The sequence below is a fragment of the Schistocerca piceifrons genome, chromosome 4 (genome assembly GCF_021461385.2).
Source record: "Schistocerca piceifrons isolate TAMUIC-IGC-003096 chromosome 4, iqSchPice1.1, whole genome shotgun sequence".
NCBI lineage: Eukaryota > Metazoa > Arthropoda > Insecta > Orthoptera > Acrididae > Schistocerca > Schistocerca piceifrons.
In genome coordinates this window covers 507,546,892-507,618,980 of record NC_060141.1, presented here as the reverse complement: position 1 = coordinate 507,618,980, position 72,089 = coordinate 507,546,892, and positions in this window count along the sequence as shown.

Below are 72,089 nucleotides of genomic sequence, written 5' to 3'. Positions count from 1 at the left end.
ATCGTAACCAACATGGATTCCGCAAACAGAGATCATGTGAAACTCAGCTCGCCCTGTTTGCCCAAGAAATTCACAGTGCCGTAGACACTGGCAAGCAGATTGATGCCGTATTCCTGGACTTCAGGAAGGCATTTGATACGGTTCCGCACTTACGTTTAGTGAAAAAAATACGAGCTTACGGAATATCGGACCAGGTTTGTGATTGGATTCAGGATTTCCTAGAAGAAAGAACACAACATGTCATTCCTAACGGTTCAAAATCTGCAGATGTAGAGGTAATTTCGGGAGTACCGCAAGGAAGCGTGATAGGACCTTTATTGTTTACAATATACATAAATGACTTAGTTGACAACATCGGTAGCTCCGTGAGGCTATTTGCAGATGACACGGTTGTCTACAAGAAAGTAGCAACATCAGAAGACTCGTACGTACTCCAGGAAGACCTGCAGAGGATTAATGCATGGTGCGACAGCTGGCAGCTTTCCCTAAACGTAGATAAATGTAATATAATGCGCATACATAGGGGCAGAAATCCATTCCAGTACGATTATGCCATAGGTGGTAAATCATTGGAAGCGGTAACGACCGTAAAATACTTAGGAGTTACTATCCGGAGCGATCTGAAGTGGAATGATCACATAAAACAAATAGTGGGAAAAGCAGGCGCCAGGTTGAGATTCATAGGAAGAATTCTAAGAAAATGTGACTCATCGACGAAAGAAGTAGCTTACAAAACGCTTGTTCGTCCGATTCTTGAGTATTGCTCATCAGTATGGGACCCTTACCAGGTTGGATTAATAGAAGAGATAGACATGATCCAGCGAAAAGCAGCGCGATTCGTCATGGGGACATTTAGTCAGCGCGAGAGCGTTACGGAGATGCTGAACAAGCTCCAGTGGCGGACACTTCAAGAAAGGCGTTACGCAATACGGAGAGGTTTATTATCGAAATTACGAGAGAGCACATTCCGGGAAGAGATGGGCAACATATTACTACCGCCCACATATATCTCGCGTAATGATCACAACGAAAAGATCCGAGAAATTAGAGCAAATACGGAGACTTACAAGCAGTCGTTCTTCCCACGCACAATTCGTGAATGGAACAGGGAAGGGGGAATCAGATAGTGGTACAATAAGTACCCTCCGCCACACACCGTAAGGTGGCTCGCGGAGTATAGATGTAGATGTAGATCATCAGTGGAAATGAAGAAGAATTACAGGATTTGCTGAATGGAATGATGAGTCTAACAAGTACAGATAATGGATTGCGAGTAAGTTGAAGAAAGACGGAAGTAGCCGAAATGAGCATAGTGAGTAACTTAAAGTCAGGATTGATGGCCTCGAAGCAGATGAAGTTCAGGAATTCTGCTAGGTAGGGAGCAAAATAACCAGTTATAGATGGAGCGAGCAGGACTTCAAAAGCAGACTATCACTGACAATATAGGGCATTCCTGGCCAATGGAAGTCTACTAGTATCAAACATAGTCCTCAAGTTGAGGAAGAAAAATCTGAGAATGTATGTTTGGAGCACAGCATTGTATGGTAGTGAAACATAGACTGTGGTAAAAGAAGCATTTGAGACGTAGTACTACAGACGAATTTTGAAAATTAGGTGGACTGATAAGGTAAGGAACGAGGAGGCTCTGCACAGAATCGGAGAGGAAAGGGATGTGTGGAAAACATTGACAAGACGAAGGGTCAGGATGATAGGACGTCTGTTAAGAGATCAGGGGGCTGTAATGGGCAAAACCTGCAGAGGAAGACAAAGATTGGAATGCATCCAGCAAATAATTGTGAACATTAGTCGCAATTGCAACTCTGATATGAAGAAGTTGGCACAATAGAGGATTTCGTGATTGATCGTATCAAACCAGTCAGGAGCCTGAAAAAAATGTATTTGACTATTTGACTAGCATCCTATAATGGCAACGAGACTTGGCTGCCCTGTACACACACGATAGCCCTTTATGTCCTTCTTTCAGACTGGAAATTTGCCATTTCCATTGTTCTTACTAGGTGCAATCTCCTTAAATTTCCCTTCCCCAGGACTCGCTGTGTCAGACAATATCTATTTTGTACACCTATAATTTTTTTCTGCCACTATCATCATCCTCATTATTATTATTATTGTTACTATTATTATTATTATTATTATTATTATTACTATTGGAAGCATCAACTTATTTGCGGCTAGTCAGTAACAGTTACATTTTCTCTGTTGACTCTCAAATCATTTTATTAAAATTTGTCACATTAAATTATTGTTATTTCTTAGGTACCTATGACGTAAAAAAGTACTGTATATGTGAATCCCTGGTCTGATGTAACAGAGAGCCTAAAGGCCCAATCTGTGCTGGTTAGTTACATAAAAAACACTCCGGATAAACACGTAAATTGAATTACTGAACCTTGTTCACGAAAATGCTCATGCGATTTTACAATACTAAATAACTCAGTACTTTGCCTAGAGGTGACCATGGGAAGTAGGGCGTCGCCGTTGGGCGTCAGCGCCATAGCTCACACGTGGATTGTTTTCTAATTATCAGTTGCAATACAACAGTACAGAATCATTCCAAACCTTTACATACGGAGCCTGCATTGAGCCAAGGCTGTAATTTCTTACAAGTGTTGATGTTTTAATCTGGCAGCCATGTCACAATGTGCATAGACTGGTGGTCAACGATCTACTAGTACTTCGGCGTAGTGGGGTTAAGATACTGAACTCGCATTTTTTTGTAAGTGTCTCGCGGCTTTCCTAAGAACACGTTCCATACTGAGTAGTTTACTAAACTTTATCGTTAGTACAATTACATTGTCATTGTGGGATTAAACTGCTTACAAGTATGTGATGTAAGTCTCACTCGACAAAGCCAACAAAGAGAGGTCACAATGCCGGGATCACGGATTTACTTCAAAGTTTGTACACATTCAGTGGGCCATTATAATAACGTAACGTGCAAGTAGTATGGTGCGTTACTCTGGCAATTAAGAGAAAATCGCAAGAGAAGTTTTAAGAAACTGGTACACCTGCCTAATATTGTGTAGAGCCCCCACGAGCACGCAGAAGTGCCGCGACATGATGTGGCATGGACTCAACTAACGTGTGAAGTAATGCTGGAGGAAACTGACACCATGAATCCTGCAGATCTGTCCATAAATCCGTAAGAGTACAAGGGATTCGAGATTTCTTCTGAACAGTATGTTGTGTAGCGGCACCACCGTTTAGGACAGGGAAAGTTAGTTTTGTGTGATATTCTGAGCACAAGTTACAGCCAGATGTGAGCCAGATTGCAGTGAGTTACGCATACCAGCAGTTTCGAAGGCAGATAGAGGCCACATTTGCACAGAACTGCCAGAGAAGGTACACACAGCAGTTTTCATGGTGCAAATCACATGCAGAAGGGGGACACTGGCCAACCTAAGTGTTATGCATTCGTGACATGAAGCGGCACATTAGCAAAACAGAGGCGCGCAGCTGACTATAAATAGGTGCCGTTTTCTAACGAGATTCATTCAAGTGTGGCAGCTCTCTCGGACGGCAGGGCGTGTCACACTACCAGCTTCACACAGCAGCAGATGGAGCGCCAGCATTCCAGTCCATGGCAGGTCGTAGGTTCGACCCTCTGAGGCTGACACGGGTTCCGTAGCCAGCCAGCGAGTGGTGGGCCACTCCACGACTCGCTACCGTGGGCAGGCGTCCTGGCTTCCAACACGTGCTGGTGACATTCGGGCGAGGGAACACAGCGCGGACCATCTTGCAGTTGTCAGTGGGCCGCTCGGCGGATCCTCGGAGCGGCGCAGAGGCAACGAGGACGGGGACAGCTGAGCCGGCAGGGACGCAGACCGCAGAGTCAACCACGGCATCCTGACGACGCCGCAACTCCGCTGGCGTACAGGGCCGGATCGACACAGCATAGCAGTACATGGGCCGCTGGGATGCTTCCTCAGCGTCCTGTGATGCAGACCAAGAGGAACGAGGGCACTGTAGCTAAAAAACACTTAGAAAGTTCTCGCCGAGTTTTAATACGGCACCTGGCACCCACCCACTACAGTTGCAAGGCATCTCACATATGCTCAATGAAGTTTATGTATGGGGAGTCTGATGGCCATCGGAAATGTTTAAACTCAGAAGAGTGTTTCTGGAACATCTCTGTAGCAATTTTGGACGTGTGGAGTGTCGCATTGTCTTACTGGAATTGCCCAAGTCCGTCTGGATGCACAATGGACATGAAAGGCTGCTTACGTATGTGTCACCTGTCAGAGGCATATCTAGACATATCAGGGTTCCCATATCACTCCTACTGCACAGGATCCACACCATTGCAGAGATTCCACCAGCGTGAACAGTCTCCTGCTGACATGAAAGGTTCATGGATTCATGACGATGTCTCCATACACCTACACTTCTATCCGTTCGATAGAATTTGAAATGAGACTCGTCTGACCAGGCAAAATGTTCATCAACAGTACAATGTCAATGTTGAAAGGCCCAGGCAAGGTGCAAGGTTCCCGCGCCCGGGTTCCCGGGTTCGATTCCCGGCGGGGTCAGGGATTTTCTCTGCCTCGTGATGACTGGGTGTTGTGTGATGTCCTTAAGTTAGTTAGGTTTAAGTAGTTCTAAGTTCTAGGGGACTGATGACCATAGATGTTAAGTCCCATAGTGCTCAGAGCCATTTGAACCAAAGGCGCAAGGCTTTGTATTGTGCAGTCATCAAGTGTACACGAGTGGGCCTGTTCCAGCGTGAAGAGATTTTCTTATTTGCATGTCGCCCTTTGCATGTGACACATCTGTATTTCTCAGAGATAAGCATAGTCATTTATGTTATTGTAATAAAAATCCACTAATACCATTTGCTTGAATTGTTGTCTAGCGATCCGAGAAGCAGGTTTCCTAGGCACCCTGTCTTTGACGAGTAGGCGGGATATAACAATATCGATGATGTTTCATTCAAGGGTTCGCAATCCGATACATGTTGATGCCCCAGCACTGAAACCTGCAGCAATTTACGGAAGGGTTGCACTTTTGTCACGCTGAACGATTCTCTTACGTCGTCGTTGGTCCCGTTCCTTCAGAATCTTTTTCCGGCCGCAACAGTGTGGAGATTTGATGTTTCACCGGATTCCTGATATTAACTGCACACTCGTGAAATGGACGTACGGGTAAATCCCCACTACAACGCTAGCTCTGAGTTGCTATGTCCCATCACACGTGCGGTGACTATAACACCACGATCAAACTCACTAAACTCTTGATAACCTGCCATTTTAGCAGCAATAACCTATCTAACAACTGCGCCAGACTCTTGTCGTTTTATATAGGCGTTGCCGACTGCAGCGCCTTATTCTGCCTGTTTACATGTCTCTGTATTTGAATACGCATGCCTACAATAGTTTCTTTGGCGCTTCAGTGTACCTGAGTGAAGGTGTTGTACATCTGAAGTCATTGTGGTCAAGGGGGTCGTGCGAGGCGGTGATTCGAATTACTTACTTTTTAATTTATGTTTTTTTCATCACTGGTCATATTATTTGATTTATATGACATTTGAGACGTAATATAATGAAGAAAACCACGTGAATTTTCATAAAGTTGCAGTGAATTTCATATGTTATTTGGATGTTTACCATTTGTAATTAAATTTTCAAGGACGAGGAACAGACTTGGAAAGACCAAGTCAAACTTCGATAAATAACGATGCAAACGACGTTATTCAGAATCAGTAATATAGTAAGTCATAATATGCCAGACCACAAAAGTAATGTATAATTACTCGTCGGATGTGCTCCCGACATGACACGTTGCAGTATGGTATTTTTCATACAGACATGGAAAACATAAATTGAATATCATGTGCCGGCCGTTGTGGCCGAACGGTTCTAGGCGCTTCAGTCCGGAAACGCGTGACTGTTACGGACGCAGGTTCGAATCCTGCCTCGGGAATGGATGTGTGTCATGTCCTTAGGTTAGTTAGGTTTAAGTAGTTCTACGTTCTAGGGGACTGATGACCTCCGATGTTAAGTCCCATAGTGCTCAGAGCCATTTGATTTTGAACTTCATGTAAATACTTGACGCAAATACACATGACTTTTTTCATTATATTATCTCACAAATGCCATATAAATTATATAAATGTCCATTGGCGAAAGAAATACATTAATAACTAAATTTTCGCGGGAGTCGAAATGTTTCACGAAGGTCGAACGCTAATCGCTTGATCACCATGAGCTCTAACGTCCGGGACCTACACATAGATACATACGAAACATAATAGACGTGTAAAAGTTCTCTTGCGATTTTCTTGGAAATGCGAGAGTAGCGTACCTTACTACTCGCACGTTGTTTTAATGGCCTACTATGGGTGTATAAAGTTTGAAGTAAATCCCTAATCACAACGTCGTGACCTCCCCTTGTAAGTACTGATCCAATCGTTCGGGAACTAAGTCACGTGACAAGGCAGAGCCACCGCATTTCACTTCCAAGTAGTGCGAGCTTTTACATCGCGTAGCAGTTAGGGAAGTGATTGTGAAATATTCCTTTTAGGGTAGTCATTTCGGCTTGCTTTTAAGGCTATGAAATTTATTGACGATGAGAAGAAGAAACGAGTGAGAGTGCAGATGATAAAGGTGATGGAACGTGCTAGCAAAATATCCGAGTTAAGTGAGTCGATGGTGTGCGAAATACAGCATGAGGGACACAATATTGAGTGCAAAGAGATTCAAGTCTGTGGCCCAACGAAAATGTAGCTAAGTTTACACAATAAAGACTCCACTGCGATATGAGTAACTACGTTAATAGGAAGTAATTTCTGCGATATTATTCAATACAAAAAATATCAATTTTGCGTAACAGAGAACTGGACTTCAAGCCTAGGAATGAAACACAGGTGATAGTTTACAAGAGACACCAGAATTAAAGCGTTATTACTTTCTGAAGTCTTGTTAGGAATATCAGCGATCTATATCTTATTCTAATGAAAATAACAATTATTCAGGATGACCTACATGTGCTAAGTATCAGATAAAATATATTTATTTCTTTGTTCTTAAATAATCTACATATCTTGTTATGGCGCTACCACAAGCGCAGAACAAAGATGAAGAAGGCAAGAGGAGAGAAGGCGGTGAAACGACGTCGGCCAATGGTGCGCTGATTACGACTGTACCACGACAGGAGCAGCGTCTACAAGAGGAGAATATAAGCGCCGCTCCTCACTGCCTCGGCTGCTCAGTATTGGGACAGTATTCGGACAGGCCTAGCAGAGAACGCTACGATAGCAGTTATTAGTGATCCAAAAACTGTATGTCAAACTTGTATGAACATTGTGTAGCAAAGGGCTCTGATTTATGTTGCATGTCACCCATCGCTTGCGGCACCATTGTTAATTCAAGTTAAGTACTGTCAGTTTTCTTGTTAGTAATAAAAACTATTAGTGTGACTTTGCTTGAATTGTTGTGTAGTATTCCTTGAACGCAGCATCCTTTAGGCACCCTATAAGCGACGAATGCGCAGGATCTCACATAGCTCATACTAAAAGAGTAGCAGAAAAAACTCAAACATACTACAGGTAACCAACAAAGTTACGTATTTGCAATGATTGTGATGAGCAATACATAGGTCAAACGGGATGTAACTTTACGATTCATTTTAATGAATATACAACGTGTGATGCATGCAACAAATCTCTATTTAGACAGTATTTCTTACGAAGTAAACATTAAGTAGGTTTAGCTAACGATAATCTTAATGGTTTTACATAACATCCCTGAAGGGCTTTTAGTAGATGCCCTCGAAGAAATTGAGGTTAGTAGTCAAAATAAAAATCTCCCCTCCCCAAAGCCTTTTGAACGAACAACTCAATTTTAAAGAAAAACACTTTTATGATCTTCTTGATGACCTGCTATAAAATTTTTACTGCTCTTCTGTTTTTAAGAATTTTTCTTATTTGTTAAACTCTTATTTTTCTCACTGTTTTATGGAGATTTTACGATGTTCAGCAACACAGTTCATTCAGCACTTACACATGAATTTTTGCAATATATCTTTTGATATGCGTATTATGTTTGTATCATTACACAAAGTATTTTCCTATTTAAAACAAAACAAGAAACAGTGTTATACTTCTTCGTTCTATTTTTAGCGCTTACCTGTGACGTAATTTCGTGAGCTAGCATCAATTATAAATTGTTATTAACTATCTCAACGTACTTCTTGTCGGTTAAAACAGACATCAGTTCTATCATCCTATAAGTTTCTATTTTTAAGTATTTTCTTTTTTCTTATTTAAATGTATTCATTGCCCTCGTGTGTTATAAGTGTCTTACAAGAAGTGACGGGCATATGGTAAGGCATACTTTTACGGAATGGGAAAGAGACTCGTGTTTACGCAGTAACAACAGCGTTGGATAGCGTCTGTCTATATGGTAACCAGCGACGTCCCTGCTCTACGCACCTTTGTATCGACGTCTGGACTGTCACAGGCTCATACTCGTATTACCGTTGGCCATTAAGCTATTTTCCTTTGGTAACTAGCAGCATCCGGCTCCACGCATCTATGCCTCGATATTTATGTTGCCTGTTCTGTAATCTTGGACAAGACATATATGGTCAAATAGATTTACTTATTACACAAAGAGGGCACTTTTCCCTATTCTAGCCATTTCTTACGACTTCTCTGCTTCCTTTTTCCCTCCTTTCTAATTAGCATTAATGTTTTTAAATGTATTTGTAACCGAGACTGATTTTTATGGCTTTATACGTACATTATGAGATTATATATTGGACACACGCTGTTTGTCGTGCATTATTTTTCATTGGCTCCTTCACTGACCGAGTGCAGAGCTATGGGCGAAGCCCCTCCTTTGTAGTTCGTAGCATTCGTACGCTACTTAGCAAATTTTAGTCCCTACCTGCGGCTCTAGAGGTCCCCACAGTCATACTCATCATTGCACCCTCACCATGATAATTATTTTCATGTATCACTCGCATCACCATTACCCCATGGCATCATTAATATTCATCAGCGACGGTATTCTAACTGTGATGTAAAATCATCAAACAAGTTTTTAAAACCATCAATATATTCCATTTATGTGTTTTTTAACAAGAACCTCTTTTATTGTTATTTGTTCCACCAAAGTGCTTTTACAAAATCACCTATTATTGCGATGTTTTTATACATTTTAGCCATATTTTAAATGCGGTATATGTAACTTTCGGCTGAAGAGCGGTTTTTATCCCCTGTAAGGCTGCCCTCTTTGTGGGGAACTGAAATAAACAATAAAGAAAAAAGTGCTTCTCAGCAATTGACGATTGGCGCATTCCGACATTTAAAACTGCTATGGTCATGTTCTACACGTGTTACTAACCGGTGTAAATGCTCTATACTACTTATTTAACTTTCTTGCGTAGTCGCTGTTGTATAAGGAGAATCATTATGTAATCCCTGAGTTTCTTCGTAGTAAAGTTATAAGACCCATTGGTTTGAAGATGGTGTACTAACAAGGTGACCATAAGTTTTGTTAATCACGGAGTTCGATGAGTCTTAGGTACACTGTATAGAGACCTGTCCTGACTAACAGGCTAGCTGTGTTTCACGCCACTGTCCCTTGTTTCGTAAAAAATAGATGCTGAAGTTTAACATATATCTACTTTAAAAATGGACAAAAACGATCTCGACCCCAAAAACATTTGACATTCGTGGATTTACAACACCCGCTCCATTCACCACCATGCCCTACCATCATGGTATGAGGGTGACAATGGTCAAAAACTGACCAAAAGCGGCTACCATCAAAATAAATGTTTTTATGGTCAAGACTATTTTAACTGTTTTTAAAGTACGTTTTTTCAGACTGCAGTTCTCCACGAGAAATATTCTAAAAAGTTACACGTATGTATCGGTAACTTTGATCGTGTTTCGACCAAAGGAGCGTAGCGCAGTGGCTGAAACTTACGTCTACCATGGCGGCGATACCGGTTCGAATCCTGCCTCTGCACTTTCTTTAAGTCGTTGATTTGTGGGGAGGGCAGTCTGATAAGATAAATCTTTGTTGATAAAGAGAAACACGAACCTGCACTGTAAAAACTATCTCATCCAAATGTGTTCCATTTTGAAGTTTTTACAGGCAGGTTAAAATTTTCACGAAGAAAAATCATAATGCTCCCAATTTGCTGAAGTCCAATACTACACTCCTGGAAATTGAAATAAGAACACCGAGAATTCATTGTCCCAGGAAGGGGAAACATTATTGACACATTCCTGGGGTCAGATACATCACATGATCACACTGACAGAACCACAGGCACATAGACACAGGCAACAGAGCATGCACAATGTCGGCACTAGTACAGTGTATATCCACCTTTCGCAGCAATGCTGGCTGCTATTCTCCCATGGAGACGATCGTAGAAATGCTGGATGTAGTCCTGTGGAACGGCTTGCCATGCCATTTCCACCTGGCGCCTCAGTTGGACCAGCGTTCGTGCTGGACGTGCAGACCGCGTGAGACGACGCTTCATCCAGTCCCAAACTTGCTCAATGGGGGACAGATCCGGAGACCTTGCTGGCCAGGGTAGTTGACTTACACCTTCTAGAGCACGTTGGGTGGCACGGGATACATGCGGACGTGCATTGTCCTGTTGGAACAGCAAGTTCCCTTGCCGGTCTAGAAATGGTAGAACGATGGGTTCGATGACGGTTTGGGTGTACCGTGCACTATTCAGTGTCCCCTCGACGATCACCAGTGGTGTACGGCCAGTGTAGGAGATCGCTCCCCACACCATGATGCCGGGTGTTGGCCCTGTGTGCCTCGGTCGTATGCAGTCCTGATTGTGGCGCTCACCTGCACGGCGCCAAACACGCATACGACCATCATTGGCACCAAGGCAGAAGCGACTCTCATCGCTGAAGACGACACGTCTCCATTCGTCCCTCCATTCACGCCTGTCGCGACACCACTGGAGGCGGGCTGCACGATGTTGGGGCGTGAGCGGAAGACGGCCTAACGGTGTGCGGGACCGTAGCCCAGCTTCATGGAGACGGTTGCGAATGGTCCTCGCCGATACCCCAGGAGCAACAGTGTCCCTAATTTGCTGGGAAGTGGCGGTGCGGTCCCCTACGGCACTGCGTAGGATCCTACGGTCTTGGCGTGCATCCGTGCGTCGCTGTGGTCCGGTCCCAGGTCGACGGGGACGTGCACCTTCCGCCGACCACTGGCGACAACATCGATGTACTGTGGAGACCTCACGCCCCACGTGTTGAGCAAATCGGCGGTACGTCCACCCGGCCTCCCGCATGCCCACTATACGCCCTCGCTCAAAGTCCGTCAACTGCACATACGGTTCACGTCCACGCTGTCGCGGCATGCTACCAGTGTTAAAGACTGCGATGGAGCTCCGTATGCCACGGCAAACTGGCTGACACTGACGGCGGCGGTGCACAAATGCTGTGCAGCTAGCGCCATTCGACGGCCAACACCGCGGTTCCTGGTGTGTCCGCTGTGCCGTGCGTGTGATCATTGCTTGTACAGCCCTCTCGCAGTGTCCGGAGCAAGTATGGTGGGTCTGACACACCGGTGTCAATGTGTTCTTTTTTCCATTTCCAGGAGTGTAGTATTGCTACCAGTGAAGATTTCATAGACATAGATTTCTTAATTCTGTATGAATTTAGTGCATGTACTTTGACAGGAAGGGTGAAACACGCATGATTCCCATCAAGCTGATAAAAGGAAGAACAATCTTTTTGAGTTTACACGAACAGAGTTTTCCGGCGTGTCTGTAAGACGGTAACTTTCATTAACTGTGCTTCGTGTTCTATGAATTTGTGTTTCGGTTGCTTCTACGACAAATACCATGTGGAATTCGGTGCTAATACAGAAAGCGATACAAGCGACAGTGGGTAAGAGAATTGCGTAATCTGTAATAAACGAAATACACATTTGAAGAAAGTTTGCTGTAACGATCGATTTATAAATGAAATTACTACGACGAAAATGACTACTTTTGAATAATATTACATGACATACACACTGTGGTGACAAAAGTCAAAATGGCTCAAATGGCTCTAAGAACTATGGGACTTAACGTCTGAGGTCATCAGTCCCATCGAATTAGAACTACTTAAATCTAACTAACCTAAGGACATCACACATCCATGTCCGAGGCAGGATTCGAATCTACGACCGTAGCAGCAGCGCGGTTCCGAAATGAAGCGCCTAGAACCGCTCCGTCACAACGGCCGGCGACAAAAGTCATGCGACAGCGATACACTCATAAACAGATGGCGGAAGCATCACGTACACAACGTGTAAAAAGGCAGTGCAATGGCAGAACTATCAATTGTACTCATGTGAAAATGTTTCCGATGCGATTATGGCCGCGAGACGGAACTCAGCAGACGCTGAACGTGGAGTGGTAGTTGTTGCAAAAAGCATGGGACGTTCCACTTCGGAAACCGTTAGGGAATTCAGTATTCTGAGATCCACTGTTTTAAGAGACTTTCATTCATTCATTTCCGTCTCCTGTCAGCATTTCCAGAAGGTAGCAACTCCGACGGCCTTGTTGTTTCCCTCGATCAGGTCCTCTGTTGTGCAGGGTTGTTCAGGTTGCAGACAAATTAGCAGGTGGGCCGGGTCTCGTGTTATTCCGCACTCGCAGGATGTATCTGGAAGAATGCCCCATTTTCGCATATTGGTCTTGCAAAGAGGAACGCCCATCCTAAGACGATTGAGCGATCTCCTAATAGGGTAGGGCAAGTCATTTCCTGGAGCTAGCTTTTCCTTTACAGGAATATCAGATGGTAGCTTGCTCTTCCGCCTGGTGATGCGGTTAGACTCTGGTGTTCCCTCTAGTGGTTGAGTCCAGGCGATGAAGCTCTTTCTCGACTTCAGTCGACGGACTACAGCCTGATGATCATGCAGTGGATGTCGGGGATCATGAGTTTGCTTAGCCCTCTGTACATGAGCAGCAACAGCCCTTCTAATAGTGGGGGGAGCTATTCCAACAATCGGGTAGATTTTATCGACTGGAGTTGGCTTCATACATCCCGACAAGGTTCAGACGGTCTCATTGATGGCAAGATCACACAGGTGAAGCATGCTCTACGGCGGACACACACAAAGCAAGAGCCGAAATTCTCAGGACGGGAGGATTTGCTCCCCAGGCGGTGGATGTGAGCTTCCTCAAGATGTTATTCCGTGAACTAACTTTCAGTCTGGTGTTATGGCAATGTTTCTTGAAAGACAGAGTTCGGTCAAGGGTAATAGCCAGATATACTGGTGTTGAACGATGCTCCAGTAGTTTGCCTTGCCAACGTCCAGTCCCCGCCGAGCTTCTCTATTTTTCAAGTAAAATGTGCACACCAGAGTCTTGTTGGGATTGTTAAGAGTGTGTCGAGAATATCACATTTCAGGCATTACCTCGCACCACGGACAACGCAGTGGCCAACGGTCTTCACCTAACGACCGAGAGCAGCGGCGTTTGAGTAGAGTTGTCAGTGCTAACAGAGAAGCAACACTGCGTCAAATAACCGCAGAAGTCAATGTAGGACATACAAGGAACGTATCCGTTAGGAGAGCGCAGCGAAATTTGACGTTAATGGGCTATGACCGCAAACGACTGACACGAGTGTCATTCCTTTAGCGTTTCTCCCGGTCTCGTGACCACATCGGTTGGACCCTACATCACTGACCTGGTCAAACGAGTCCCGATTTCAGCTGGAAAGAGCTGATGGTAGGGTTCGAGTGTGGTGCAGACCCACGAAGCCATGGACCCATGTCGTCAACAAGACACTGTGCAAGCTGGTGATGGCTCCATAATGGTGTGAACTGTGTGTACATGGAATGGGTCCTCTGGTCCAACTGAACCGATCATTGACTGGATATGTTTGGCTACTCGGAGACAATTTACCACTCAACGTTGGAACTTTTATGGATGAAAATGCGCGATTATGGTACATAATCGGAGATCAGTTCTTGCACAAAATCCTGCACTGGCAACACCTGTGCAATTATAGAAGGCTATAGAGGCAACATGACTTAATATTTGTGCAAGTGACTTGCAAGGACTTCACGTCGAGTCGCTGCACTACGCCGAACAAAAGGAAGTCCTACACGATATTAAAACGTATCCCATGACTTGAGGTGTCAACGGACTATACAGTGATAGAGTGTACGGTGAAACTGAGAGAAATGGGCACTGGTAAGATCTGCAGTGATATCGTTCGCTTCGCCGAAACATAATTAACGTTACGGTTATAGGAGGTACGCACAAAACTTCAACACCAATTTCTCGGAACCCATGGGCTACAGGTAGAAAATCCGCTAGCCAGGAACTCAGCACAGGTTCCTCTACAACACACAATAGACTCATCGAAATCAGTGAGTAATAGGTCTGATAGCCCTGTGCAAGACTAAAACCGGTCACCAGAAATAAAACGGACAATGATTTGCAATCACGACTGATTATTCCCATTGGGATTAAAGCGGTCATTGGTTTAATCAGACTGAATGTGGATTTAAAAACTGAAATTGTGAATAAATGTAGTCACGGTGAAAGCGTGCGAGGAATATTGTGTGACACAAGCGCTGGCCAACATTGTAGCGTGTACGAGCGCTCCACATGAAACAATAATGCGGCGTGCGCTGTTATTACCGCCCCTCCCTGTTCCTCGGGTATAATCATTAGAGTACTGGAACGCTTTTAAGGTCTTTATTTCGCTTTGGTGGGTAATAGATCAAATCATGAAACCACTTTAGATTACTGATACCTTCGACTGATTACGGTCAAATCCTTTATTTGTATGGCCCTAGTACATATAGTTCTCTTTTTCGCCACGGTACACGACTTGATTTATTTACATAAAGCATAATTGCGGAGGGGGAAAGATTTGATGTCTGCGCGCAAGTTTCTAAAGGATTTTTTACTTTTAGGAATGACAGCAGAGATCAACAGGCAACACATCCCTACTTAAGTGAGGGAAAGAAGTCAAAATACTTTCACTGGCAAGACTTGAGTATGATGCGATGTGTATCTTGACAAAAAAAAAAAAGAAAGAAATTCGTAGCTTCGTTCATCGTTATTACTTTGAATATATGGTTCTTATGCATCTTGCACAGACCCTTACACACAGGATGTTACAGGTAGAAATGCAGATATTTTTGTGTGTGATACCTTAATATGTAGATGTATTAGTGTATTGGACTACTCCATTCAGTGTAGGCTAACCTTCTCGAGTCCACCTGTCCACACTTCAACACCTGGCCTACTCTGAAGCAGAAAATAAACATTAATTATATGCTCCTGTGACTTGTACTTGAAGGCACTAACCAGTGCAGTGATTTGATGGTGTTCAGTGCATCATCCTCAGTCATCAACAGAAATATCTCCACTTATACACGTTGCACCGTGTATGTACAGGGTATCCCAGAAATGTTGAGACAGATTTGGAGGGGTTGTAGATGGTGTCTTGGGAACAAATCGAGGATATGAACCCGTGTCCAGAAACTTCATCGAACGATGCTATGGTGCGTCGAAGCTACAGGCGCCAGCGTATGCCACTAGACCACCCCTTCAGCAGGAAACGTGATTTTGTATGCCGATGATCCGTGGGCACAAGGTCTCGCATTATAAAGCGATCGTGACTGACTGCCACGATCGCCAGTGGGAAGGAATGGCTCCAGCGTACACAGGCCTTGTCTCCTACGAATATACTATGTTGCCTTGGTGGGGGCGCTTTCAGACACAGGTTTCCATCTGTAGTTTATTTTTCTCTTGTGTACCAGAAAACAATGGATATTTTAGAGTGTTCCAAGACAAAAATACACTATGAATGGAAACTCGTGTCCAAAACCGTCATTCAACGAGGCAACAGAGCACCACATTCAAAGGAAACAAAGACTTTTTACGCCACAGCTGGCTCCATCTTCTCCACTGGCCATCGAAGCAATCAGTCGCCATCACTGAATAACAATCAACATTGCAAAACGTTTCGCCACGCTCTGTCAGCGTAAAAAGTCACGTTTGGTGCGAAGGATTGGCCTAGTGGCAGGCGCTGGCGCCTATAAGTTCGATACTTTGTAGAACCTTTGGATGACATTCCTCGACACGGAATCCTATAACCAATTTGTTGTTCAAGACTCCCTCTACACCCCGTTGAAGTTTGTCGTAACATTTCATATAAATTTAACGAGGGCAACTAAAAGTGATACGGCACTAGATCAGAGCGACAAGGTGATTAACAGCTAGACAGGGAAAGGCGTGATGTTGTCACTTCGCCATTACCGCTCGTCAGTATGGCTACAGAGGCAACACCTGTGCAATTCAGTACTGAATGTCTTCGGTAATTTTCCATTAACCTAAGTATTGAGTTAGCCTTCCACGATCATAACAGCTCTATCACCGTGCGGCCACTTTCGCTATTAGCAGCAGACATTCTTTAGCGTATTAAAAAAATCAGATCATAGAATCAAAGCTAATGATGAAATTGAATCACAACAGTCACACCAGCGGCCGCAGTTGTCGTCTTCAGAGCCGCATGACAACCGCGAACAAAACAGACGGCGCGATTAAGTTTCTTCTCTGATTGGCTGTTGCTATGGTTTTCTGCTTTGGGTCATCAGTTGTCTGCCTGGTTTGATATGGTCTGCCACAACTTCCTGTCCCGCGCCAATCTCTTTATCTTAGAGTAGCACTTACAACTTCTTCAGATATTTGTGGAATATATTGCAGTTTAGGTCTTCTATGGTTTTTACTCTATAGAGCTGCCTTTAGTACTATGGAAGTTATTCTCTGATGTCATAAAGCATATTATTTTGTCTCTTCTTGTTTTCAATGATTTCCACACCTTTGTGTCTTCGTCTATTCTACGAAGGACCTCCTCATTTCTTATCAGTCTACTTAATTTTCAACACCCTTTCGTAGCATCACATCCCAGACACTTAGATTATTATCTGCTGTGGTTGCCCATACTCAATGAGTCACTTCCGTGCAATGCTGTGTTCCAGACTCACGTTCTCAGAGAATTCTTCTTCAAATTAAGAATAAATAAACTTTAAACAAATTAATAAATGTTTAGTACTACTAGACTTATTTTGACAGAAGTCACCTCTTTTCCTGTTCTAGTCTGGTTTAATGTCCTCCTCGTTTCGTCCATCATACGTTATTTTGATGCCGAGGTAGCAGAATTCCTACACATCATCTACTTCGTTTCCCTTAATTTTGATGTTAGTGTTTTCACTAATCTGATTTCTGCTATTGCACATCATTTGTTTCTTTCTTCGATATACTCTCAGTTTATATTTTGTGCTGAGTAGACTATTCCTTCCGTTCAATATGCCCTGTAATTCCTTCTCACTTCCACTGAGGATTGTGATGTCCTAATCGAATCTCCTTTTTTTGTGTCATCAGTGTTCTGGCTGGTTCGATGCAGCCCGCCACGAATTCCTCTCCTTTACCAACCTCTTCATCCCGGAACATCCCGACGTCCACAGTTATTTGATGGATGTATTCCGATCTTTTGTCTTCCTCTAAGTTTTTAGCCACTGTAGCTCCCTCTAGAACCTAGAACATATTCCTTGATGTCTTACAAGATATTCTATCAACCTGTCCCTTCGTTCTGTCAGTGTTTTCCACATATTACCTTCCTCTCCGATTTTGAGCAGAACCTTCTCATTCCTTACCTTATCTGTCCACTTAATTTTCAACATCCATGTGTAGCACCACGTCTCAAATGCTTCGATTCTCTTCTGTTCCGGTTTTCCCACAGTCAGTGTTTCACTACCATAATATGCTGTTCTCCAAACATACATTCTCAGAAATTTCTTCCTAAATATAGGACCCATGTTTGATACTAGTAGACTTCTATTGGCCAGGAATGCCCTTTTTTCAAGTGCAGGTATGCTTTTGATGTTACCCTCGTTGCTCCGTCTGTCATTGGTTTTTCTGCTACATAAGTGACAGAATTCCTTAACTTCAACTACTTCGTGACCATCAATCCTGATGTTAAGTTTCTCTCTGTTCTCATTTCTGTTACTTCTCGTCACTTCCGTCTTCCTTCGATTTATTCTCAATCCATTAAAAAGCTCATGTAAATCTTCTTCACTTCCAATGAGGACAGCAATGTCATCAACGAATCTTATTTTGACATCCTTTCACCTTTAATTTTGATTACACTCTTACACATTTCTTTTATTTTCATCATTTCCTCTTCGATGTAAAGATTGAACAGTAGGGGCAAGTGACTACACCCCTATCTTATATCCTTTTTAATCCGAGCACGTCGTTCTTAGTCTTCCACTCTTCTTATTCCCTCCTGGCTCTTGCGCATGTTCTATGTTACCCATATAGCTTACCCCTATTTTCCTTTGTATTTTAAAATGCCACCCTAAATGTGAGAGGAGGGAAGTATTTTATTTACCACTGACGCTGAGAGTGAATAAAATACACAGTTTTTAGTTCTGTCTACAATTGGACAGTGGTAATAGTGAATTCTCAATCATTCCATCGGAGCAACTTAACAGTTTTGGCCTCCACTATTTACAAGTGCGTGAACTAGAAAATTTCAAGCACAGTTAACAAAAGTTCACATGATAACTTAGCTGCTACATGTAATGAGATACTGAACTTTGATATCCTCGGGGGTTGTTGCTTCAGAAAGTCCAGAGTCCGTCGTTACTAATACACTAATTTTTAAATAAAACGTAGAGTAAAACACTTCTCCTGTTTTGTATTATGACTGATTAGGATATACATTAATGGTAGGTACATTTTATCCTCTGACAGCCTCCGAAAGAGTCTCACACAAACAGCTTTCGAAAGGCAGTATCTCAGACTCACAAACTGACTCTCTCACTAACTGTCCCTTTCTTCGTCTACGAAATCGGTACTGACACTGCTCCTGCCCGCGTGGCTCATGCCCCACTTCCCTTTGTACAAAACAAAACAATGGAATACACTGTTAAAAGTAAGATTGGCAAAACAACAATTAACGTCATCAGATGTTTTCAGATACTTAGACCAAAAAGTTGGCCACATGTTGCCCTACATGTTCTGATATGAATATGGAAGAGTTTACTTAATTTTATATAAAATTTCAGTGAGTTTTCTGAAATAGTGGTAAGCAAATTTTCAAGAATTTGTGGTGCAACGTAACTGCACAGATCATATGGCGAGATTTCCAAGTTGGATTTTTAAAGAACGTCGTGCTCCCCTTAGTTGCTAATATAAATCGGATAACACATTGATGTGAAATTTAATATGAAATACTGAACTCACTTGTACTAATTTTTAAACGGCCGTTTTTTACTGGACAGGGTATAGACATAACAGTATAACGTCAGGAAAGTTAAAAATTCCATCTAAAATGACCTCTTCAGAGAATGTTGACATGAGGAAGGAATATCAGGTAGGAATGGGAAGGTAGTCCCATTTCAATTTTGAACATGTTGCAGCACTTTACACTGTCGATGTTTCATCCAGGTCGACAAATCCTATGAACGTGTCTAGATTTTTCTTCAGTCTTGCTTTCATTATCAACCGCAACATCAGAACTACCTCTCTAGTACCTTTTGTACCTTTCCTAAGGCCAAAGTGATCGTCATCCAACACGTCTTCAAGTTTCTTTTCCATTCTTTTGTATATTATTCTTGTCAGAAACTTGGATGCATGAGGCGTTAAGTTGATTGTACGATAATACTCGAACTTGTCAGCTCTTGCAGTCTTCGGAATTATGTGGATGATATTTTTCCGAAAGTCAAATGGTATATCGCCACACACATACGTTCTACACACAACGTTGATAATCGTTTTGTTGGCATTTCCCCAAATGATATTGCAAGTTCTGATGGCATGTTGTCTATCCCTTCTGACTTATTTTGTTTTAGGTCCTCCAAAACCCTTTTAAATTCTGATTCTAATACTGGATCCTCTATCCTTTCTATGTCGACTCCTGTTTGTCCATCCATCACATCACAGAAGTCTTCCCCTCATAGAGGCCTTCAATGTACTCTTCTCCCTATCCGCTGTCTCCTCAGCATTTAACAGTTGAATTCCCGTTGCACTATTAATGTTACCAGTCTTGTTTTTAATTTCACCGAAGGTTGTTTTCACTTTTATGTTTGCTGAGTCAGTCCTTCCGACAATCATTTCCTTTTCGATTTCTTCACATTTTTCATGCAGCCATTTCGTCTTATCTTCCCTGCACTTCATGTTTATTTCATTCCTAAGCAACTTGTATTTCTTCATTCCTGAATGTCCCTAAACATTTTTATATTTCATTCTTTCATCTGGGAATTGAAGTATTTTTTCTGTTACCTATTTTTTCTTCAGTTTTTTCTTTGTACCTATATTTTTCTTTCCAACTTTCGTGACTGCCCTTTATACTGATGCCCATTCCTCTTGCCTGCTGAGCTATTCCTTTTTGCAGTATCTATTGCCTTAGAGTGTGTTTCTTCATTCCTTAATATTTCCCTATCCCACTTCTTTGCGGATTGATTCTTCCTGAATAATCTCTTGAACTCCAGCCTACTGTTTATCTCTACTAAATTGTGATCTGCATCTACATCTGTTTCTGGATGTGCCTTACAATCTAGTATCTGATTTCGAAATCTCTGCCTGACCATGAAATAATCTCTCTGAAATTTTTCCGTATCTCCCGGCCTTTTCCAAGTATATTTCCTCCCTTAATGATCCTTGAATAAGGTATTCGCTATTACAGTACTCAATTAGCCTTTCTCCTCTCTCATTTCTAGTACCACGACCACACTCTTCTGAAACCTTTTCTTCTATTCCTTTTCCTATAACAGCATTCCAGTCCCCATGGCTGTTGGATTTCCCTTTACGAACTGAATTACATGTTGAATATCCTCTTTTATCTTCTATATTTCTTCGTCTTCAGCTTGCGACATCGGCACGAATATCTGAACTATCGTTGTCGGTGTTGGTTTACTGTCGATTCTGACACAGTAACACATCCTCTGCACTAAGTTCCTATTCATAATGAATCCTACTCACGTTGTATCATTTTCTGCTGTTGCTGATATTATCCTACACTAATATGTGCCCCTACTCGAAGAACTTTATCTACATCTACATCTACATCCATACTCCGCAAGCCACCTGACGGTGTGTGGCGGAGGGTATCCTGAGTACCTCTATCGGTTCTCCCTTCTATTCCAGTCTCGTATTGTTCGTGGAAAGAAGGATTGTCGGTATGCTTCTGTGTGGGCTCTAATCTCTCTGATTTTATCCTCATGGTCTCTTCGCGAGATATACGTAGGAGGGAGCAATATACTGCTTGACTCTTCGGTGAAGGTATGTTCTCGAAACTTTAACAAAAGCCCGTACCGAGCTACTGAGCGTCTCTCCTTCAGAGTCTTCCACTGAAGTTTATCTATCATCTCCGTAACGCTTTCGCGATTACTAAATGATCCTGTAACGAAGCGCGCTCCTCTCCGTTGGATCTTCTCTATCTCTTCTATCAACACTATCTGGTACGGATCCCACACTGTTGAGCAGTATTCAAGCAGTGGGCGAACAAGCGTACTGTAACCTACTTCCTTCGTTTTCGGATTGCATTTCCTTAGGATTCTTCCAATGAATCTCAGTCTGGCATCTGCTTTACCGACGATCAACTTTATATGATCATTCCATTTTAAATCACTCCTAATGCGTACTCCCAGATAATTTATGGAATTAACTGCTTCAGTTGCTGACCTGCTATTTTGTAGCTAAATGATAAGGGATTTATCTTTCTATGTATTCGCAGCACATTACACTTGTCTACATTGAGATTCAATTGCCATTCCCTGCACCATGCGTCAATTCGCTGCAGATCCTCCTGCATTTCAGTACAATTTTCCATTGTTACAACCCCTCGATACACCACAGCATCATCTGCAAAAAGCCTCAGTGAACTTCCGATGTCATCCACAAGGTCATTTATGTATATTGTGAATAGCAACGGTCCTATGACACTCCCCTGCGGCACACCTGAAATCACTCTTACTTCGGAAGACTTCTCTCCATTGAGAATGACATGCTGCGTTCTGTTATCTAGGAACTCTTCAATCCAATCACACAGTTGGTCTGATAGTCCATATGCTCTTACTTTCTTCATTAAACGACTGTGGGGAACTGTATCGAACGCCTTGCGGAAGTCAAGAAACACGGCATCTACCTGTGAACCCGTGTCTATGGCCCTCTGAGTCTCGTGGACGAATAGCGCGAACTGGGTTTCACACGACCGTCTTTTTCGAAACCCATGCTGATTCCTACAGAGTAGATTTCTAGTCTCCAGAAAAGTCATTATACTCGAACATAATACGTGTTCCAAAATTCTACAACTGATGGACGTTAGAGATATAGGTCTATAGTTCTGCACATCTGTTCGACGACCCCTCTTGAAAACGGGGATGACCTGTGCCCTTTTCCAATCCTCTGGAACGCTACGCTCTTCTAGAGACCTACGGCACACCGCTACAAGAAGGGGGACAAGTTCCTTCGCGTACTCTGTGTAAAATAGAACCGGTATCCCATCAGGTCCAGCGGCCTTTCCTGTTTTGAGCGATTTAAATTGTTTCTCTATCCCTCTGTCGTCTATTTCGATATCTACCATTTTGTCATCTGTGCGACAATCTAGAGAAGGAACTACAGTGCAGTCTTCCTCTGTGAAACAGCTCTGGAAAAAGACATTTAGTATATCGGCCTTTAGTCTGTCATCCTCTGTTTCAGTACCATTTTGGTCACAGAGTGTCTGGACATTTTGTTTTGATCCACCTACCGCTTTGACGTAAGACCAAAATTTCTTAGGATTTTCTGCCAAGTCAGTACATAGAACTTTACTTTCGAATTCATTGAACGTCTCTCGCATAGCCCTCCTCACACTACATTTCGCTTAGCGTAATTTTTGTTTGTCTGCAAGGCTTTGGCTATGTTTATGTTTGATGTGAAGTTCCCTTTGCTTCCGCAGCAGTTTTCTAACTCGGTTGTTGTACCACGGTGGCTCTTTTCCATCTCTTACGATCTTGCTTGGCACATACTCATCCAACGCATATTGTACGATGGTTCTGAACTTTGTCCACTGATCCTCAACACTATCTGTCCTTGAGACAAAACTTTTGTGTTGAGCCGTCAGGTACTCTGTAATCTGCTTTTTGTCACTTTTGCTAAACATAAAAATCCTCCTACCTTTTTTAATATTTCTATTTACGGCTGAAATCATCGATGCCGTAACCGCTTTATGATCGCTGATTCCCTGTTCTGCGTTAACTGTTTCAAATAGCTCGGGTCTGTTTGTCAGCAGAAGGTCTAATATGTTATCGCCACGAGTCGGTTCTTTGTTTAACTCCTCAAGGTAGTTTTCAGATAAAGCACTTAAAAAAATTTCACTGGATTCTTTGTCCCTGCACCCGTTATGAACGTTTGAGTCTCCCAGTCTATATCCGGCAAATTAAAATCTCCACCCAGAACTATAACATGGTGGGGAAATCTACTCGAAATATTTTCCAAATTATCCTTCAGGTGCTCAGCCACAACAGCTGCTGAGCCCGGGGGCCTATAGAGACATCCAATTACCATGTCTGAGCCTGCTCTAACCGTGACCTTCACCCAAATCATTTCACATTTCGGATCTCCGTCAATTTCCTTCGATACTATTGCACTTCTTGCGGTATACATTCCAATTTGAGTTTAGGATTTCATTACTGTTTACGTCTGGTTTCAGCCAACTTTCTGTCCCTAGTACTATATGGGCGTTGTGACCGTTTATTAATGAGAGCAGTTCTGGGACCTTTCTATAGACGCTCCTGCTGTTTACTATTAGCCCATTAATATTGTTATTCCCTGTTGCATTTTGCCTACTCCTACCTTGCCGCGTCTCAGGAGGCGTCTTGTCGGGCCTAGGGAGGGAATTCTCTAACCTAAAAAACCCCCATGTGCACTCCACACGTACTCCACTACCCTTGTAGCCGCTTCCGGCGTGTAGTGCACCCCTGACCTATTCAGGGGGACCCTACATTTCTCCACTCGATAGCGGAGGTCGAGAAATTTGCATCCCAGATCTCTGCAGAATCGTCTGAGCCTCTGGTTTAAGCCTTCCACTCGGCTCCAAACCAGAGGACCGCGATGGGTTCTGGGAACGATACTACAAATAGTTAGCTCTGATTCCACCCCGCGAGCGAGGCTTTCCGCCTTCACCAATTCCGCCAACCGCCTGTACGAACTGAGGATGACCTCTGAACCCAGACGGCAGGAGTCTTTGGTGCCGACATGAGCAACAATTTGCAGTCGGGTGCACCCAGTGCTCTCTATCGCCGCCGGTAGGTCCTCCTCCACATCTCGGATGAGACCCCCCGGCAAGCAGACAGAGTAAAACTGGCCTTCTTCCCCGACCATTGCGCTATTTCCCTAAGGGGCTCCATCACCCGCCTAACGTTGGAGCTCCCAATAACTAATAAACCCCTCCCCCCGTGTGCCTGCTTGGACCTTGCTGAAGGAGTGGCCACATGTCCACTCACAGGCAGAGCAGGCGATGCCACACGGCCAGCCTCCACATTTACCCTCCGCCTCGTGTGCCGCGTACGCCGCTGAACCCGCCACTCCCCTTGGGGAGAGGGTGGCCCAACCGCGCCCGGTACCCGCGAAGATGTATCGACAGCAGGGACAGTGGGTGAAGCATGTAACACGTGGGGTGTACGTTGCGAGGCACCAGACTCCTCACTGCCGTTACACTCCGAGGCAGCAGCCTGAAGACGGCTGACCGCGGCCATCAACACGTTCAGCTGTTCGCGAACAGTGGCCAGCTCCTCCTGCGTCCGTACACGGCAGTCACACATCCTATCCATCCTAAGGAACCAATTTACTGAAGAGAGTTAATCAACTTTTAACTAGACTGCTAATTCACTAAAGGCTGCTGATTATTGACTAAACTGTGATTGCTAGCCACTTCTTGTAGAAAACAATGAAATTACCACCACCTGTCTCTGGACTGTATTGAAAACAAACACTAGCACTACTGGCACTATGGTTGACTAAAGGGACTCTCTCTGACTGTATTCAAAACAAACACGAAATCTATGGAACACTATTAATAGCACTCGACAATTAAAGCTTCCTAAAAGCAAAAACACACGGAAGGAGAAGTGACAAGTAAGAAAAATACAGTTAATACTTAAATTAAGGTAGCTCGCTGCACAGCAGACGTGAAGCAGACGGCGGTTAGGACGACTTTCGTTGATCATTCAGTCTTTTTTTCATGGTCATCAGGAAAGATTAGCATGGTACTTTTCAATTACATTTCCTGTGGATATACATTATGTATCTTTACTGCTGTTGATCGTTACTGATTATTCCGCCTTTGGGGTCAGTTTCCCATCTCAAGGAAAAGACAGTGCCCCGAATCTCCATATCCTCCTCCGCCCTCTTTGACATCGTCATTGGCAGAACAAAGGTGACATCTTGTGCTGGAAGTCTTCTGCCGCCAACGCTGAAAATTTTTATTCAAAAGTTAAGCAGCGGCTCGGTTCGAGCCAAGGACCGAGGACGTTATGATTGTTAATCAAAGACGCTGCCCCTGGACCCCGGGTCTACTCAGTCGACGCTAGGCGTTTACATTCTTTCACGTTGATGTTATTCCGGCTCATGAACCTATCTTTTGTTTCCGCCATTGTTTCTTAGCTGTACACATTGGCTGTAGTGGAGGAAGGCAGCATCCTTGTCTTATACCCTTTCTAACCTGAGCATTTTGTGTTTGTTCTTCGATTCTATTGCTCCTTTTTTTGTTTTATACATATTGTGTCCCGTATTAACGTTCTTTGCCTATAGCATGTACACATTTTTCTGAGAATTTTGAATTTTAGTATGGTAGCTATTTTGTAAGCAAGGATCCGTCAATCACATTTTTTATTCTGACTGAAGTATAGTAAAGCAAAGTTTTTCGTAGGGCCTGTGCCATTGACGATCGGAGATTGAAGGGAAAGACTGTTTCTCTGTACACCACCTCACTTTTGACAGGAATTGTACTGAGCTGCCTATTTTATTTTCACCGTGTGTCGTCCTTATCACAAATGACATGCCTCTTCTGAAGATTACTTAGTAGCAGTGAAACATTTGTACAAAATTACAGCAATTACTTGAATTTATCTCGTTTCCAAATAAACGTAATTCCAGAATGCAATTTGTCACAATTGCCGATTTTAGAATGTTACTAAGCTGCTAACGAAGGCAAGAAAATAGTGATGACTAGGGTTCAGCGCCTTTTGAACGACTAGGTCACTGGAAACGAAACTTGAGCTGAACTTGAGTAGGAGGCGGGACGAAATCGGTCGTGTCCGTCTCTAAAAAAACCATTCCAATACTTGCCTTAAGCAATACAGGAAAGCCACGGGAAACCTAATACAGGATATTCGTACAGGAATTTTAACCAAGCTCGTCTCTAGTGTGAGTCCGTCTACATGAATGTTCTCTGCAAGTTACAGTACTTCCTATCGAAAATGATGATTTTCCGTGGTACCGCATTCCCGTGTTGCGCGAGGAATAAGTGACTGTCTGAATGTGGAGACCTGCGTGGGTAACACAAACGCCACTCACATCCACAGAACTTTCAGAAGTCTCTTACTGGCATCCGCAATTCTTCTGTCTCTATTTCCATCTGCAGGTACTAAAATACTGTAAACCATTTTACACCGTTCAGTAGGCTTGCGCCTGGCAGGAGTTTTCGTCTGCAGCTGTCGCATCTCGTAATTTACATTCCTTAGAGTAATACAACACGACCTGCCACATTTCTGACAAGTCCATATTTGATCTGTTGCTACTCATTTTCGCAAACACTGACCCGGATTTTGTTAAATTTTTTGCAGAATATTTCATCAACAAATGGCATCATTTTCTTCTTTTCGCGGTAACATTTCCTCCTATTCAGTTTCGGCTTATATACCATTGTGAAGCATTGAGGAAAGGTACTGCACAGGATGGAAACAGACCTAAGAATTGAGAAATCTTTACATCTGCTGTCTCAAGTTTTCTCAATGTGATTTATTTCATGGGATGCTTTGAGGTATACAGGCGAGTTTTATGAACAATAATTTGACGACTGACTGAGTCATCCTCTTTAGGTGCTGCGGGTCATGCTAAAAATGAAATTGGCTCTGAGCGCTATGGGACTTAACTTCTTTGGTCATCAGTCCCCTAGAACTTAGAACTACTTAAACCTAACTAACCTAAGGACATCACACACATCCATGCCCGAGGCAGGATTCGATCCTCCGACCGTAGCAGTCGCACGGTTGCAGATTGCAGCGCCTAGAACCGCTCGGCCACACCGGCCGGCAGGATCATGCTAAGGGTGTTACAGTTTAAACAGCGAGTCCACATAACACAGCTTGCGTCGCCTGAAGAAGACACCTGAGTCGATCTTCAAACTGTGGTGTATAAATTACAAGCAACAACCCGTCTGTTTACCCAAAATCATACCATTAGTAAATCGTGCTGAGAAAATCTGAGAGATTGAATCTAAAAATATCTTATTTCTGACGTGCGTTTCTCCAGTGAGTAAGAGTAAGATGTCCAAAAATTGGTACAGCCAAAACTTTCAAAAAAATGTTACACCCAGTCAGTTCACCAGAAAAGCATATCTATCACAAATGATTCTACTGTGAGTATACTGCTATTTCCTATAAACAGTTAGTCACAATTTATTTTTCCGTCAGAACCTTCAATCTGGAGGTAAAAAATTAATTCTGGCACAAACCACGTTCAGACTGAAAATAAATGCTCACTTAGCTCTAGAACACATGCCACATTTACGTAGGTATTACTTTATGCCCACTAATTTCTATCAGATATAATGAGAAAATTGTGCTCTATATGCTAAATTATTCATTATGCACATTTATTATATGGAGATAATTATTAATTAGATAATATAACTCTTAAATGTAATACGATCCATTCCAAAACTCATACCGTAGCAAAATTAAGGGATGACTTTTCTGAAACTCCGTAATTATGTTCCATTCCGACGCGTAAGTCTGAAAATTGGCTCAAAGGTGCCTACAACCTCCCTCCGTAATAGTACAAAAGCGTAGCACTCTCCAACGCCACTCACGGGCTCGGTGACGCTACAATCCCACGGTGTCTACACATGAAAAAAGATGCCACAGCTCAGTTCATTTGAGCTGTAAGGTGGGTTAATGATGTCACACTGGCACCAAATTTCACCACAATTCCGCCCAGTGCCACTGTGGTTGTGTCACACGACGCGTCACATCCCCTCTTACCCACGTTTCACCCTTCTTTTGATGCCTTTGAGATGGAAGTCAGAATTGCGACAACCAGCTTTAAATTCACGTGGTTTTGTAATGGATGGCCTTGGAAGACATTTCAGACGCACCGTCGATTCTGAAATCGACGTGAAAAGGCCCCAGTGCGGCATAAAGGGCGTCAGTGAGACCACCCCTCCCTTGAGGCATTGATTTCGCGATCGGAAACGATAGATTGCAGTGCGATGACAAACTGGGTGACGTTTTTGACAACGTTCGATTCTGATACCAACTTCTGGACGTTTGAACCACACTCTAAGGACAACGTGATTTGTCTGCATGTTTGTAGACAGGAAATCCAGTATTTGGTCCGGCTGTCAATTCATTCAAGCTCACTTACTGTTATCCGGGGTGCAAGTGCAGTATTCTGCTACGGGCGCGAGCTGGTTTACGAACAACTTTTTGAAGAATACATCGAAACCGATGAGAGTGATATTGCAGACGACCTCCTCCAAAGTCTTGACGCTGATAGAAGAGTACGATGGTGCGAGACCGTGAGCAGAAGGTCATGGAGCCTTCTGCTTGAGCTTCGCGGAGCCTCCAATAAATCCATTCAGAAGCCTGGTATTTCAGGTAACTAAATCGCTAACCATGTGGTTGAAACATCTAGTTTACCTCGTGACAAACAATACATTTCCAAAATAAAACGCGAACTCACCCGTCTACAAGCTCGGAGCCCTAACGAATCCAATTTCTCTTCACCATTTACAGTGACGGAACTGGATGAGGCCTTGAAACAAACTAAACATGATAAAGCACCTGGTCAGGACAATACACAACCGCAGTTTCTGGTAAACGTGGGCAATGGTAGAAAAACTGTCTGGTTCGCTTCTTCTCGAATATCTTACATAGGGAATCACAGCCCAACGAGCTGAAGGGAACAAAAATAATGACAAATTTCAAACCAGATAACACAGCTGACCTTTGAGCTGTACTTATAAACTCTTGGAGAAGCTCATTTATAACAGAATCGTCAGCTTCTTTCTGCAATCTATCCCAGCTGAGCAAGCAGACTTCAGGTCACAGAAGTTGCTGCGACCAGGTTCTGGCCCCAATTACTTCCATAGAGGCTGGTTTCCATGAAACATTTGAGATATCTGTCGCGTTCATAGACCTAACCGCGGCATCTGACAGTCTCGAGAGAAGGTCTGATGTACAAACTACTAAAAACCGTCCGATGCCGACGAAAAACTGTAGCTTTCATCAACACCATGAAAACTTTACTTTGGGAAAAATGTGAGCAAGAAGAGGAAATTAAGTAATGGTCTTTGACAGGACTCATGTTTAGCCCCCGCTATTATTCAACTTACGTGTCTCCGATCTCCCCACTACCAGGTCAACAAAATTCTGCTACTCGAACGATATCGCTCTTGCTTGTAGAACCAAAGATCTCGGACAAGCGGAGACAGTTCTCACAGAAGATCTAGCCTTTATGAGCCCCTATTTTAGAAAGTTGCCACGTAAGTCCAGCACAAGTAAAACTGAAGTACGTTCGTTCCATCTGAACAACAACTTAACGGAAACGATCTTTGCCGTATCGAGTACATTAAGTACCTTGGTGTCACCCTTGACCGCATTCTTTCATACAAAAAGTCTTGAAAATACCTCTGCCAAGATAAAAACTCGCAACAATATAATTCAGAATTGTGTGGAATGACATGTGCAGCTTCATCAGATGTCTTGCGCCCATCATGGCATTGCGCTGGTCTTCTCAGCAGCTGAGTATTCTGCCCCGGTGTGGATAAACACCAACCACACCAACTTGATCGACGTTCACACTATGCGGTTAATGACTGGGACAATCCGACTAACACCCATTTATTGGCTTCCTCTGCTGAGCAACACCTATCCACCGCAATCCATAGAAGCGAGGCCCTTCTTACGGAATATTGAAACCCTCAGGAGAGCTTGAAATTAAGCAACCGGAAGACATACCAAGTCTAGGACGAAATAGACTCCATTCAAGAGATCCACCGTTACGGCCAGCAGAACAGCTAGATGCCTGTAATATTGAGCTGAGAGACCTGAGGGATCAGAACTGTCAACTTATTGAAAATCCTGAAGAGCTTGAGTTGTTCCGAAAGTATAACTGTGAGACTGCTGGCACGGAAAACGAAAGGAAACTATCGGTGAATTTGAACAGAGTTGGCACTGGGCGTAGTCGATGTGCAGATTCACTTTACGAATTGGGTGCTACAGAGTCTCCGGTCTGTAACTCTGTGGCTCCGACCCAAACAGTCAAGCACAGTAGAAATGAATACCCCTTGCGTTCCTATCAGAGGAGTTGGAGCGACCTAATGAAAGCTGACGAAACAGCTCTTACATAGATTAGAAACTTAGATATTGACATTTAGTTAGTTTTACATGCAGTTTCGTCTTGCTGTATTTTTGTTATACACGTATATTGATGTTATATATCCGTATTTTTACACTGCATGTGATCTACACAAATAAATAAATAAATAAGGACATCGTGGAGCTGCAACGCTTCATCATGCAGGGTGGAACCGCTAGGGACCGCCGCGCGGGATTAACCGAGCGGTCCGGGGCGCTGCAATCATGGACTGTGTGGCTGGTCCCGGCGGAGGTTCGAGTCCTCCCTCGGGCATGGGTGTGTGTGTTTGTCCTTAGGATAATTTAGGTTAAGTAGTGTGTAAGCTTAGGGACTGATGACCTTAGCAGTTAAGTCCCATAAGATTTCACACACATTTGAACATTTGAACCGCTGGGGACCATTCTTATCAAGGGGAAGGGGATGCAATGTGCTTGAATAAAACGGTGAACGGTCCTTCTAAGACCTTCAGTCCGGCAACACCCTCTGTGCCACCCACGCACCTTTGTTGAATACTTTACGACGTTACAAATGTTCCTGTCAGACACTTCGAAAATGGTTCAAATGGCTCTCAGCAGTATGGGACTTAACTCCTGAGGTCATCAGTCCCCTAGAACTTAGAACTACTTAAACCTAACTAATCTAAGGATATCACACTTATCCATGCCCGAGGCAGGATTCGAACCTGCGACCGTAGCGGTCGCGCGGTTCCAGACTGAAGCGCTTAGAACCGCTCGCTCACTCCGGCCGGCAGACACTTCGACACACATACAATCTCACGATTGCTTTAGCGTCAGTCGGAACGGTAACTCAGCGTGTTTGCTCAGAGGGTTAGCTGCTCTCAAATGCAAAGACCATTAGCGAAGAAATTCAGATAAAAAAAAGGCTCCAGAACGCAGGCAACCGCCATCTAAAATTTGTCGACGGTATTGCCTAACACTCATGAGCTAGAGCAACAGTGAGAGTGAGTGCGTGTCGAAGTTTCTGCTGGCACATTTTTAATGAATTGAAGAAAGGTGACCGGGCGGCACTGAAGATATTGCCAGACTGAGAGAGGGGTCTTAGGGGGACCCTTTGCTGTCTTTTTCAGGCACGTGTTAATGTGGACACCTCCCCCCCCCCCCCCCACCCCAAACCACCCCTCCGTGAGCACGTCACAGAAGGGTGCGAAAAAGAAGTGATGAAAAAGCATAAAAACGCTTTTCTGCTTCCGATCATGTTGAAATTTCGTCGAATGATTTTCAACGCTTCCTCATATTTTCAGCCCGCATACAAGTGAAAAAAACTGTTGTCACACTGCACTCCAAAGGAGTGCAACCACGTTCAATATGAATACATCCCCACAAAGTTCTTGGACAAGGATCGAAAAGTTCAGGGGTGGCAGCAGTGTCAAAGGTTGCCAAGAAAACCTTCCTGTTGCTCACCGCATTGCGAATTGTCGTTTTCGACCTTCAACTGTGTAATAATCGACGCCCCAAGAGACGGGATCTTTTCATTGACTCTTTTTGTGTCTGAAATGTGATTCTCGGCCACCCATAGCAAAACTGCGTGATTTGAAAGGTGGGTTCCATGGGTCTGACCTCCATCGCAAAAGCGTCAAAAGAAATGAGGGGGCGTGGCGATCTCCCTATCGTGTGAAAAGTCCACGGTGGGGAGAACTGTGATAAAATTTAGTAGCAATGTGACGTCATTAATCCGCCTTACAGCTCACATGAACTTCTGATCTGTGACGTTATTTTTTTTTTTCTTCAGGAATCGACACTGAGGTATTTGAAGCGTCGCCGAGCCCATTAATGGCGTCGCAGGGCATCAAGCTTCTGCACCATTATAGAGGAACATTGTAGGCACCTTTGAGCCAAATTTCAAACTTGTGCAACTTGATGGAAGACAGTTAAGGGCTTTCGAAAAAGTAATCCTTTAATTTTGTTGTGCTGTGTATCGAAAGTTTGCAAAGTGATACGCTGTCTCCTACGGTTCAGCCACCAGCTAAACAGTGGTGTACCGCGCATTGCCGACCTCCCCATAAGCCGGCAACACAACTGCCGGAGAGCTCATTGCTGAATAACAAAAGCTTCCGAACAAAAAAGGAGTAGGTCAAAACTAGGAGAGCTACAAAGCTGGGCCGGTGATCAAAGCTGTGGCAAGTACACGAAAAAGAAAGGGAACGGAGGAGACTGAATTTGATTCCGACATCTCTTTGAAGAGTGACAACAGCAAGAATGATGCCGATCGCTTTGGAGAATCCACACTAATTCCTATTGTAATGACAAATGCTGCACATCTGGGTGGAAGAAATATGTATTTGGGCAAAACTTCGAGGAGGAAAGAGAAATGCGTACGGCTATAGATATCTGTACCACGCAAAATGCAAAAAGTTCTGGAAAAGACCTAGAAGTTATGGCTCTAGAGTCTGTGGACAAGGACAAAATACTTTTTAAATTAAATAAAAAAGACATTTCTCTTATTAATAAGAGTGATGTGATAGGGAAATAGCCAATATCTCATTTTGGACCCAAGGGGGGTGGGGGTGGGGGGGGGGGGGGGGGTGAATACAAACGGGGAAACTATGTTTAACGGTCTTGTTGGTGTACATGAAACTAACGAAAGACGGAGGTACTCTCTTGTGTCTCTCTTATTTCTGTGTTAGTGACAGTATATTAAGTATAGCTGTAAACATTCCTACCCACTCATGGTCGAATTTCCAATATTAAAAATTTTATTTAGTTATTCCATAGTGGAAGATCGTAACGTGGTCGTTCCTTTCAGTACTTTCAATAGTCGTATGAATGTCGAAATGCCAGATATTGACATACCCGATTGCGAAATAAAAAAGCAACTACAATCACTTTGTAATGGAAAGGCATCAGGACCAAACGAGATACCTGTAAGAGTCTACAAAAATTTATGCGCAAGAAGTTGCTCCCCTTCTAGCAGCAGTTTACCGTAGATCACTGGAGCAACGAATCGTAAATAGCGACTGGAAAACGCACAGGTCAATCCCGTTTTCAAGAAGGGTCGCAGGGCAGATGCTCAAAATTATTATAGACCTGTGTGGTTGACGTCAATCTGTTGTAGAACTATGGAACACGTTTTCTGCTCCAGAGTTATAAAGTTTTTGCAGAACGAAGACCTCTATAAAAGTTGAGACGGATTCAGCAGAAGATATCTTGCGAAACTCACGAGATCCGTAGCGCTGTAGACAACGGCTCTCAAGCTGATATCATGTTTCTTGACTTCAGGAAGGCATCTGACACAGTTCCGCACTGCCATTTAGTGAAAAAACCAAGCATACCATGGGACCGGATCTGCGATTGGACTCAGGTCTTCCTTGCAGATAGAACTTACAAGTCCCTCTTAAAAGAACAGGATCGACAAACGAAAGGGTAATTTACGAAGTAGTCCCACGGAAATGTTATCGGACCGTTGTTATTTACAGTGTATGTAAATGATTTTGTAGAAAGTGTCGAAAGCTCTGCAAGACTCTTCGCAGATAATGCAATTTTCTACAAGAAACTAGCAACACCAGAAGACAGTATCGATTTTAAGACTGACCCGCAGAGAATTGAGAATGGTGCAGGCTCTGGAAGTTGACACCGAACGTTAAAATATCCAGAAGTAAGAGCGATCTTAAGTGGAATGACCACCTAAAACAAGAACATAGCAGGAAAATCAGATGCCACACTGAGAATCATAGTAAGAATCTTAAGAAAATGTAACTTATTTACGAAGAAATTGATTGTTTCACTTATTATAAAGTATTATTCATCAGTCTGGGAAGATCCAACGAAGGGCAATAGAATTACAGAAATGCCCAACAAACACCAGTGGCAAACGTTATAAGAGAGGCCGTTGTGCATCATGGAGAGGTTTACTGTTGAAATTTCGAGAGACCACTCTCCGAAGAGAGTCTGCCAAAATATCACTTCCTCCACATACATCCTCCGGAATGACAACACCAAGAAATTTCGAGAAGTAGGAAATAATATGGAGGCTTATCGACAGTCATTCTTCTCGCGCACCATTCTCGAGTGTAACAGGGAATGGGGGATCAGTTAGTGGTACCAGAAGTGCTCCCCGCCACACACCGTTAGGTGGCTTGGAGAGTTTGGTGTGGATGTAGTTCACTCGGATGTACGTTTCATGGCATAAATATCCTAGAAATAACCCCACAAAAAATCTTAGTTATACACTGAAGAACCAAGGAACCTGGTACACCTGCTTAATATCGTGTAAGGCCCCCGCGAGCTCGCAGAAGTGCCGTAACACGATATGGTATGGACTCGACTAATGTCTGAAGTAGTGCTTGAGGGAACTGACACCATGAATCTTGCAGGGCTGTCCCTAACTCTGTAAGAGTACCAGCGGGTGGAGACCTCTTCTGAACAGCACGTTGCAAGGCAGCCCAAATATGATCAGTAATATTTATGTCTGGGGAGTCTGGTGGCCAGCGGTAGTATTTAAACTCAGAAAAGTATGCCTGGAGCCATTCTGAAGCAATTGTGGACATGTGTGGTGTCGCATTGTCCTACTGGAATTGCCCAAGTCCGTCGGAATGCAAAACTGACACGAATGGATGCAGGTGATTAGGCAGGATACGTACGGACGTGTCACCTATCAGAGTCATATCTAGACGAATCAGGGGTCCCATATCAATCCAAGTGCACGCGTTCCACACCATTACACAGCCTCCCACAGCTTGAATAGTCCCTTGCTGACATGCAGGGTCCATAGATTCATGAGGTAGTCTCTGTACCTGCACACGTCCATCCTCTCGATACAATTTGGAACGAGACACGCCCGACCACGCAACATGTTTCCAGTCATCAACAGTCCAATGTCGGTGTTGACGAGCCCAGGCATTCGTCAAGCTTTGTATCGTGCGGTCATCAAGGGTACACGAGTGGGCCTTCGGCTGTGAAAACGCATATCGATTATGTTTCGTTGAATGGTTCGCCCGCTGACACTTGTTGATGGGCCAACAATGAAATCTGCACCAATTAGCGGAAGGGTTGCTCTTCTGCCACGTCGAACGATTCTCTTCAGTTGTCGTTGGTCCCGTTCTTGCAGGATCTTTTTTCCGTCCGCAGTGATGTCGGAGATTTCATGTTTTACCGGATTTATGATATTCACGGTACACTCGTGAAATGGTCATACGGGAAAATTCCCACTTCATCGATACCTGGGAGACGCTGTGTCCCATCGCTCGTGCGTCGACAGTACCACCACGTTCAAACTCACTTAAATCTCGATAACCTGCCATTCTAGCAGCAGTAACCAATATAACAACTGCGCCAGACACTTGTTGTGTTATATAGGCGTTGCCGGCCGCAGCGCCGCATTCTGCCTGTTTACGTACCTCTGTATTTGAGTACGCATACTTTTATCAGTTCCTTTGGCGCTTCAGTGTACATATGTAGAGTTTTCTATGTTCTCTATCTCGTGTCTAAGACATTGCCCTTATGTCTTCAGTGTAATTAGCAATATGAAATATGTATCATATTTTGGACGAGCCATATAATAAGCAAGAATATCAGTCCAAAAAACACTTTTTTCTCTAGTCCGAATTTGATATTTTAAAGGATTAAATACAGTGTCATTTTAAATCAGCTTATACTCTCTAACATTTACAATTTTTTTCCTAGCAGTTAACCTTTTTTTTCAAACATACAGACTAATTTTGTAATTTTCTATTTTATTTCGTTTACCTTATGCTGTATCATTCGGCGCTATAAATCTCAATTATCTCCAGTGCGTGCATTAATTTATCCTTTTCTTTCCTACGCAACAGCGTCATAGATTAGTCAGTCCTTGACAATGACACATAAGCCGAAACTGTAATATCACAATAAAAACCATTGTAACCAAAAGAGGAAAATGACATGTAAGGAATTTATTGTGTCTCTGGACCAGAATTACAAGAAATTAATATTTGCTCAGCATTCGGCAAACAAATGAAGTCCTATGACAACTTGTCGTTGCATGTCGGATATCGTTAAATGTTAGTACTATAGTTAATTTATCAAACGTGTGTCAGTTGATCATAAGGTTGGATCGTGTTGAATTACTACACTTCTAGAAGTAATAGGCTTTGTATTGTACAATAATAAATATGTAGTATTGAAAGAAACGGTAATAGATTCTTCGGTTTTGTGCTGAACAAACCACGAAGGGCAGATTCCAGTGGACAAAGTGTCCTAGTACAGCCTTCATGTCGCTTTAAAGCAGTCTTCGGTAATTAAGTGAGTGAACTCTGTTAATGCCAACGAGTAAGGATGACTCCTATGTAAGATAACTTTTGGTACCTTGGAAACAGGATGTGCGTGTAGTTCTGCAGATACCAGGAAGATCGCTCTATCGCCATCTTTAACGCTGGCAGACGTCAACAACGGATGTAGCGGTTGCGAGGTACAGGATGTATAACACAATACAGTGGCATTCCGTACCTAATGGATAACAACAATGACCTAAACACTAATAATGATAGTGATTAAAATTTCTCTGGGTATTATGCCGCGTCATTGCTAAAAACTAACAACAACAATAAACAAAAACCGACGTCTCGGCCGAATTGCAACGGCCTTCCTCAAGGCACGAGTGAGGAAGGCCGTTGCAATTCGGCCGAAACGTCGGTTTTAGTTTATTATTGTTATTAGTTTTTAGCAATGACGCGGCGTAATACCCAGAAGAATTTTAATCACTATGACACCACCCGCGACAGCCTACGTTCTTATACTAATATTGATCATTATTATCGATACCTGTAATGCAAAAATTGACGAAAATCATAATTTGACACCTTTCTTTAACTATTATCCACATAGTAAATGTTACTGAGGATATTTCCAGATACACCCATGGATATCTGCATCGTCGCAGGTTTTTTATTAGCAGAATTAATATGGCCGCCGATATCCGCATCCGCTCCGACTTACATATGCTAGATACGTGCCCTGTTCTCTCTGACCCTTTTCTCATTATACGTACTTAAGATATACGACGCTGGCGGCAGAATTTACGACGCTACCACCGGAGGTTATCGTTCACATTTTGACGCTCTGAGAATAACTTCTTGTCGACCTGTTTACTCGTAATCTTACACGCCGGATGGTGGGAGAATATGTGGTCAACGAGGCTCAGTGGTCTTCTACGAGAAACAACAAATCATCGTCTTAAGTCCCTGGTGTTCAGTTTTCAACTTCTTGCAGCTGTCTGAAAATCTTAATTCTGTGTCGGGTTGCAGTTTCATAGCTGAAATGATGACCATTGACAGATGAAGATTTGAATATGAAGTATATTTTATTGAAACTAACGATTAATTCGTAATATACATCTCTTGGCAGCCTGAGGGGCATGAAGCAACGACTGTGACTGATTTTGCATCGAACAAGGAAATACGCGCCAAGATGCTGTAAAGCTTTTAGCTAGAACAGACAAAATAATAATTAAAATCTATCCTGTACGACTGGAATTAATCACAGTTCCGAACCTGCTCAATTTCGTTACAGCCTCGAAAGTTCACTGAAAGTTCTTAAGTAGTTTCACACAGACGAATAATTTCCAAAGTTACTTCGGATTTCCGTACAATTTTAATAACGTTGCATTAAAAATCTGCTATCAAAGACAGAGTTAGAATACTGTCGAAACTTTTCAATGACTCTGCACTATTCCACATTGAAGATATTAGGATCAGGGAAAGCTCATCCGCAATATTTAGGCACCGCGACTCTTCAGCTGCCGAGTTCTTACATGTTCGCGCTGTCTTAGTACCAAAGGTCATATGCCGTCTAAAAATGCACTCTATAACCTGCTAAGCGTGCGGGTCCGACAGAACCAGCAGAATTCCACACAGGCAGTGTACCATTTCGACACAGTTTGTGTTATAGATGAGTAGAAAATGGGTGTTGCTGTTTGCGTAGTCTGTAAAATTGTGTTAGGCCCTGAAGCGTCGTGTGCGGTTCATCTTCGAATGTTTATGAAGCGAATTTGAAGGTTCATGTCCTGGTGAATAGATGAGATAGTGGGGCGAAGTAGTAATTTTCGTATATAATTTGATATATTTTCTGTTGATGATTTGATGGACGGATAGTAGCACAAAGAGCTCTCTAACGTGTGGGTTGAGAGTATAAGGCGGAACGTCCGTTATAACTCGGGAAATTTTGTTCTGAAGACTCTGCAGTCTTTTTAAAGTGAGTGTCGGAGGCCATTGACCGTACTTCCGAACCTTACAGCGTGGCACGTTAAATAATCATTTGTGCGCTTTCTGGTACTCTTTCACTCTTGAGGAGTGGGTTCAATGGATTAAATAGGCCACAGTCCTTACTGACCGCATTGGTTATGTGAAACCTCCAAGTCAATCTCTTGTCTATTCTAAGACCAGGGTATTCTAAGATCCACACGGAGTCAAGCCCTTGCCATCAAGGAGACTGAGCTTGGCGGTGACCAATATTACTTGGCTGTTGTTAGGATTGATTTTCTGCTCCAGACAGTTTATCGTTGGGTGATTTCGTTCAGGTCTCTCAGTAGGCGCCTAACAATGGTGAGGTTGCAACGAAGTTTGAATAGCGCGTTGCAGTCAGTGCACGGGGCGATTCCTCCACCTGCCTGCTTCCGTATGTCGTTCATAGAGTACAGCACAGGTCCCAGCACCGAACTCTGCGGCACCCCGATCAACATAGCTTTTATGCTGCTGCAATGATTATCGTTACTGACGAAGAACTTCCTCCTCCTCCCCCCCCCCCCCCACCCAAGGTATGATTCAACCATCTGAACATATGTCCTGCTTGAGTCATCAGCATACGTTTCTGATGTCACTCGTCACGAACTCCTCTCTTTAGTTTTTCTCTTCATCAGTCCACCTAATTTTCAATACGCTTATAGAGCACCACGTCTACAACACTTCTATTCCCTTCTTCTCCAATTTTCCTACAGTCCTTCATTCACTACCACACAATGGTTTGCCCCAAACGAACATTCTCAGAAATTCCTTCCTCAAATTAAGACCTATACTTGATACTAGCAGACTTCTTTTGAACAGGTGTGCCATCGTTGACTCTGATAGTCTGCTTTTAATATCCCCTTTATTTAGTCCGCCATATGTTGTTCTGATTCCAATTTATAAAATTCCTTCACTTCGTGTACTTCGTGATGACCAGTTTTGATCTTAAGTTCACTACAAGTACTAACCCCATTTCTGTATTCCTCATTACTTTAGTCTCTCTTTTCTTTACTGTCAATCCACAAGATATACTCATTAGTACGTTCAGTGCCTTCAACAGGTCCTACAATTCTTCTTCACTTTCACTGATGATAGCAATGTCATCAGCAAATTTTATCATTGATCACCATAGACACTAAATTTCAGTCCCCCTTTTGAATCTTATTTTACCTCTGTTATTGACTCTTAGAAGTACAGATTGAACAGAAGAGGCGAAAGACTAGATCCCTGTTTTACGTCTTTTTCTAACGCAAGTATTAAAAAAAATGTTTCAAATGGTTCTGAGCACTATTGGACTTAACTTCTGAGGTCATCAGTCCCCTAGAACTTAGTACTTAAACCTAACTAACCTAAGGACATCACACACATCCATGCCCGAGGCAGGATTCGAACCTGCGACCGGCGCGGTCGCGCGGTTCCAGACTGTAGCGCCTAGAACCGCTCGGCCACTCCGGCCGGCGCAAGTATTTCGTTGAAGGTCTTCCATTCTTCTCATTCCATCCTGTTTTAACTATATGTTGTATATTATCAGTCTATCCATACCGCTTATTCTTATGTCCATCAGGATTTCGAACATGTTCCTCCATTTTACATTGTCGAGCAGTTTTTAGAGATTGAAAAAGCCCATGAACATGTCTTGATTTTCTTCAGTAGTTCTTCCACGATCAAGCGCAACGTAAGCGCTGCCTCTCCAAGGCCCACACCTTTCCTAAGGCCAAATTGACCGTCGTCCAACAGACGCTCAGTATTCTTTTCCATTCTTCTGCATACAATTCCTTTCAGTATCTTGGATGTATGAGGTGTTAAGCTGATTGTGCAATACTTCTCGCATTTAATTGCCCTTGCTATCTTTGGGACTGTGTTGACGATATTTTTCCGGAAGTGTTATGGTATTTCTCCAGCCTCATGGACAGTACACACCAGCTTGAACACTCGTTTGATTGCCACTTCTCCCAGTGATTTTAGAAAATCCATAAGAATACTATCTCTTCTGCCTTATTAGATCACAGATCTTCCAAAGCCCTGTTCTGACTCTAATACCGTATCCCCTATGTCTTCCATGTTAACTGCCATGTCTTCTTCAGCCAAGTCCTTCCCTCGTAGAGGCCTTGATTGTACTCTCTCTATCAATCCGACCGCTCTTCTACTTTCAACAATCGAATTCCTATCGATCTTTTCATGTCCATGCCCTTTCTTTTAGTTTCATCGACGGTTGCTTTCATTTTTGTAAATGGTGAATCAATCCTTCCGACAACTATGCGGCCATTTCGCATTGGCTTCGCAGCACTTTCTATTTACTTTATTCATAATTGACTTACATTGCGTTTTCCCGTCTCTCCCTGAAAAGTTTTGAATTTTTTTCGGTATTATTCGTCATCACATTATCTACAGCCTTAGAGATTTTCAAACGCACCTCATCGATTCTTCAGTATTTGTCTATCCCACTTCTATCCGCACTGATTCTCCTGAAAGATTCTTTCGAATTTCATAATTACTAACTTGTGATCCGAATCTATATCTGCTCTTACGATCCTGTATTTGATTTCATAATCTCCGTCTGAATACAATGTAATGTAGTTGGATTCTTCCTGTGTCTCTAAGCCTTTTCCAAGCATACCTCCACCCATGGTGACTTTTGAACAGTTCGTTCTCTTTTAGCAGCTGAAATTTGTTTCAGATCTCATTCCTGCTACCGAACTCATCCTCACCCGTAACGCTGTCTTCTGCTTCTTCCGTCACTAACGCGTTCCAGTACACCATGCTCATTAGATTAAATCTCTCTTTAGATACTGCGTTACCCATTAAGTATCCTCAAACACTTTATCCAGCTGCTCATCCTTTGCTTGCGATGTCGCCATTATACCTGAACTATTGAAGATGGCGTTAATCTGCTGTCGATTCCGATGAGGACAACCCTATCTTTGTACTGTTCACAGTAACTCACTCTCTGCGCTACCTTTCCGTTCATAATTAATCCTATTCTCGTTATAAAACTTTCTGCTTATGTTCGTCTGACGACAAATTGGTATTTTACATATATCTAGATTGAGCCTTTGCATTTCCTGTTTTAGATTTTCTAATTTCCCTACCACGTCCAAACTTCTGACATGCAATATCCCGATCCATATAATGGACTACCTATGAGTATAATTTACGTACTAAACCATCATACCAGACGCCGTCAAAAGCCTTTTTGTGTGAAGGAATGCATCCTCCAGCTCACTTCATGGTAAGAAATGTACTCAGTAAATTTCAGAGGCTAATGGATAGTGGAGTGTTCGATGCAGAATCCAAACCGTTCAGGGAGAAGCATGTCGTGATCAGTAAGCAATTTATGGAGTGCATGCAGTACATTACGCTTCAAATATGACCTGGAAGATAAAGGACGGATACGGGTCCATAGTATTAAGGAAGGAGCAGGTTTCTCTGATTATTGGGATGGGTAATGACTTTAGACATCTTCCAAAGTGACAGAAACTGTTGTAGGTAAAGACAGAGGCTGTCGGGGTGTGTGAGAAAGGTCATGGCTTGGTGAGTGAGGTATCTGAGGGGAGGCGGCTGAATACGATCAGGCCAGGTCCTTTGCGGTTGCTCTGACGCTTGATGACAGCGCAAGAGTATTCTCACATACTGCAGCAAATACGGTCTTTTTGCTCTCAGCTGAGTTACACGTCCGAAGACTAGTGCTTACGGCCGCTCACTTGCTTCAACATTGTTGACATAAGCTCGGAACTGTGACTCCAGCGATTTGACCATGATCTCCTCTTTGTTTAAGGCAGTGTAAGCTGGTTCGTTTCTACCGAGGACTGGCCTTACTACACCGGCGTGGTTCTTCCGCTGCTTGGTCACCTCCTACAATTTTCGACGGCTTTCGTTAGTTTCCGTGGATCGAGGTATTTCATCCCAGCAGCGGACTTCGTGCTAGCGCAAAGCGTTCGTTACCTAGACCTCAGCATCCACCGATCAGCAGGGTCGCGAAATCGCTGCCACTGCCTTCGTGGCCTGCGTTTGGCAACGGTGAGGTCATTCACGGGGCTTGTCCCTAGTGCCAGGACTGATGGCCAACCTGTCACTACAATCGCGAGCACAGGTATGAAAGGACTTGCGAAAAATGCTCTACAACCGATTCCACCTCTCTTTCAGTACGCACTTGATCGAGTTACTCCATGTAATGACCTGAAAGTTAGTAATAATTCTCACAGTTTATGGCATAACTAGGCTCAATCATTTTCCCGATGCGTCTTGGAAGGTCCATGACTACTATACTATGAATGTTGGGCTCCATAAGGTTCCCTTTCTGTGCAGCGACCGTGGAATATAAATTATAAAGAATGTAGCAACCAGTCACGGAAACATAATTTATTTATTTTCTTGCAAATCGATATCAGTGAACTTTTATTAAAAAAAGTGATTGTCAGACGGTAAATTGATTTCGGTGTTTAGAGTTGATTTACATATTTTGAGCGTACTACTCTTGTTGTTTTGTGATTGACTTTTGAGCAATTATTTTATCGCCAGTGGTTGGTAGTGACATGGCAATCCTCGTTTTGGTTACCGCCATACTTATGAGAAATATAAGGGTTCATGGTATATTTGGTGATGAGGATATAGTTCGCATAGTAGATCTAAAGTCGTTATCCACATATATGGTTCTTTATATGCCAAACACTTTGTTAATCGCATTATTTAAGTAATGTGATTGTTGATCTCTTACTGTAATTTTTTATCTGAACTCTGTCAATTTTGGATTTGTGCATTCAGTAATGTAGCGTCATCTATTGTAAGTAACATAAATGTGTCCTTTGATGCACTTGTAGTTCGTATGTAGAACGGCAGATGGCCATTGATACCACTATTCGGTTTCGTCTTTATGACAAGTTTCATTGCCTAAATTTATGTGAATGGTACCATAATTTTAGCGAGTTTATCTCTTCTTGCAATTTTGACGATGGTAGTTTTGACGTATATATTTAATTTGTTATTATCATCTGACCAACAATGTTTCAGACATTTTCACTTGTTGTAATTATTTAAATTGGTATTATCAGTCACCATCACTGTATAATTTTTTGTAATGTGATTTATTTCTTATTGCTTGTATTTTTCATTACTTTTGTATTTTACATAGAGGGCGCTTGTTGCAACGTGGCGCCACCTCATGTTGTCTTGTTGTAGTGTTGACCTATGATGTGTCACTTCATGACAGAAATCTGCCAAGGGCAGTACTTCTACTTATGACATGTGTCGGTTAGAAAAATGGTATATTATGACTTTCAAATTTTAATTTCCGGTATCTGTATGTGTTGTAATTGATGTAACTGTTTTGTTGCCATTTTTCTCGTTTGTTAAAGAAGTTGTTGTTTATGCCCTGTCTCTTGTATTTGTTTTAGCAGCGATGATGACTGATATCAGTCGAAATCGATTTGCAACAAAATAAATAAATTATGTTCCGCGACTGGTTGCTACATTATTTATAGCTATACTATGGTCAGATCTTACCTCATGATGCGCAGAAACCTAGTACTTCAAATCCAAGATTTTCACGACGTAGATGTCAAGAATAGCTGATCTATGCTACGATAGGCGAGGAATGTGGGCCTGTTCTTAGGCGCCACGTAACGAATAGTAGCGTGGCGCCCAACAAAGACAACTTCCTGCCACCCACATTCGCAGTGACACACCCCACGCCTCATACTTCGCATTGAGGTCCCCAGCTACTATCATACGCTGGTCTACGCTCAGGAAACTCTGCATGTTCCTGTTTTCTAAGTGGACGTGTGCGAGGGGTGGGGGGGTGGGGGGGGGATTTGAAAACCGCACTGATCTGGACTGCTGTGCGGAAAATACTCCGGCAGCCTCCATCGAGGCTGTCTGGGGAGATCAAGTGCTTCACAAGAACGGCCAAGCTGCAGGCAGGGTGGCCAGCTCGGTAGACCTTGTGCATCGCGTAGTTAACGAACGGTCAGTACGTCAAGGAAGTTCTCCAACTCAGATTTCTTGTCACAAGTGACAGTGGCATTCCAGTTTAAAAAATGGAATAATCGTGGTCTAACTTGCGACATCAATGAAGAATTCATGACAGCTTCTGCCCCGATCCCCGATCACGGTTGTATCCGAAAGCTTGGCCATTGTGATCGTATTTTTGCGATGATTCACGTGACAACCATCACCAAATTCTGACTATTGAACACTGTTAAACACATGTTTGATATCTCTTGGGATCTCTGAGATTCTGGAGGAGGAGCTGATGCCGGTATAGGGTCCCAGAATTGTGTCTTGTCAAGGGCGGTGCAGTGGGTAAGCAGCTTGGGTGCAAATCCACTGTAGACACGTTCCGGTCGTTGCTGCCGACCTTTGGCAGTGCGGTAGAGCGGGAAACTTTTGTAGAGTCGACTTGGACACATTACGGCGTGCCGCAGTGGCGGAAGTGCCACTACGGCGAGCGGCTACACCAGTGTGCCATTCATTTTCTGAGATTTAGACGTAATATTGGCACTGCTGGCGCACTCGCGAGGCAGTTGATACTCGGCACACTTGACGCTGCTGTGCACCGTTATAGCAATTCTTACAGTGATAACACACCTTCAGGCTGTTCATATTTGCGTACCGCCACCTTAAGGTGAAGTAGATGGATGAACTGGTTTAAACACATGCTCTTGTTTTTGCTCGATAAAGTCATGAGGAACAGGGATTGCTTAAGCCTGTCCTAATCTGAACATTCAGGGATGAAAGTCCTGATTATGACAAACACGCTTTTTCTACTGTCAACTCTTCAGACAACAACAAATCCATAACCCTGCCTTCAGGTGTGTCAGGTGGAAACCTGAAACTTCGATTTGTGTCCGGTAGGATATGTGCAGAATTCGAAATTCCGTTTTCATATTCCTGGTGAAGTTTCTGCCTGAAACCTGATACTTTTAGGCTTGAAAGTCGTCTTCAATTTACCTGTGTGGTGACCAGAGATAAGATTGCTGGCGATCCACATAGCTGCTGGTAATGTAGCCGACTATTGGCATTACCTGCTCTTTAGTCGTATTTCGTCGTCCTCTCCATCAACTCCATCCTCAGCAAACAGTGAGAGTGGTTGCTAAACGAGGCCTTAATAGTCGTCTCACGAGGGTCCCCTACATCCATGTCTTCGTCTAGGACTAGCGTCCTAGATGCGGTCTCCTTTATGCTTATATAAAATAATAGCGATCCTACTAGAATTCGCTGGGCACTCTTGATGATACCCTTGTCCCTGATGAACACCCCCCGTCGAGTACAGCATATTGGGTTCTATTATTTAAGAAGTCTCCGAGCCACTGACATATCTGGGAACCTGATCCGTAAGCAAGTACCTTCGTTAAAAGCCTGCAGTGGATACCGTGTCAGCCGGCCGAAGTGGCCGTGCGGTTAAAGGCGCTGCAGTCTGGAACCGCAAGACCGCTACGGTCGCAGGTTCGAATCCTGCCTCGGGCCTGGATGTTTGTGATGTCCTTAGGTTAGTTAGGTTTAACTAGTTCTAAGTTCTAGGGGACTAATGACCTCAGCAGTTGAGTCCCATAGTGCTCAGAGCCATTTGAACCATTTTTTGATACCGTGTCAAAGAATTTTCGGAAATGTAGAAATGTGGAATCTGTCTTTGCCCTTCGTCCATAGGGGTGAGTAGTATCAGAGAAAATTGCAAACCGAGTTTCGCAAGAGCGATGATTTCTAAAACCGTGCTCATTTGTGGAGATCATTATAGTCATTAGTGCTCTTCCCTGCCGGATAAGTTAATATGTGTATGCCATAAACCGTAACACATTCTGATAGCGTTTTAATGACCTCATTGATCACATATAATTATCAATCAAGCTAGCATGCGCAACAACCTGTAGCAGAGTAAAACAAAAGTAGTTAATTCATGGCTTTGGCTCCTGAAATTTCAACATATGGTAATCACTTGCCTTCTAAAAGTAAAGAGCACAGTAATCATAGTAAATGGATAGCGACACCGAGAACCCATACCTGCCGACTGTGGCTCAGATGTCGCGTCGTAGTTAATTCGCCGCCTGTCGATATATCTTCCCAGGTAAGCGCGTATCGTGGAGATGGGGAGGGGGGGGGGGGGGAGGCGGCAGTTGTTGAACTACATGAAATAAAATCGTCTTAACTTCTAAACGGTTTGCGTTAGGACATTCGAACTGCACTGTAGGCCAAGGGACATGATGGGAATTACTATGCGTGTGCATAGTTTGGTTTAGCGACAAAGCACACTTTCATTTGGATGGGTTCGTCAATAAACAAAATTGGTGACTGAGAATCCGCCTTTCGCGATCTAGAACTCTCTTCACCCTCAACGGGTAATTGTCTGGTGTGCAGTCATTGAAGAATCGGTGCGATATTCCTTGATGGCACGGTGACTACCGAACGGTACGTGGAGGTTTCGGAAGATGATTTCACCCTCATAATCCAAAGTGACCCTGATTCGACAAGATGTGATTCATGCAAGACGTATCTCGAGCCCATCGAGGCACGAGGGTGTTTAATGCCCTGGAGCAGGAATTTGGGGATCGCATTCTAGGGGTGCCCAGAGGCCTCTAGCATGGGCCTCGATTGGCCGCCCTGTTCTCCGGATCTGAACTCACGCGACTCCTTTTTGTGGGGCTATATTCAAGACAAGGTGCACAGCAATGGCCCAATGCTGAGCTGGAAACAGCCGTTCAGGAGGTCATCGACAGGATCGATGTTCCGACACTTCAGCTGGTGAAGCAGAATTCCGCTATTCGTCTGCGTCACATCATTGACAATGAAGGCAGGCGTATCGAATGTGTCATAACGTGAACCTGAATATCTGTAGTGACGTTTACATGTTAAATTATGTGTGTGCACGCCATAGTTATTAACTAATTTACGTTTTTTTTTTTCATATAGTTCAATAATTGTCGCAATGTGCTTCGGCTGGCTATATTCCATGAGGCTTGTTTTACTTTTGTTGATGTTCATCTTACCTTCAAATCAACATCACTGGCAGCATTAACATTAATTTTTGTAGCATAACAACACTTGTTCATCAATGTTCTATAGTAACTCTTAAAACGTTAAGTACTGCTGAAGTTTAATTTCCAGTAACTTCAGTGTTAAATACCCTATCCAGAGTGCTATCTCCCATGTCCTCTCGGCATTTCAAAAGCTTCTATTCTCTTCTTGTCTTGAAGTCTTATCGCCCACATTCACTAATCTATATGGCTACGATTAAAATAATACGTACACTGTGCAACAAAATTACAGGGTAACTTTTTGTAAAACCTGTCATTGTCTCCCACTGCGACGCTGAAACATGAGATTTGACTCAAAAGTGCCTGCAGATTTCCCGTGTAATGGTGCAGAAGCTTGACACCCAGCGACGTCGACGTGGGACTCGGCGGCGCTTGTAACAGCCAAGTGCCTACATATGCGAAAAAATGGCGAGTGCTAACAAATGCATGAGAGGTGTAAGGAAAGCTAACGATGTCGCATTGGCACCAAATTTCACCTCAAGTCTGCCCAACGCTAGCGTGGACGTGTCGCAGACTATCTTACCCACATTTCACCTCTTCTTTTGACGCCACCGCGATGGAGGTCAGAACCGCGACGCCCAGGATTGAAATCACAAATTTTTTATGATTGGCTGCGGGAAACATTTAAGACTCATCACCGCTCAGAATCGAGTCAAAAGGCCACAGGATATAGCACAAATACCGCCATTGATTCCCACACATTTAGCTGCTTAAAATGACAGCTCACTCTGCTATGAGCAGCTCGACGAAGTTCTTCACAAGTTTTGACGTTGCTGAGGCGTCCCGGGCTATTCAATCCTTCTCTAAGGACGGCAAGGGCCCACTACCCCATTGAACATGATCATATCCCTGTAGAGTGTAGCGGAACAACTAGGGACCGCACAAAAGCATTCGACGAAATTTGAACGTGATGCGAAGCAGCAACAGGGCGTTGATAAAGCGGGAAAGCATCCTTCTAAGACCATGAAGTTTAGCAACACCCTTGAAGCACCCACCCACCTTCGTTGAGCTCTCTGAAAATGTATCTGTGCAGAGACAATGCATGACAGATCCCAAGGCATCTGCAAGCGGGTGGGCTACACTACTTCTCTATCCGCTGCTAGCAGGCATGTTGAATCGCAGGGGTGCCAGGAGGTTGCCTGCCTGCAGGCGCCTAAGAATCTGTCACGAGTGTCTTTGAAGACGTACTTTTTAATGTGCTCAACAAAGGTGCCTGGATGATACTGATGGTATTGCCAAACTGGGTGACGTTACAGAGGAACCCTTTGCCATTTTATTCTCCCCTCCTCCCGCTCGTCCAATGATCACGCACAAAACTGGAGGTCTAAAAAAGCATCAGGACTCTTTGATGCTTTTCATCATGTTCAGGTTTTGTCGAATGGTTATGAATGGTCCCTAGTGGTTCCATGCTGCACACCAGAACAAAAATTGTGATTGTGCTACACTCCAAGTGGGTGTGATCACGTTCAGTGGAATTGTGGGCTAACGATGTCGTTAGAGAAGGGTTGAATTGTCCTGGAAGTGTCACCAGTGTCAAAGGTTGGTCAAGAACATCAACCTGTTGTTTGTCCGACTGTGGACATCGTTTTCGACGCAAAATGTGCGTTTTCGACGCAAAATGTGCGGGAATCAACGCCTCAGGGAAAGGGTGGTTGCATTGTCGCCCTTTTTTGCTTCCTCCTGATGCCTTTTCGTGTCGATTCTGAGTGGTGGTTGTGTTTGAAATTTTTTTTCTCCGCCATACGCAAGATTTCAGTCTTGGGCATGATGGTTGTGACGTCCAACGCAGCGGCGTCAAAAGAAGGAGCGAAACATCGGTAACAGGGGCTGTGACAACCTACCCATCGTGCGACTCGTCCACAGTAGCGTTGGGCAGAAATTTGGTGTCAATGTGACATCACAGTAGGCTGACGATGTCCATAGAGAAGGGCTTTCACATGAACTTCTGAGCATTGACCTTTTTTTTGGGGCAGACAATTGTGCCGTTTCCAAAAAGTGGTCCTTTAATTGTGTTGCACAGAATACTTTTAGGTGGAAGTTCCCTTTTTCAGAAATGCATTTCTTGCTGTTGCCAGTTTGCATTTATATAAAGCTGATCTACTACACTGAGTATCGCATTTGCTAATCTCACTCCCTCAACATTGCTTGATTTGATTCGATTACATTCCGTTCCCCTTGTTTTACTTTTGTTACTGTTTACCTTGTAACCTCTTTTGAAGACATTGTCCATTCTGTTCAATTGTTCTTCGAGACTTTGCCGTTTACACGGAACTGAAATGTCGTCGGCACACCTCACAGTTGTTATTTCTGCTTCGTGAATTCTCCAAGTTTCGCTTCGTGTCCTGTATTGTTTGCTCAACAGACAGACTTAACAAAATCGGGGATAGGCTAAACCCGTGTCCCACTTCCTCCTCAACTTTTTCACCCTTCTCATGTCCTTTGACTGTTGTAACCTTAGTTTAATATCTGTGCACGTTGTAGATAATTTTTCGCCCCCTGTATTTTATCGGTGATGCCTTCATAATTTCAAAGAGTTTGTTCCAGTCCATACTGTCGAAAGCTTAGAACCTCTCTCATTAGTCCCCTAAGCGAACGGGAACATGGTAGGAATGCGAAAAATGCCGGATTATCAGAAGAACACTTTTACTGATCTATAAAATCACAGTACAGTACAGTATAACTTCAGGTTTCAACTGGAAGTACTGTCTGAAATGTTGTCCCCTGTTAAAACAGTAACAAAACGAAAAGAAAACACTGACACACCAAAAAATCTTACACTTTAGTGTAATGTACAGTAGTGCATATATTGTAAAATACGTCTGTATCGCACAGTAAGATATTGTCACAGTGAGTCAAAATTTGCCATCTGTACATACATTATTTTAGTACTGCATTGACGCGCAACAGATTTGCACTTAACTGTCCAAAACATAAGAAATATCGCGGTAAAAAATGTTCTTCCGTTCATAAGCAGGACGAGAAAAGTCTGTAATGTTCTTTTGCTTGGCAGACGACCACGTTGAACTTGCCGCGATGTTCCGCCATTTCCTAATCCACAATGTTACTGGGGCAGGCGTAGAGCTTTGTTCGCTGTACTGAAGGGCTACATCAAATGCATTTTTACCATCTGAATGTGGTACTCAAGCATAATCTTTCTCTTTAGAATTGATTGTTCGAGTTACAGCGTCAATGATTTGGTCGTCAATTGATTCTCCTTCTGTCGCGCAGTCAACATCAGGTGTACTGGTCAGCTCACTCACGTCACTGGGCTCAAGATCCGGGTGTACAGACAGCCTCAAACGTCTACGGTTAGTTTCATACACTTTAGTATGTAAGAAGAAAATCTGTTACTGCTTTATAAAAGAAATGATTGCACAGTGACACTTACTGACCGAGGTAGAAACTAGTTATTTCATACTAAAGTGATCAAACTATCACACCTATCACCTGTCAACTGCCAGACTAATGACGATACTTCTCCCAACAGAACGGCATCATCGGCTGAGAATGAGGCAGCGTATTACCCTTGCCCCAGTCCGCCTCCGTGGCGTAGCGGTAGCGTTGCCATTTACCACGCAAGGGGCCCGAGTTCGATTCCCGGCAGGGAACTGGGTGTTGTGTGTCCTTCATCATCACTGACTCGCAAATCGCCGACGTGGCGAACAATGCCATACGATCATTTCCATTTTTTTACCATTGCCCCACCACCTTCGGTAAAGAACGAAGGCATAGATTCGAATGCCATGCAGAAAGTGTATGTTAATGTCATTAGAGTGCTGCGAATAAAAATTCATGATGATAAAACAGCTTTTACCCGTCGTAGTTCTGAATCCTGATCGAATTTCCGAAGTTTGTTTGCAACTGCCTGGGTCTACGAAATAATGAAGAAAAGATAAAACAGACCCCTCCCTCCAAAGTATCATACTCATTTAAACCAAGAAAACTTCTACAGATATTAAAAAAAATAAATAACATTTTGCTCTCTGTAATAACGTTACTGTATTTTGCTATCGGTTTCGGTTCTGAACCATCATCAACGGCAGGAAAATGGTCATTGATGATGATTTAGAACTGAAACCGATGGTAAAATAAAATAATATTATTACAGACATCACAGTGTTATGCACTTCTTAGAAAAATGTACATGTTATTGACCATCGCCTAAGCTAGATGTTAAAGAACACTTCCATTGTAAAAAACAAGGTCGACGTATGACATCAAATAAGCTACTCGGATGAGATTGGTCTACAAGACCAGTTTGCTACGCCACATTCGAGGCCAGTGATCTGCCATTATCGTCGCCTTTAGCCGTTGGCTGCGTCATGGTTCAAATTCGTGACTCAGAGATCAATGATCACTTCGCGCTTAGCCTCTGTATGGATCCGTAACGACTTCCAAATGCTTGCTACCGTTAGCTCACGCCACTGATGCATAATCTCGAAGGTTCCGGCATGTGTAACAAAATAAACAAGAAAGAGTAAAGTGCAAAAGTCAGGTATAGAGTAAATTACGTTGAGCTTCAACATAATTGCTAATGGAGCCATTCCAGAACTCACAGTAGGCGATGATAATTTGAGAGGTCGTGGCTACAATGCTATCTATCCAAGCAGCTGTTGCTTACTGTTCGTGTATGATTGTTTACTCAACCTATTAAACTTAAAAACTTGGAAATTCGTCATTAGATTGGTGCGTAAGATCATAGCATTTTTTATTTCCTTGTTGGCATTCCGGTTTGCTATGGGTTTATTTACCGATTCTTATTTTTTATTTGTAGTTCACTGTTGCTATTTGAGTTGACATAATGTCATTTTCTCATTTGGAGATTGTGAGTACAGTCGTGGATGCTAGAATGTGGAGTGAGAAGTGGAGAAATCGGAACATTCCCGACATAATCTTCTGTCTGAGTTCAGTAGAGTAGTGACCGCTGTGGGAATAATTCCACTAGACAGAGCACGGAAAGAAAATGGTTTTCTCGTTTTAAGGAGGATCTTTTAAACGTCAGTGACCCTCAACTTCAGGAATAACTTCGGGTTTTGATGACGGTCGTTTAAACGCATCACTCCACAATGATCAATGTCAGTGTAGTCGGGAACTGGAAAATGGGATGAACTGTCATCATTCCACATTGTGCGACATTTGCATGAAATGATGAAGGTTCAAAATCGGATGTATGGGTAGCGCACGCCCTAAGCCAAAACCACAAAAATCAGCGAGCGCGCATACGTACATCTCTGCTTACCCACCATCAATTGGCTCGTCAAAAACACCAACCATTTCTATCCTGTATCGTTTCTGGTGACGAGAAATTGTGTCTTTATGTTTAAAGAAGCAAAAGAAAGGAATGGTTGAACACAACCAAAGCAACAACCACCCGCACAGACCTGCGCTCATTCACAAAAGATGCAGTAGTACCACAGCGGTGATGTGATGTACAGTCGTGCTCAAAAGTATCCGAACGACCTGAATTGTATTTCGCCTGATTCGCATGCAACCCACATAACGCAGCTGTCTAGCAGGTCCTCTAATCGCTCCTTGGTACAGTCGTTTGACTATTGAAAATGGTTCCAACAAGTCACTCTGCTCTGTATCGCAATAACTCAAGATGTAAAGTAATACCACGATACTACAAATATGAGGGAAAACCTTATCACAGATACGACTGTCCTTAAGGCTTGTAAGCTCACATTTATTGCAATGAATGACATACCTGAAATGCTACCACGCTCATTATTACGTCAGATAGGTAATGCACGTAGTAAGTTCGTCGTATTCATGATTTCCTCTTCAAAGTAACATACCGCACTTGTTATTTAACACAAAATGACATTAAAAATTAAGTAATTCACAAGCAGCTGGTTGAGAGTATGTATGAACTTCAACTGACACGACGAACCGTGTCGTTCTGCATATGGATTCAAACCCAGGTCATGCAGACTAAGATTTCGTGACTGTCGGAAACTGACAGTCATTCCTGACTAGGCATACAGAGAGTGATATATCTCGATTTTAGACAGTATCAGTTAGCAAATATCAACTTTAAATTACATAACGTAAACATTTTTAACGGACGCGAATTCCTACCCAGCATGCCGTGAGGTAAAGCTTTGTGTTAGACAGGGATTCGAACCCAGAACCTAACCGGATTGTTATCGAAGCACAATCAACTGTGACATATCGGATTTTCTCTGCAGTAACTAGATGTTTTAAATGAAATGACGAAACGAAACATCAATTTTTTCCATCCCAGGAGTCCAACCCGGAACCTATCGCTGTTATATTCTAGTGAAAACGAACGTTTAATATTGGTTTGTTACATCATCAGCGACATGTGAGCATGTTTGAACTAGAAATAATATGACGAAGAGTTCAGTGCTGACTGGGAATCAAACCCCACACATACCGTTGTTGACTACATACAGAGAGACGTCAGCTACCGAATTTTTTCTCCACCAGCAGCTCGGAATAACATCCTCGAACTTACAGTGATCTCTCGAATAGTTCTGTGTCTCACTGGGAGTCGAAAACGTCAGATATCGTTAGTGTTGAAAACGAATGAAAATGCATTAAAAATTAAAATTATTATCCACCAGCAGATAGGTGTTCTCATGCTAGAGCTTGATAATACATAATGAAAACTTTAGTGCCGGGCCAGCATTCGAACCCATTCACGCGCAATGTGTGGAGATGTTGAGGAATCTGCAGTTTTGAACAAACAACAAATTGTAGTCGAGCTGTATTGTCACAAAGGGATCAAATTCCTCGTTAAGGGTGGTATGAGTAGCATTCCAAGTTCAGAACCAATTTTATCGACATACGGAAGCTCAAATAAAAAATGGAATAAGGGTCCTGTGACCCTACATAGCGTTTGTTTCCTCATTAGAAATAAATAACTAATATAAGAAAGGTTACTGGTGATAGAATTCCCACATTTCACGACTCCTTCAACCTAACGCGTACTTTTTAGAGAAGGAATATCATGTTTAATGTGAATTTCAGGTCGCAATGCCATTATGTCTTCATCACTTTGCGTAGCCAGAAGAGAATAGAATCTGTCTCTCCCTATTAAAAATCATCGGCAGAAGTGGGAATCGAACCCACATCATCATCATCATAGGAATCGAGCATAAATCTAACGGACCACCAAATCCTCCTCTGTATGACTCCTTTTTCTGTCCTAACACCGTTCCGGCACACTCGATGAGAATTCTGACACACAGGCAGCATGTTCAGTACATTCATTTACTTGGTTGACCGAATCGCCATGAACTACCTGCCTCGGCTACCCAGTGCATACATTCGACTCTATTTTGTAATCACCGAAATGAAATCACGCAACTGCCACCTACACAGAACTGCTAACAGTGTAGGATGCAGAAACTTAAATAGGAAGTGTTCCTTTCCATTTGAGCTACTCTATCTGTTTGTCGAAAACGTCCTGCAGTGCAAAAGAAAAGCTGTAACTGTCTGTCTCTCAGAAGTCTAGTTCCGGCCATATGCAATGTCTCACAGCACTGTGGTATGCGTAATTTCTGGAGGACCTGTTGTTGACCTCTGGAGGTGCTGTAGCTAGGTGACAGCTAGTAGCGTCACGCTAAGTGTCGCGCACCATAGATAAAACGTCGCGAGTTCGATTGCAATCGCTGCTACATTTTTTACAACGCGGTTCTGCTGTATGCTGAAGTTACCAATTTAATGGAACTTTGAACATAATTCTCTTCACTTCTCAACCCAAAATAGCCTCATGTGGAAAAAGGGCTAACTTCTGCGACATTTTGTTCTTTTCAGGTTTAATAGACGGCCAGGCAGCAGATGCATCTCGAAGCTTTTGTATTATGTATGGGGAGAGCGCATCGTGCCAAAATAGTCAGAAAAGTATTTTCTACATTAGCTGTCGTCTGGTAGTGGCATTTTATTCTCATTCAAACCTTGTTTGACAGCTTTAACTCAGAACAAGTTTTCTACATGCATGTAATCAATAAACTGCATGTGCATTGTCAGACTGTTAGAGATAACATCAGAGAATTCGCATATATGATTAATTTCTCTCTCATGTTTAGTATTGTTTTAACAACACTAAAAGAAACCTTACGAAAATTGTGCACTGTATTATAAGAAATGAAATAAAACGTTTTAATATCATTATGGGCATGTCCAATTTCGACATTTGAATGCTGAAAAATTAGATTGATTTACTTATCTCAAAAAGAATTACTTTCAAAACAGTTAAATATACATAGCTAATATTATCTTACAACATCTCATTTAGTGTCCTTGCGATACAGGATTTTTATTTACCTCCCACAGTGCGAAAATGCAAATTTACTTCTTCATAGCTTCTAATGTTATGTTAACTATTTTATACCTACATAGTCACCTGTTTGTCCTTCGCTGCGCAAAAATGTGAAATATTTTCTTATCATTAGTGAGAATTATAAATAACATTCGGTATTCTAATTTCCTTCATGGATTGGAATGAAATCAGTCGTAAATTTCTCTGCATATGAGGTCTAAGTTTCCGGGGACCACTTCAGGAACCTGTGAAGTGAGCACTATCAGTTGCATGACAGACGCACCAAGTTAATTGGTTTATATCATTACGATTTTTGAACGGAGCAAAAGCTGAACTCTGTAGCATCGCTTATTGCCGTCACCATCACTTCCCATCAGTCGAATTTTATTTAAATCCAATGACAACTTTGGCAGATGAAACGGTAGCAGTTCCATGCGATAAAGCATCACGTAAGCATGATGCAACAACATATTTGACGAGAGCTCAGCGTTTGGTTCTGTGAATTCTTACAGTGTTTTCTTTAGTTACCTTGTGTATTATAACCTCTAGGTGTTCAACGGTTTTAATTGGTGAGTGCATTCAACTTTTTATCTCGTTCCTGGATTCATTAAGGACTTGTACAAAATTATTTAATCTCTGCTTCTCCTTTTTAGAGTATCAATTTTTCATCCCTGAGACATGAAATTTCCTGGCTGCCTGCTTCTGCATATCCGCCTTCCGGGCACGCAGATCTTTCCTACAAATTCTGCAGTAGACTTCATCGAAGCTATTGACATCTTTTGAACTAACAGTGAGCCAGCCTACGGTACAATAGTATTATAGCCGAAATCAATGTGTTTTATTATAGTCGTTTAGTTTAATTATAACTATGTAATCATGCACTAGAATTGTAAAATTAACGAAATGTATAGTACTGTATACCTTTCGCTCAGTCCTCCCTTCCCATTGTCGGCGGTTTTTTCTAAAGCTCATTGTTTGATGGATTCGGAAGTTCATAACCTACACTCCATGATTCCTTTCCTACATGAGCACGGGCAACTGTTAACTTTAGGTCAGTTCAATAACAATAGGCGAAGACAGCGAGAACTGGGACTGAATGTTACTGCACCATGAAAGGATACAAGACGAACGCAAGTAAGAAGGGAGTACCATCGTTTTGCTTGTAGAGTGTCAGGTTTTGTTTCGACAAGAAATAATGCAACGTCAGTCATGAGAATGACAGGGAAATTATTATACGAGTATATATAGCCAGTATCGATAAGAATGATCTTTCAAAAGGGAACTGGACTCTCATTCTGGAGGACGAAGGTTCAATCCCGTGTCCGGCCATCCTGATTTAGGTTTTCCGTGATTTCCCTAAACCGCTCAAGGCAAATACCGGGATGGTTCCTCTGAAAGGGCACAGCCGACTTCCTTCCCCGTCCTTCCCTAATCCGATGAGACAGATGACCTCGCTGTTTGGTCTGTTCACCCAGACAACGCAACCCAACCCAAAAGGGATTATTTTAGATTCATTTTATTTACGTTCACGCCAAAGATAATAGCCATTAAGTCGTGTACTGAATCCTTTACTAGCCAAATTCAGTCGGCAGTCGTCAAAAAGTTACAATGGCTCATACTATTAAAAAAAAGTATCCAAGAATGCAAAAAATCACTTTACCTGGAAACTCTACCGTGAAGCAACACGGATTGTCAGAATGGCAACCGTTGTTGCGGCTTCCCTTGGCGCAGTAATTGAGAGTGGCACACAGGTAGTGATGCGCCCAATGACAGGCAGACAGCAGCACTGGACTCAGGTAAGGCACCTTCAGATGAGTCCTAGTTGTGGGTATAGCATCACGGTGAACGTATCCAACTATGGAGGCTCCAAAGAAAACCAACGTTGACAGACTACTATCGTCATCATCTTACCGCCTTAACACCTTGTTTGATGATATGGGGTGCACACAGACAGGTGGATACGCTATTAAGTTACGAGGTGAAGTCACCCAGCCAACGGTCTTGCCGCAGTGGTAACACCAGTTCCAAACAGGTCACCGAAGTTAAGCGCAGTCGGGATGGGTGACCATCCGGTCTGCCGAGCGCTGTTGGCAAGTGGGGTGCACTCAGCCCTTGTGAGGGAAACTGAGAAGCTACTTGACCGAGAAGTAGCGGCTCCAGTCTCGTAAACTTACATACGGCCGGGAGAGCCGCGTGTTGACCACATGCCCCTCCATATCCGCATCCAGCGACGCCTATTGGCTGAGAATGGCATGGCGGCCGATCGGTACCCTTTGGCCTTCCGAGGCCTGTTCGGACGGAGAGAGAGAGAAGAGAGAGAGAGTGAGAAGTGCATTCACCTGGGCTACCATAGGCCCTATGGGGGTAATCGAAGGTAATGTGACAGCTGTGAACTACGTGAACATTATTGCGGAGGATTTACATCACTTCATACTTGACGATATCCCAGACGGCGATGGCATATTCCAAAGGATAACTGTTCGTTTCACAAGGTCAAAATCGCTACAGTGGTTTGAGGAGCGTGAAAATGAAGTCACCTTGATATCTTGTCCACCCAAGTCGCCCAACCGAAACACGATGTATGCAACTGGGACGCTCCCAGTCGCCAGTCCCGTGTCCACAAAACACCGTCAGTAATTTATGGAGATACCGTGACCTAGGCGAAGACATCTGCTGTCGAATGTTTGCAGAAACCAACAAAGAACTTACTTGTCGAATTCAAGCCACGCAGAATCTTTCATGTATTACCAAATGTAGACCAACACTCTATTAAGCAAGTTTTTGCCGATCAGTGTACACTATTATGAACATCTGTTATATGCGTAATTAATCCGGTGATGAAACTCTGTATTCTAACAGATCCCTTGCAAACTTCTTAAAAATAGGAAAATTACACATTTTAATAGCAATTTAAATTTTTGGCAGCTTCCAAATGCACTCTTGCATTCTGTGACCGGGATTTTGGCGTTTTCCTGCCCACGATTGCAAATTTCCAGCAGAACTGATCATTTGGTTTACAGATAATAAAATGCTATTCCAACACATTTGTCGTTTCTTAAATTTTTTTCTATAGTTCTCCAGGAGATGATTGCTGCCTCTATATATTGCCAGGGTTGTTCAGTGCCCAACACCAATTCGTAAATAAATCACATTTTCTGTTGCTGATTGCAAAATGTTACTCTCTATATCGTGATAGAATAACATTACTATATCATTAACTTCAGTCAGTTCACAACCGTATAGACTACACTTGACATTTAATCTACACACGCTACTAATTCTTTTTCCAAAGCCCAACTGGCTCATGACAAAAGTATGTGGTGCGAACTTACAAGTGCTGCACTGTTAACAGTTGAGAGTCCAACAACATTACAATCTCTTGATATAAATATATAACATAAGAATAATCAGTGTCGTCTGTTTAAGGAATCACTTATATATATTTATTCACGACATTCAGTTCCCTGTCCGGCTAACATTTTCAGAAAACCGCACTTCCGATGTTATTTGCCTCGATCAAGCCCTGTGTTGTGCGAGGTTGTTCCAGTAGAGAGCACATGTTCAAGTGGCCCGCATCGTGAATTGTTTCACACTCGCAGGACACGTCTCATCGGCTGGAAGGATTCCACAACTATTGCTTGTTGGTCTTTCAAAGTGGGATACTCACGCTAAGACGACTCAGTGCCTTCCAAACAAGGTAGAGCAGATCGTTCTCTGGGGTTAGCTCTTCAATTACAAGAATATCCAGAGGCAGGTTACCCTCCCATCTGACAGAGTGGCGAGACTCCGGTGTTCCCTTATTCAGATAATTTTAATACAATGGTAAATACAAGTTAACTCTATTGTCTGGTTTTAGTTGTGCTGAAGTCCGCGCTGAGTGGTCATCGCGTCTGACTGCCAAGCAATGGGCCCGGGTTCGATTCCAAACAGGTTCGGAAATTTATTCCGCTCGGGGACTGGGTGTTGTGTTGTCCTCATCATCATTTCATCACCATTGACTCGCACGTTGCTCAGTGTGGCGTCATCTGAAAATACTTCCAACTCTGCTGCCAAACTTCCCCACTTAGAGACCCCTAACCATCAATGCTATACGATCACCTCATCTCATTTTAAGTTGTACTTATGTAAATATTTTTAAAATAAAAGTATGAAACTAGTCAAAAACTAGAATCATATTGTTGAAAGATCATATTTACTCGTAACAGTTTACAAAATGTACGAAAACAATGGCTGCAAAGTAATTTTATATTAATTTGTTGAAATATTTATAATATTAGAGAAATTGACAGTGGAAAGCTAATTTTTAAATAATACGAAATCTTAAGCATGAAATCTTAAACAAGTGTATTAACGAACTCTGCATCTGCAGAAAAAATTATCTCTATTGGCAAAAGTACATCAAATAGTTATAACGGACGTAATATGAAAGCATTGTGTACAAAATAATTATTTCTAGTATCACATGTCGTCTAAATTTGACCAGTTATGTCTATGTCGTAAAAATATAACAGCGCATAACAAGTTGAACGACCATACGTAGAAGTCGTTGAACCTGATAGACGATAAAATACGTCGTAGTATATCTTAAAGTAACACAGTCTGTTACTTTCAAACTGTGTCCGAAATTTTAGCCTCAGAACTGACCATAGCAAACGCTACATTGTAGCCACGAATACTATTGAAATAATTCTTTGATTTCTTTGTAATTGTTACTTAATTTGAAGTGAGTTCTTGTTACAGTGCGTTCGAAATCAAATTTTGTGTTAACCTTCCCTTATGGCAACACAATGTGAATGCCGTTGTGTCACTTAAAGTAACGTCAGATGTGAAAAGTTTTGCGTTGCAAAATCTGCTCTGTAAATTCACGGGACCGCAGTTATATCTCTCAAAATTATTTGGTATTACGTTCAGCGCATATTGAAATCTGTCTTTCGAAACAAATATAGAATTATCACTATCAATCTCCACCTTATTCCTATTACTCTGTTTGGGCAAAAATTGTTTCTCTTTGCCTTCAGTCCGAACGTTAGCGTCCTTCTTCGAGGAATGGCCTAAAAATATACTTTCCACATAATAAGGGAAGCCATAGCTGTTCAAAGGAAGGAAACTGAAAATTAGAAACTCACTTCTAGTTTGGTGGTAACGGTGACAAATGAGCGTAAAGTTAGTTAAGTTTACTCTTAGTCGGAGTATAAAAATGGCGTCAATAAACAACGTTATGACTGCCACAGTCTAATACCACGCAGGTATAAAAAGAAGGAAGGTGGCACTACAGACTCACGCTGTAAGTTGTTTTGAAGCCATAGTGGGCGGGTCCTGCTGCCATTTTAAGTAGCCCAAAACATTAGTACACTACTGTTCACGAGTGCTTCTATTCCATTATTGCCGACGTGTGCACGTAACAACTGTTTTAAATACTAAACATTTTAAAAGCTTACAGGAAGGCAATTTCGAACGTTTTTCTATTGTTGATTGCATATTTGTTATAGTAACATTACACAGTCAGTGACGTCACGGGGAAGTGTCAATGCGGTGCATTATGGGGGTATAAATGTTGTGAACGAACCTAAGACAGTACTTCAAACAGGCAAAATTTCTCTGTCTTAGCCACACTTTATTATTTTTTATTTTGATCAAAATTACAAAGTGTGTCCAAGACAGGAAAATTTTGTATGCTTTTGCCTGGTTATAGCTGCTGACCTATACGAAGACGCCGTGTCTGCACTTTGAAATAGTCTTCATTATAAACTACGTCGTTATCCGTAAAATAGATGTTGCTACTGTTAACGCTACTATAATGTTTATTTTCCACATATACTTAAGATGTTCGGGTAAAAAAAGGCCCGGATTTTTACTGTTTCCTGCAGGTATACTTTTACACATCAGTATACTGAAATAATAAAAAAAAACTTACAATTTAGATAGTTTAACGTATTAATCATTCAAACTGTATAATGGAATAGTACAACAATACAATAATCGAATATTATAATAATGTGTGTGTTGATTTTACTACACTACACCTAACTTTTAGTAATAGTTTTTATTTGTGTTTGTAAGATGTTTCTTGCAAGTGAATTTATCACACTTAATTAACCTAACCTAACGAATTTATCACACTTAACACATTTCACTGAATTTGTGTTATCAGTTTTCCCACATACATGACATCTGCTTCCTTCCTTACTACTAGGATCATTTTCTTCCAATGTTGAGGGTGAAGATTGAAACGATGTTCTTCTCTCTGCAGCTTTTCTTGCAGCATTTGGAAGATGCCCTCGTATCTTCATATCCCCCATCAATTAGCCACTCACCAAGAGTTTCTACGAACAATTTTCTCGCTGTAGGGTGTTTGATTTCCATTGGGAGTAAGTTAACTTGTATAGCACATAACAATTATATGCAGAATGTCGATGATGTTTGAGAACACAACAACAGGTCAACTGTTTATCTTCCTCTTTACTGTATAATCCACCACCATCTTGTCTAGTGTGTTCACAGCTTTTTTTGTAGCGTTGTAGTCTAAAATAATTTGAGGCTTTTTTGGTGAGCTAACTGACTTCTGCATCGTGGTGCCGAGTGCTTTGCACAATAACGTGTTTATATCTCTTTGGGGTGTATGGTACAAGCTTTGTGTCTTCTGTGAGAACAAATGTTGGTATGTAATTCGGAAAGCTCTGGTCTGCAGTAGTTTTGGTGAGATGGAAGGTTGTTTTTCTCACATAGTTATAATCGTTGCGATACTTCTATCCATCAGTATTTGTCCTAGTTCACAGGAGGTGAAAAGTTGTTGCAGGTAACGTAATGCTCTGTCAAGCGATAGGAAAGTCAGTTACAGCTTCTATACCTTGGTTCTTTTCAGGGGGCACTACCTGGACGTTTCCCCGTACATGACTGCATGTTCCACAATAAACTTGTTTCATTGCCACAAAGTACCCATAAATTGATGCCAGACTTTGCTGGTTTACGAGGCATATACTGGCGGAAACGACAGTTTGCCCTGAATGCAACAAGTTGTTCGTGTGCTGTTACGAACATATTGAGAATGTATAATGTAGGCAATGTCTCTACCCATTTCTTCCACACATCCCCTATATCTGCAAAATTATTTTGCTCACGTCTTTGTAGTCTTGTCTCACAGCGATCAAATCGAATAACCCTTGATATCTTTTTGGACGTTTCTAATAAAATTGTAGCTCTGAAACCTGGGCGACATTTGTACTCATCTCATAATCTTTCAGTAGACTCATTATGTGACTTTATAAATTTCTACTAATAACAACAGGCATATATAGATATCTGGGTCAAGAACATCTGATTTTTTCCGCTTATCTCCATATAACCTCATTCCTTTCGCATTAGAATCAGTGAGTGCAATGTTTTGATTAAATGGAGGAAGGAACAATTTGAGGGCTGAGTATTCATTTGTAACGTGTAAAGTGGCCTACCTTGCTGATCCTGGAGTTAGGTGAAGTATACAATATGCTACATGCCATTCCATTGAGGTAAGGGCTATGTCTCTCATTCAAATGGTTTATCATTTGTCATCATAACTACACTGCTTACCATTTGCTGTTCATTCTGAAACATGATCTTCCTCTTCCGAAACTACGTCATCACTATCAGATATGTTCATCAGTATGTCTGCTGCTTCATCACCGTGCAAAGAGACCATTATCTTGAGAAAAAACTTACTGAAATATATGAATTGTAAAGATAAAAACCTATTGACCTGAGTAGAAGTGAATCACTTTACAAACTAATTTGGTTACAGGAAAAAATGACTGCAATCCCCCTTTCCTCATTTCCACAGAAGTAGACTTTCCATTGTTCAAAACAGTGACTTCACTTCTTTATACCCGCCTTACTGCACCCATACACGTTCTGCTATTGGCACACTGAATACTGTGAGCATCTGCTGTAGTAATGAGGATTAAAATACACAGGGTCAAAAAACACTCTAACAGCTTGAGAAGTACTATTTCTATGGATGCGAAACTAAAGCTCCAAAATATCTTTTTTGTCAGTACCTATGTCAATAAGGGGCAAACAAGCTCAGTGAATGCAGTTAAAATCAAATATTTTGAAAGTTATAGAATATGAAAAATCCGTAGGAAAGTTAATATTACGTATATGTACCAAGTCATTAATCTATAATGTGTACAGAAAGGGTCCCAACATACAAGAGCACACCTAAAGTTATTTTTACATCTTTCAAAGGTTGCGTCCTTCCTACCGAGAAACTATCTGCACAGTCATAAATCTTGTCCAATTCCCCATATGATCGTAATAATAACTGGCCAGTCGAATACTCTTTGGAAGTAAAAAAAATTCTGCATCCACGCCATGCGAGTATCTGATGAGTGGTATTTTTAGAACGTATGCTAGCTGACTTATATGAGGTCATTTTCTTTGAGATAGTGGAGAATATTGTGCCTTGGAGCACAATTCAGACTTTCACCTCTAACCACACCTGTAATAGAGGTTTAATAAATTTACTTATTCCATTTTCAAATAATGGCATGTACTTTTGTCGTGTTGCTGTCTTATTCTGAAATTACTAAAATTACTCCAAAAAATTAAGGTTTTTCCAAATGTGAAAACATGATCCAACATACAACATGGTCATGTACGTAGGAACAAATACTATATATAGTCATCTGTCTGTTACTTTATTACTCTGATAAACACCAATAATTAGTGAGTGAAATCAGATTAAGCGAAGTGTCATCCAAAACCAGTTAAAAATTAAGTATATTTTAAAACTGACGCTATTGGAAATTGAATCAAATCTCCATTTCCAAGACAGGTAAAATTGTTAGGACGTTAACAGATTTCAGTTAATTTGCAAATATCACGTTTCATGGTGAAACGTCCTGTTCTGTATCAAGGTAATCTACAAGACGGTGCACGACCGATGAAGTATGGCTGCACCAACTACACGTGCTATAACTAGTTTTGAAAATGTATTTTATTTTACTTGCTATGGAAATCTGCAACTGAAGACTTAACAGTATATTCCATATAGCTTTAATATATTATACGGCAGTTAAATGGGTAGAGCTCTAAATATTTACAAAGACTGCACATAACAACAAAAGCTGTAGAAAATTGTGGACCGTACTCTTCTGTATCAGTCACAATGAAATATATCTATATCAGTCATTTCATAATGTTCTGCTAAAATTTAACTTCATTTCCCATGTCTTTAGCACCTTGTACTCTCGGTACATTTAATAAATCACGCCAGGAGAAAAAGTCAGCAGCTGAGTGTGTCCTTACTAGCCACAATTCCGTCTATCTCTGAATTCATGTTTATTCTGTGTCTGTTCTACACGTATATATGTCGATTTGTTAAGTATCTGTGTTTCCGCTACCTTTCCCAGACTTAGTTATTGTTAATCCTTATTTCCCATTTCTCTTCTCTTTGAACGATAGAGTGAGTAAATGCGTCTGTGTATTAGGTTTTTATAGCTTTTGGTGGTGAGGAAACTTCTCATCTGCTACGTGGCAGTTTAACCAACTCTCGTGTAGCCTTAGAGTGAGACAAGGTTTGGTCCCCTCTGGTCGAAGCACTATTGTGCTCATGTTGGCAGGGCGCGGAAAGGGTTTTCTCTGCCCAATTTCGCTACCTGTATGGACCCCGATTTTGCTAGCCTGCTTTTTACTGGTCACTGGGATTGTAATGAGACTCTTCGAGGGAGCTGCTCTACAGTAGCTGAGTATGGTTACTGAGTTTAAGTTTCAGTCCTGCCGAAGTCTTAATCCAATTCTTTTACAGCTTGAGATCTTAATAATCACCTGGAATACTTTACACTGTATAAGGAGGTGCAGAGTTTTGGTAATTATTCGATTTTAGAGATAGTTACTTTGTTCAGCCAGAGCTCAGGACCATGTGGTGTTATTCATTAGAATTCCTGATTCTCAGTGTGTATGTGCGTGTGCTTGCGTTTCTTGTATTGTTTTATTCTTCTTTTCCGCTAGCTTCGTCTCTGTTCTGTATTTTCTATCTGTTTAGTAGCTGTTTCTCTTTTTATTCTAACTCACGTGTTTGTAGTCGATTTAGAGAGCCTTCTGTCTTCAGAATTTGTTTTCTCTTGGAATTATTTCGTGGTAATTTAGTTAGGTAGGAAACATTTCCACAGATTAACCAATTTTTCAGGATTTTCATATTTTCTTTTTCTCTTGCTTAGAAAAAAATCCAACAAGCCTTCAGCTCACTACATTTTAGTTATTTTTCTGTACCGATAGGGTTTTAATTACATTATATTCACGTGCGTGCTCTTCCTTACTAGCATTTCTGGCTGTTCATACTATCCGTTTTCCCCTTTCTCTGCTTGGCTGCCTAGTGTAATTGTGACTTCGGATGTGGATGCCGTATTCTTGAGGTCACGATTATTTTGGTACTGCAGTTTCCTAATGTAATCCCCTTAGCATTGCCTGATTTTATTCCACTACATTCTATTACCCTTGTTTTAACTAGAAGACACTGTCCACTACGTCCAGCTACACTTCCAAGTCCTTTGCTGTCTCTGCCATCGGAAATTCTCAAAGTTTTATTTGTTATACCTGAACTTCGACTCCATCTCCAAATTTCTCCTCACTGTCTTTGCAAGTCACAAATCCCGAGTAATGGGAACAGTCTCACCTTTTTTCTATATATGTTGGTGCTTCACGAAACTTTTTGAATTCATCCTTTTCCGTTCTCCGTTGCTCCCTCGGCTGTCACATTATTTATTCTCGGATATTTCATAACGTGTTCCACCAACATACCACTTCTTGTAGTAAGATTTTCATGTTTTTGTTTCGCTTCTGATCCTATGTGATAACTCTTCACGAAATTTGTAATTTGGCAATAATCACCTGTACAATAATATTTCCGATTAAACTTTCTTCTCCTCTCTAAATTATCGTACTAGTCACTTTCCGCTGTCAAAGAATATCGTGCTGGGTAGTATTAGAATATAAATAATTTACGGTAGGACATTTCTCTTCCAAAAAATTCTGTGCCAAGGAAGTAATGTATTGACAACTGTACGTTGTCTGCATACCAGTCATTTGTTCTAGACGACTCAAATGATACAGGGATATTCATGAGAGATATTCTCAGTGTATCAGCTGTAAAACATGACACGGTACGTCATCAGAAATTACATTTCGATGATAAATAATGACACGACTGTAGTGCAGCTTCCATTCTCTGAATGCGTGAAGCAAATACCACTGCTGTGGTTTGAAATGGATGACATTTGCATTTACCTGTGGTGTGTGTGTAGTCGCTCAGTAGAGATGGTCAAACTTGTTCACCTTGGGAACTAGTTCAGTGGTCATCGCTCTTTTTTGGGAACCGTTCATTTTTACTCGTTCACCGTTCATTTGTGATTGGTATACGGTTCTTATGAAAAGTTGAAAATTAGTAGCATGGGTGACTGAAGATAGAGGGCACCATGAGAGGGCACTTGCCTCCGCAATGGAGTACAGAATTTTTATTCATAACAGAATTCTCACACATAACATTCGTGATTCTGCAAAACCTCTCTTTTAGCTGTCGGTAGCTTTATGTGGCTGATCGCAATGACATAATATAAGATGGCGTACGAAAAACTGGTCCCGAGTACAGACTGCTCGCCAATTACGCAGGATTTGTTAACCGCTACGAACAGAATAGATAAATATGTAATAATCAGGCAGTGAAGAAATAACAAATAATCTAATGCAAACAACTTCGAAACAATACATGACGATTGGGAGGCGACAGTGAGTAGTCTAGTAATCGGGCTGATTTTTTGTACGCCACCCTGTACCACTGAAATAATACTGTGAAAGTTATCATATTCTCTTTACAAAATGTGACGCCAGATACTCGATTATGGAACGCGGACTTCATTTGGCTGTAAGTCGGTCTGCCTTCCATAACAAAGAACACGCTCTTTTACCTTGGATCAAAAAAAGACGAAAAATGGTCACTCTTGTTTGCTGTGCCGACTTCCTTTGCATGTATAATAACAAAAAATCTTGTCTTTTTACAAGTATTTCTTCTACTGTTTATCGGAACAGTGAAGTAAGCAGATATGCCGTTTTGTTATCTGAAAAGATGTATGTGTTACCTACCACGTAATTTTATGTCATTTACGTTATTATAAAATACATTTTAACTACCGGCCATGGACGCTGAATAGAATACTAAAAGAACCAGAACATAAAAGTACAAAAAAGGTTTGAAACAGATCTAGAATGGGTGTGCACAGCGAACGAAACGAACAACTCTACACTATGAGCAGTCGGCAGTGGAACTGCGACGAGTGCCCACGTGAAGAAGGACGAGTCCGGCCGAGTGAGACCGAGACAGACGCGAACGGGACCGAGACTGGAACGAGAGCGGCCGACGCGACGTTGCGGGGACGAGAGCGACCGTTTCCCGTTCCCGAGAACTACACTCCTGGAAATTGAAATAAGAACACCGTGAATTCATTGTCCCAGAAAGGGGAAACTTTATTGACACATTCCTGGGGGTCAGATACATCACATGATCACACTGACAGAACCACAGGCACATAGACACAGGCAACAGAGCATGCACAATGTCGGCACTAGTACAGTGTATATCCACCTTTCGCAGCAATGCAGGCTGCTATTCTCCCATGGAGACGATCGTAGAGATGCTGGATGTAGTCCTGTGGAACGGCTTGCCATGCCATTTCCACCTGGCGCCTCAGTTGGACCAGCGTTCGTGCTGGACGTGCAGACCGCGTGAGACGACGCTTCATCCAGTCCCAAACATGCTCAATGGGGGACAGATCCGGAGATCTTGCTGGCCAGGGTAGTTGACTTACACCTTCTAGAGCACGTTGGGTGGCACGGGATACATGCGGACGTGCATTGTCCTGTTGGAACAGCAAGTTCCCTTGCCGGTCTAGGAATGGTAGAACGATGGGTTCGATGACGGTTTGGATGTAGCGTGCACTATTCAGTGTCCCCTCGACGATCACCAGTGGTGTACGGCCAGTGTAGGAGATCGCTCCCCACACCATGATGCCGGGTGTTGGCCCTGTGTGCCTCGGTCGTATGCAGTCCTGATTGTGGCGCTCACCTGCACGGCGCCAAACACGCATACGACCATCATTGGCACCAAGGCAGAAGCGACTCTCATCGCTGAAGACGACACGTCTCCATTCGTCCCTCCATTCACGCCTGTCGCGACACCACTGGAGGCGGGCTGCACGATGTTGGGGCGTGAACGGAAGACGGCCTAACGGTGTGCGGGACCGTAGCCCAGCTTCATGGAGACAGTTGCGAATGGTCCTCGGCGATACCCCAGGAGCAACAGTGTCCCTAATTTGCTGGGAAGTGGGGGTGCGGTCCCCTACGGCACTGCGTAGGATCCTACAGTCTTGGCGTGCATCCGTGCGTCGCTGCGGTCCGGTCCCAGGTCGACGGACACGTGCATCTTCCGCCGACCACTGGCGACAACATCGATGTACTGTGGAGACCTCACGCCCCACGTGTTGAGCAATTCGGCGGTACGTCCACCCGGCCCCCCGCATGCCCACTAAACGCCCTCGCTCAAATTCCGTCAACTGCACATACGGTTCACGTCCACGCTGTCGCGGCATGCTACCAGTGTTAAAGACTGCGATGGAGCTCCGTATGCCACGGCAAACTGGCTGACACTGACGGCGGCGGTGCACAAATGCTGCGCAGCTAGCGCCATTCGACGGCCAACACCGCGGTTCCTGGTGTGTCCGCTGTGCCGTGCGTGTGATCATTGCTTGTACAGCCCTCTCGCAGTGTCCGGAGCAAGTATGGTGGGTGTGACACACCGGTGTCAATGTGTTCTTTTTTCCATTTCCAGGAGTGTATAAGTAGAAAGCCTCGGCCGAAGTGAACTACGAAAGACAGTTCCTTATAATTCGTTTATCGCTCGTTCCGTTCATCTTGATGAACCGTTCCTTTGGACCCGTTAGTTCAAGAATGACCCATCTCCATCGCTCAGTACCCCCTGAACGAGGGCTCCTAGTTCTGGATTGGCTGAAGCTGGAAGAAATTTGAGGATTTGGACCATGAGCTCTTTTGCGTCTGTCCGCTGCTAACGTTGGTGATCTGACAATACAGTACGTGTGGGTACCGTAGCCAATATGAAGTGAGTCTTGTGCGTCGCTGCGCCGCACCAGTAATCACGTATGTAGTTCCAGGACTGCTATGAACTTTTGTTGAGGTTGTCCGTGCACTCGACCTCAGGTAGCTGGAACTTGCTTCCTCTGCTTCCCGCACACACCTGAAAACTCGGCCAGGAAGCCGTGAACAAACTGTACGTTTCGGCAGACGCTTATAAACAGGAATAGATTCGAATCGACTGCCATATGAGGTTCCTTCTGTGAATAGCTTTCTGCACGTCAGCAACGTGACAACAACGTTCACATCAAATCTTTCAGGTTTGTGACGTCGAGTAATTCAGCTTGCAGCCTAATATGGCTGCTGAAGGTTTTTACCGCATTTTGATTACAAAATTGTAGCTTTTTGGCCGACAATGTCGTAAAGACGATGCTCATCACAGACGGTAAGTTTTCGCCACGAGGGTGTGTTAACACTGGATTCAGGCAGTAATACGCAGTACACCAATGGAGGTAATTACATAAAAATGCGAAGGGCAGAAATGCGCGTCTATAAGAAACAACATTGTTACAATCGATGTTGTACTGCAGGAAAAGATACTTTTCGAATGCCCATCGTAGTTGCTAATGACGATAGTAATTCAAGAAAAATTAAAGTTTTTTTTATTCGAAGATAACAGCTTACCCACAAGGATTCGACTTATTTGATCATAAACGTACAAAAAGACCTACTGGATTGTAATGCGATATGTATCGGTCTTGCATTTTCTTACTTAGTTATTATTATTACAAACACATATGTCACTAGTGTTCACATCTATGGCATGATCGACAGGGTCAAAATATCCATGACGTTGTTCGCAGATGGTGTACACTATGTGCTCCAAAGAATCCAGGCACCTGGCTGAAAATAACTTACAAGTTCGTGGCGCCCACCATCGGTAATGCTGGAATTCAGTATGGTGTCGGTCCACCCTTACTTAGCCTTGATGAGAGCTTCCAAGCTGGCAAGAGTTGCCGAGCGGTTCGAGGCGCTACAGTATGGAACCGCGCGACCGCTACGGTCGCAGGTTCGAATCCTGCCTCGGGCATGGATGTGTGTGATGTCCTTAGGTTAGTTATGTTTAAGTATTTCTACGTTCTAGGGGAATGATGACCTCAGAAGTCAAGTCCCATAGTGCTCAGAGCCATCTGAACCATTTCAAACAGCTTCCAATCTCGCAGGCAAACGTTCAGTTGTGCTGGAGGGTTTCTTGAGGAATGGCAACCCATTCTTCACGGGGTGCTGTACTGAGGAGAGGTATCCATGTCGGTCGGCGAGGCCTGGCACGAAGTCTACGTATCAAAACATCCCAAAGGTGTTCTGTAGGATTCAGGTAAGGACTCTGTGCAGGCCACTCCATTACAGGGATATTATTGTCGTGTAACCACTGCGGCACAGGCCGTGCTTTAGGAACAGGTGCTCGATCGTGTTGAAAGATGTAATCGCCATACCCGAATTGCTCTTCAACAGTGGGAAGCATGAAGATGCTTGAAACATCAATGTAGGCCTGTACTGTGATAGTGCCACGCAAAGCAATAAGGGGTGGAAGCCCCCTCTATGAAAAACACGACCACACCATAACACCACCGCCTGCCAATTTTACTGTTGGCACTACGCACGCTGGCATATGACGTTCACCGGGCATTCGCCATGTCCACACCCCGCAATCGGATCGCCACATTGTGTACCGGTCTCTGCCAGTCAATGGACGAGGTCGGCCTGTAGGATTTTGTGCAATACGTGTCAATTCACATTTCCACTTCAC